General features: G+C 45.6%; 2 protein-coding genes across 2 annotated transcripts; both read left to right on the top strand.

The window, feature by feature from the left end:
• The first annotated feature begins 884 nt into the window (after positions 1 to 884).
• Positions 885 to 25,558, top strand: LOC120024453 (PR domain zinc finger protein 1-like). Its single transcript, XM_038968702.1, has 7 exons — positions 885 to 1,022; positions 3,151 to 3,429; positions 12,566 to 12,685; positions 18,664 to 18,916; positions 20,976 to 22,021; positions 23,928 to 24,056; positions 24,468 to 25,558. The coding sequence occupies exons 1-7, from the start codon at positions 996 to 998 to the stop codon at positions 24,780 to 24,782; spliced, it is 2,169 nt and encodes a 722-aa protein (XP_038824630.1). The 5' UTR covers positions 885 to 995; the 3' UTR covers positions 24,783 to 25,558.
• A 1,898-nt stretch (positions 25,559 to 27,456) lies between these two features.
• xkr5a (XK related 5a) lies at positions 27,457 to 45,046 on the top strand. Its single transcript, XM_038968844.1, has 7 exons — positions 27,457 to 27,653; positions 32,611 to 32,794; positions 33,347 to 33,531; positions 38,919 to 39,131; positions 40,007 to 40,176; positions 40,554 to 40,665; positions 43,493 to 45,046. The coding sequence occupies exons 1-7, from the start codon at positions 27,527 to 27,529 to the stop codon at positions 44,548 to 44,550; spliced, it is 2,049 nt and encodes a 682-aa protein (XP_038824772.1). The 5' UTR covers positions 27,457 to 27,526; the 3' UTR covers positions 44,551 to 45,046.
• Positions 45,047 to 58,367: the final 13,321 nt, after the last annotated feature.

The following is a 58,367-nucleotide window of genomic DNA, read 5'->3' as shown; positions in this document are numbered from 1 at the left end:
AGGCAATATATTGCCAAGAACCTGAAGATCTCGTACAACGCTGTGTACCACTCCCTTCACAGAACAGCGCAAACTGGCTCTAACCAGACTAGAAAGAAAAGTGGGAGGCCCCGGTGCACAACTGAGCACGAGGACAAGTACGTTAGAGTGTCTAGTTTGAGAAACAGACGCCTCACAAGTCCTCAACTGGCAGCTTCATTAAATAGTACCCACAAAACACCAGTCTCAACGTCAACAGTGAAGAGGCGACTCCGGGATGCTGGCCTTCTAGGGTTATAAGAGTTATAGGGTTATGAGAGTTATAAACCTAGCCTATATAATTGTCTCTAGGCAGAACTTGTAGCAAACATTTACATTTAACCTCGAAATCACGGTTATGGTCGTCGTTTGGAAACGAACCAAAGTCTCGGTTTCAATTTGAATTCAACTCTCTGTTTCAAAGAACTGACAAGAAAATGTGGATTTCTTAGAATCCTTTCAAACAAACACTCTCGTAGCTCCACTGTTTCCTTGAACCTTGACTTAGGCCTACAAAGACAACGTAGCACAGTATCCTTGGGGGGTGGGTCAGAATCCCAGTAGAATATAATGGAGATAGATGTGTCTGAACCGGAACATGTCTGTGTGACAGGAGACGCACCTCCTGGAGAGAAAGCGCTTGTTGTTTTATCTCAGCCCTGATACCCCGGGGCAGAGAGTGAGTGAATAAGCGATAGATGAACAGATCACTGCCCCCAAGGAGGAGTCATACACAGAGGAGAGAGGGCGGGAGGAAGAGAGGGGGCAGACCCACACACGCACCAGAGAGAGAGAGAGACACCACTGTCACTCAGTCTCAACAGGTACACGCATGATACAGACCTCACCAGACAGAGAGAGAAAGAGAAAAGGAAAGAGAGAGAGAGCAAGAGAGAGACAAGGAGATAGGGTGAGAGAGAGAGAGAAGTAGAGGGAGCACACTCAGACACTGGAGGAGGACACAGATAACCTGTCCTATGTGTGGGTCCTCTCAAGGCTTCACAGTAAGTATTCATTCACCATCACCACCCTCTTCTTTGTTACCAGGTCTGTGTGTGTGTGTGTATGTGTGTGTGTGTATAAATTAGGGTTTCAGTCACAAAGTTGTTTTCACACACAGCACAGATTTCACTTTGCTCGTCTCATTCAAAGGTCTTATTTTGATTAATTTGGTGCGACAGTCTTACAAGGATACAGATATTGTGATATTGGAGTTGTAGGCTTTCATGAAGTATCTGAAAGCCTGTGTTTTTAGTCACTCACGACACAGATTTCACATTATTCCTTTAAAGTTCATGTGTCGATGTTTTCTCATGAGGCCACAGCTGTGTGGCTTTGAATCATCATGCATCGATTTCAGAGTTTATTTTCTGCTATGTCAGTTTCATAGTTTCATAGTGTATTTTCTGCTTTGTCAGTTTCATAGTTTCATGGTTTCAGAGTGAGCTGTCACTGTCCGTTGTGACAGTCATTCCACTCGGCGGTGGTGCGTACGATACACACATTGTGAAATGTCATCCATCAATGTTGGCCGATCAGTGTACAGTTCTAGAGAAGATGTAATTATTTGTGTTCTAATTCATTATTGCTTATTGCTATTATAAACTGGTTACCAACATATTTAGAGCAGTAAAAATAAATGTTTTGATATACCACGGCTGTCAGCCAATCATCCTTCAGGGCTTGAACACCCCAATTTATAATATGATATCACTGGTGATTTAAAGTGAAGATAAGAAACGTTGGGAAACTTCAACTTTATCTTCCCTCAACTGGGATAAAAAGACAAACTGGTACTCTGTAGCTCAGTTCGTATAGCATGGCGTTTACAACGTCAGGGTAGTGGGTTTGGTTCCCAGGACAACCCATATGGAAAATGTATGCACAAATGATTGTAAGTCCCTTTGGATAAAAGCGTCTGATAAATGACACATAAAACCACCAGCTATCTTCTGATTGTATTCCACCCAAACTTCTGCGTTTACCTGCAAAGGCACTATATGGATCTAGGATTAGGATTTTAACTCTGCAAAGGCACTATATGGATCTATGATTAGGATTTTAACTCATTTTTCAGACTAACTCCATCCAGTCTTTCTGTGTTCATGGCTTTGTCCAGTCTTAATTAAAACCTTTTCACACTACTGAGTGGAGTCGGGCCAAGCTGTACTCCACTGGCTTGGTCCTGCATCCATCATAGGTGCCGGAACCGGCCTAGAAAGGACAATCTGAAAAGAAAATGTCCAGGTCAGAACACCACAGGCAGACACAGGCACACCGAGAGACAGACAGACATACATACAAGTAACTGGGACAAGAGCCAGGTCCCAGTCAGTATAGAGAGGAAGTTTGAGCTGATTCACTGGTAATACTGGTTTCCTCCTTGTGAAAGTGGTGGCTGACGCTCCTTATTTGACGTGCACAGGAACCTCTTCCTGAAACCTGGGGTCCTGTTTTGGACGCTTACAGGATGTTTGGAACAGGGGGCAGCGATGGTGGGGTGGATGCATGGTGGAGTGGTGGAGGGATGGACGCTACCCTTTGAAGTTTGTTTGTCCGTTAGTGTTCGGTGGGACACTTAGTTAGGGTCGACAGCCCTCGTATCCCGCTGTTATCTCCTTCCTCTCTGTCTCACACCTCGGCCTCCTAACTTCCACATTTAGCTCTATTCAAGACAGAGGAGAGCTTCCTCCTTCAGCACACTTTATCCGCTGTTTGTTTTCCACAATGGTTTTCCACTGCTTAGGACAGCAGGAGAGAGAGAGAGAGAGAGAGAGAGAGAGAGAGAGAGAGAGAGAGAGAGAGAGAGAGAGAGAGAGAGAGAGAGAGAGATATAGAGAGATATAGAGAGATATAGAGAGATATATAGGAAAGAGAGAAAAAAACAAGGAGAAGATAGAGGAACAGAAGAACAGAGGAACAGAAGAACAGAGGAACAGAAGAACAGAGGAACAGGATAACAGAGGAACAGGAGAACAGAAGAACAAAAATAAATAAGGCAGAACTTGGAGAGATAAAAGAAAGTGAAAACAGGAAGTCCATGACTTCCCTGATTACTTGGGCTATTGCACATTAGAATGATCTTATGTTGTCATTATCCCATTCTTATCCTTCTTTTTCTATCTCTTCTAGGCCTCCTCCCAGCACAGCACAGTTATGTTACCCTCAGATAGCTCCCCTTCACCTCACACCACAGTGGTCACCACCCCGACCATGTCGGACTCAGACCCTCAGGACCCAGACATGACCCACTGGAGTGAAGCTGAGTTTCAGGAGAGGTGCACCTACATTGTGAAGGACCACACGTTGGATGAGGAAACGGAGAACCACCCAGAGAACCGGGACAAGACCACGGCTGAGAGGTCTCTACCCCGAAACCTGGTCCTGAAACGCTGCTTTGACTCTGCAGAGGTATTCTGAACACCACACTTTCCTGTATATGGGGGATGTATTTTACAAGTGAGAGTTGAGAGTGAGAGAGTGTTGGCATTTGCATGCAGGTGTGTGAGTGTTTGTGTTTTCGTGTGTGTGTGTCATCGAGTGAGTGGCCATGCATGATGTTTCTTTGTGGGGGCCTTCTAGTGTTTGTGTGTGCATATACAACTGTGTACTATATGTTCTGTGAAAACTCCACTTCCATCACTCCGACATCCTCCCATCCCCTCCATCCTTCCTCGGGGGAGGAAATGCTTGACACACCGTTTTCTAATGCCAGTTTTTCCCTCTGTGTCTCTTCCTCGCTGTGTACATCTTAAGGAACATACAAAGACAATAGACAATGAGCGCATCCCAATTGGCACCAAATTCCCTATGGGTCCTGTTCAAAAGTAGTGCACTATAAAGGGAATAGGGTGCCACTTGGGACGCATATTCTGTCTTCACAGCCTTAGGTCACTATGATTAGTTGTTACTTTACATTCCCGGTTCCCATTGTCCCCTACCTTACCATTAAACCGTAAAGCGGAGACACTGAGACCCACCTCCTGTATCTATGCCCCACGGATCGGTCCGAGGAGAAGTGGATCTGCTAGCTTGATCAACATGAAAGAAAGAACGTGGTTGTGCGGTTTGATGTTTAAGGGGCGAATCCTTAACTTGTACTTTAGTAGAATTTTCACACAGTCATGCAATGATGTCAATGGGAGACAAAGTAAATTGTTTTACTTTAAGCAGAAGTTAGGATTCCCCACTTTACTGAACAGGAGACTGAATGAGGCCATTATTTAAATTCTTTCCAAATGGATCTTTTCTAACACCCTTCCTTGAAGTGATCCCAGATCTAAGGTGATTGGATAGGTGAAAGTGAGGGGTTCCACTGAATCGATGTCATCTGTCCAAATCAGTGATAGCATCAAGGGAGGTAGTATGCATTTTCAGAGTATTCGAACATGACCCGAATCAAATGGCATGGGCAGAGTTTGTCAATGTGAATATACGATCACTTTTTGCAACACTTTGACTTGGTTCAAGTCAGGGTCTTTTCCCTGTTTGTGAGGTGTGTGCTCGTTCAGTCAGTCAGTGCATTGGCGTCAGTATGGGGATTACTCCATGCTCGGTGATGCTGCCTGCTGCTTTGAGAGGATAAGTTTCACAAACAGACAGTTTAATCCACAGGAGGCTGGTGAGGGGAGGATGGCTCATAATAATAGTTGGAATAAAGTGAATAGAGTGGTATGGTTTCCATGGGTTTGAACTTGTTGGATTCCATTCACTTCATTCCAGCCATTACTATGACCCCTTCCTCCCCAATGAAGGTGCCACCAGCCACCTGTGGTGTAATCCCTAGAATGAGCGAAAAGTGGTGACTCTCTGTAAAATCAGAGGAATGTGAGTCCAGGTGTGTTCAGGTACATACCAGCATCCCCATCACCCTCTAATGATGTCTGTCTGGAGTCTGGACTATGCTAAAGACTAGGGGGAATTACAGGTGTAGTCTGGGGTGGTATGGGACTAGGAGAGTCCCTCCACCATTCAGACAGCAAGGAAAGTAATAGACTGACATTTAACTGAAAAATAGTATATAGACAATATAACTCTTATCTTGTGTGTGTGTGTGTGTGTGTGTTTGGTTTTACTATCCTTGTGGGGACCAGAAGTCCTCTCAAGGATAGTAAAACAAGGAAAATTCTGACAAGTGGGGACATTTTGCCGGTCCCCACAAGGAAAAGCCTATTTTAGGCTTTGGGGTTAGGTTTATGGTTACAATTAGGGTTAGGTTTAGGTTTAGGGGTTTGGGGTTAAGATTAGGGTTATGGCTAAGGTTAGATTAAGGGTTAGATTAAGGGTTTAGGTGTTAGAAGAATAAAAATCGATACTGTATCGATACTTGACTTATTCCACATTGTTTGTGTGTTACAGCCCTAATCAATCTACACACAATATCCCATAATGACAAAGTGAAAACATGTTTTTAGAAATTTTTGCAAATGTGTTGATAATGAAATAGATAAATGTCGAATTTACATTTGTAATTTTTATTAGGATCCCCATTAGCTAACGCCGTAACGCTAGCTAATCTTCCTGGGGTCCAAAACCAATTAACAAGACATTACAAACAACCACAAATCAAGACTTCACAAACGTTCAACAAGTAGACAATACAGATAATTAAAAAATCTGACAGGAAACACATTTACACTCAGTTGATGCTTTCTATTTCCTGTTCAGTCATATGGTCTATCGCATTAAATGTTCTTTTATTTTTTTCTTGAAGGTGGATTGACTTTTTGCCTGAGAAATATGGGTTGGTAAAGAGTTCCATTCCGCTCCAGTATGGCTCTATATAAAACTGTAGATTAAGGCGATTTGTTCTTGGCTTGGGTTGTCTTAGCTGCCCTGAATTTGCCTGTCTGGTTTGGTGGTTATGTGTGTTGCTAGTATGTACTAACTGGCCTGAAAAATACTGTGTTTAATAAACAAAAGCCAACATTCAGAAGACTGCATAGTAATATGTTTTTAAAGTAAAGCCATGAGAGATTCTGATGCATTTGGATAATATTCATACGGATAGAGCTAATCTGGCAGCCCTGTTTTGAGCCATTTGAAACTTTTTTATATATCTTTCTTTGCTGCAGATGACCATATAACTGGACAGTACTCTAAGTGTGAAAGGACCAGGGATTAAAAATCACCTGATTCAGGTGCCACATGTTAGTAACCCCTTTGGCAGTGATTACAGCTGTGAGTCTTTCTGTGTACATCTCTAAGAGCGTTCAACACCTGGATTGTGCAACATTTTCCCATCATTATTTTCTAAAATCTTCAAGCTCTGTCAAATTGGTTGTTGATCGTTGCTAGACAACCATTTTCAGGTCTTGCCATAGATTTTCAGGTAGATTTAAGTCAAAACTGTAGCTCAGAAACATTCACTGTCTTCTTGGTAAGCAACTCTAGTGTAGATTTGGCCTTGTGTTTTAGGTTATTGCCCTGCTGAAAGGTGAATTAATCTTCCAGTGTCTAGTGGAAAGCAGACTGAACCAGGTTTTCTTATAGGATTTTGCCTGTGCTTAGCTTCATTCCGCTTCTTTTTTATCCTGAAAAACTTCCCAGTCTTAACGATTACAAGCATACTCATAACATTATGCAGCCACCACTATGCTTGAAAATATGGAGAGTGGTACGGTATGCAGTAATGTGTTGTATTGGATTTGCCTCAAACACAACACTTTGTATTCAGGACAAAAGTGAATTGCTTTGCCACATTTTTTGCAGTATTACTTTAGTGCCTTGTTGCAAACAGGATGCATGTTTTTGAATACTTCTATTCATGTACAGGCTTCCTTCTTTTCACTCTGTCAATTAGGTTAGTATTGTGGAGTAACTACAATGTTGTTGATCCATTATCAGTTTTCTCCTATCACAGCCATTAAACTCTGTAACTGTTTTAAAGTCACCATTGGCCTCTTGGTGAAATCCCTGAGGACGCCTGTATCGTTGTAGTGACTGGGTGTATTGATACACCATCCTAAGTTTAATTAATAACTTCACCATGCTCAAAGGGATATTCAGTGTGAAGGTTTGCCCAATTCTGAGGTCCTAAGTGCTCTGGAGCAAGTTTCATAAAAGATCTCTCTGTACTTTGCTTCGTTCATCTTTCCTTCAATCCTGACTAGTCTCCCAGTCCCTGCCGCTGAAAAACATCCCCACAGGATGATGCTGCCACCACCATGCATCACTGTAGAGATGGTGCCAGGTTTCCTCCAGACGTGACACTTGGCATTCAGGTCAAAAAGTTGAATCTTGTTTTCATCAGACTGGAGAATCTTGTTTCTTATGGTCTGAGAAACCTTTAGGTGCCTTTTGACAAACTCCAAGCAGACTGTCAATGTGCCTTTTACTGAGGAGTGGCTTCCGTCTGGCCACTCCACCATGAAGGCCTGATTGGTGGAGTGCCGCAGAGATGGTTGTGTTTCTAGAAGGTTCTCCCATCTCCACAGAGGAACTCTGGAGCTCTGTCAGAGTGACCATCAGGTTCTTGGTCACCTCCCTGACCAAGGCCCTTCTCCCCCGATGGTTCAGTTTGGCCGGGAGGCCAACTCTAGGAAGAGTGTTTGTTGTTCCAAACTTCTTCCATTTAAGAATTATGGAGGCCACTGTGTTCTTGGGGACCTTGAATGCTGCAGAACATTTTTGGTACCCTTCCCCAGGCCTGTGCCTCGACACAATCCTTTCTTGGAGCTCTACGGACAATTCCTTCGACCTCATGGCTTAGTGTTTGCTCTGACATGCACTGTCAACTGTGGAACTTTATATAGACAGAAGTGTGCCTTTCCAAATCATGTCCACTCAGTCGGATTTACCACAGGTGAACTCTAATCAAGTTGTAGAAACATCTCAAGGATGATCACCTGAGCTCAATTTTGAGTCTAAATACTAATGTAAATAAGATACATTTGCAAACATTTATAAAAACCTGTTTTCACTTCATCATTATGGGGTATTGTGTGTTGATTGAGTGGGAAAAACAATATTTCATCCATTTTAGAATAAAGCTGTAACGTAACAAAATGTGGAAAAAGTGAACACTTTCCGAATGGACTGTATTATACAGCATACATACAGCCCTGTATCTATCTTCAAAGGTGACAGTATGAGTCAGCTATTACCATGACTATAGGTCCTCTAGGGTTTAGTGCCGTTGGTTTCCCGATATGATAGGGGTGTGTCCAACAACACCCTATCCCTTCATCTCTGCCCAGGAGGCTAGAGACAGAGGGGGTAAGTTTCACAATTAACACCTTCAGGAGCGAGAACAAGAGTTGTGTTCTGATTAACTCATGAAATATTTACGGTGTGAGAGGACAGCTCTCCGTTTCACACTCTCAAAGTGAATGCCAGTTGTCATTGAGAGACTCTTTTCATAAAAGCTTCCTCTAACCTGTCTTTTTCTATTGGCTTGGTTTACTTTATGTGTGCTGAAATGGTGGGAAAGTCTTCACACTTCACAGAGTTTGGATGAGATGATTGAATTACGTGTACAGTGCATATGGAAAGTATTCAGATCCGTTCCCTTTGTACATTTTGTTACGTTACAGACTTATTCTAAAATGGATTAAATTACTTGTTCCCCCCATCAATCTATACACAATACCCCATAATGACAAAGCAAAAATATTCTTTGGTTAAAAAAAAAATCACATTTAATTTTTAAAAACGGAAATGCCTTATTTACATAAGTATTAAAACCCTTTGCTATGAGACTCAGGTGTATCCTGTTTCCATTGATCATCCATGAGACGTTTCTACAACTTGATTGGAGTCCACCTGTGGTAAATCCGATTGAGTGGACATGATTTGAAAGGCACACACCAAGAGCCTGATGGTTACTCTGACAGAGCTCCAGAGTTCCTCTGAGGAGATGGGAGAACCTTTCAGAAGGACAACCATCTCTGCAGCACACCACCAATCAGGCCTTTATGGTGGCCTGACGGAAGCCACTTCTCATTAAAAGGCACATGACAACCCGCTTGTAGTTTGCCAAAATGCACCTAAAGGACTTTCAGACCATGAGAAACAAGATTCTCTAGTCTGATGAAACCAAAATTGAACTCTTTGGCCTGAATGCCAAGTGTCACGTCTGGAAAAATCATTGCACCTTCCCTACAGTGAAGCTTGGTGGTCGCAGCATCATCCTGTGGGGATGTTTTTCAGCTGCAGGGACTGGGAGACTAGTCAGGATTGAAGGAAAGATGAACGGAGCAAAGTACAGAGAGATCCTTGATGAAAACCTGGTCCAGAGCACTCATGACCTCAGACTGGGGTAAAGGTTCACCTTCCAACAGGACAACGACCCTAAGCACACAGCCAACACAATGCAGGAGTGGCTTCGGGACAAATCTCTGAATGTCCTTGAGTGGCCCAGCCAGAGCACGGACTTGAACCCGAACGAACATCTCTGGAGAGACCTGAAAATAGCTGTGCAGCGACGCTCCCCATCCAACCTGACAGAGCTTGAGAGGATCTGCAGACAAGAATGAGAGAAACTCCGCAAAAACCGGTGTGCCAAGCTTATAGCGTCATACCCAAGAAGACTCAAGGCTGTAATCGCTGCCAAAGGTGCTTCAACAAAGTACTGAGTAAAGGGTCTGAATACTTATGTAAATGTGATATTTCAGTTTTTTATTTTTAATAAATTTGCAAATTTTTCTAAAAACCTGTTTTTGCTTTGTCATTATGGGGTATCGTGTGTAGATTGATTAAGCAACATTATTTCATCCATTGTAGAACAAGGCTGTCTGTAACGTAGTAAATGTCTTATAGTAATGATGGACTGTCCTTTCTCTTTGCTTATTTGAGCTGTTCTTGCCATAATATGGACTTGTTCTTTTACCAAATAGGGCTATCTTCTGTATACCCCCCCTACCTTGTCACAGCACAACTGATTGGCACAAACGCATTAAGAAGGAAAGAAATTCCACAAATTAACATTTAACAAGGCACACCTGTTAATTGAAATGCATTCCAGATGACTACCTCATGAAGCTGGTTGAGAGAATGCCAAGAGTGTGCAAAGCTGTCATCAAGGCAAAGGGTGGCTACTTTGAAGAATCTCAAATATGAAATATATTTTGATTTGTTTAACACCTTTTAGGTTACTACATGATTCCATATGTGTTATTTCATAGTTGTGATGTCTTCACTATTATTCTACAATGTAGAAACTAGTAAACATAAAGAAAAAACCTTGAATGAGTAGGTGTGTCCAAAATTTTAACTGGTTCTGTATGTGTATGTATATACAGTTGAAGTCGGAAGTTTACATACACTTAGGTTGGAGTTATTAAAACTCGTTTTTCAACCACTCCACAAATTTCTTGTTAACAAACTACAGTTTTGGCAAGTCGGTTAGGACATCTACTTTGTGCATGACACAAGTCATTTTTCCTACAATTGTTTACAGACATATTATTTCACTTATAATTCACTGTATCATAATTCCAGTGGGTCAGAAGTTTACATACACTAAGTTGACTGTGCCTTTAAACAGCTTGGAAAATTCCAGAAAATTATGTCATAGCTTTAGAAGCTTCTGATAGGCTAATTGACATCATTTGAGTCAATTGGAGGTGTACCTGTGGATGTATTTCAAGGCCTAACTTCAAACTCAGTGCCTCTTTGCTTGACATCATGGGTAAATCAAAAGAAATCAGCAAAGACCTCAGCAAAATATTTGTCGATCTCCACAAGTCTGGTTCATCCTTAGGAGCAATTTCCAAACGTCTGACGGTACCACGCTCATCTGTACAAACAATACTACAAAAGTATGAACACCATGGGACCACGCAGCCGTCATACCGCTCAGGAAGGAGAGGCGTTCTGTCTCCTAGAGATGAACGTACTTTGTTGCGAAAAGTGCAAATTAATCCCAGAACAACAGCAAAGGACCTTGTGAAGATGCTGGAGGAAACAGGTACAAAAGTATCTATATCCACAGTAAAACTAGTCCTATATCGACATAACCTGAAAGGCCACTCAGCAAGGAAGAAGCCACTGCTCCAAAACCACCATAAAAAAGCCAGACTACGGTTTGCCTTTAAACAGCTTGGAAAATTTCTGTGACAAAACACTGTGACAGCTGTTCTAGTAACCAGCTCAGCTAAAAACCCATTCAAATACGGTGGAAAAAGTGAGAAAAGAGTAACTATACAAACAATTTAAAATAAATATCAGCAACAATGACCATGACAAACACACATCTCTACAGCACAAATCTTTTCATATCTCCCATGTTCACCCATTCAAATCTATCCTGACCTTTGACCTCTTGGAGGCTTAACTCCTTACCCCTGACTGTGCGTGGATCACATTACATACCCTCAAAACACCAAATGGATAGAAACCATAAATGCCAGCATGAATTTAGAAATGTGTCACAAATAACATTATATAGGCTACAATGACAATATCTACCCCTTAATTAGTACTTTGGTCTTCCCTGAAAAACATTTGCGGCACAGCATTAACAGAGAGAGCAGGGGAGTTAGTCGTTTGGGGACAAAGATCTTACTTTTTGGAGAAATGTCCTCTGGTCTGATGAAACAAAAATAGAACTGTTTGGCCATAATGACCATCATTATGTTTGGAGGAAAAATGGGGAGGCTTGCAAGCCGAAGAACACCATCCCAACCGTGAAGCACGGGGGTGGCAGCATCATGTTGTGTGGGTGCTTTGCAGCAGGAGGGACTGGTGCACTTCACAAAATAGATGGCATCATGAGAAAGAAAATGATTTGGATATATTGAAGCAACATCTCAATACATCAGTCAGGAAGTTTAAGCTTGGTCGCAAATGGGTCTTCCAAATGGACAATGACCCCAAGCATACTTCCAAAGTTGTGGGAAAATGGCTTAAGGACAACAAAGTCAAGGTATGGGAGTGGCCATTACAAAGCCCTGACCTCAATCCTATAGAAAATGTGTGGGCTGAACTGAAAAAGTGTGTGTGAGCAAGGAGGCCTACAAACCTGACTCAGTTACACCAGCTTTGTCAGGAGGAATGGTCTAAAATTCACCCAACTTATTGTGCGAAGCTTGTGGAAGGCTATCCGAAACATTTGCCCAAGTTAAACAATTTAAAGGAAATGCTACCAAGTACTAATTGGGAACCCACTGGGAATGTGATGAAAGAAATAAAAGCTGAAATAAATTATTCTCTACTATTATTCGGACATTTCACATTCTTAAAATAAAGTGGTGATCCTAACTGACCTAAGACAGGGAATTTTTACTAGGATTAAATGTCAGGAATTGTGAAACTGAGTTTAAATGTATTTGGCTGAGGTGTATGTAAACTTCCGACTTCAACTGTATATACATTTGTGTGTTATTGTTGGTTTAGTCTGTATGAAACATTTACTATAACATGTTTGAAAGAAAGGAAGAAGTTTCCTGGTGTGTGGCTAGTTAGCTGGAACTACCATAGATCTGACATGACAGTCAGAGGTTGTATTCTAGAGAATCTTACTCTGTTTTCTCAATGGGCATTCGCTTTTTCATCTTATCTTCTGAATGGTCCATTGTTTGATGATGTAATTTCCTGTGTGGTACAGGTGCTTGGGGTGACCAGTCGAGAGCTCATTCCGAAGGGGACGCGGTTCGGCCCTCTGGTTGGCCAGAGCTACACCAATGACACGGTGCCCAAAGATGCCAACAGGAATTACTTCTGGAGGGTAAATGAGGGGCATTGTGGGAACTCATTTTGGTCATATCCTGTTAAATTCTAAAAAGGGGGAGGGGTGGCAACAATTGGCACTTGTGGTCTCACATCCTGTGTAATATCTGTTTGTATGTGTGTGTGTGTTTTTATGCCAGCCGTGTGTCATTTTTTAAATTTCCTGTAAAGACTATGATAATGTGTGTTTGCTCATTGGTGAGAAGGCAGCATGAGGTCACACACACAGCTGTTTAGTTTCACTGACACCGTGGTTCTCCTCTCTCCGCTACTTTCGGCAGTGCCATGGTCTCACTGCCGGGAAACACATACTGTAGAAAACACACAAACACACACACACAAACACACTGACTAGTGGTCAGTGGCTCAGGGTCTACGAGCCACGACTTCCACATTCAAATAACACAGCTAACGGGCGTAGGCCTGCAAACAGCATAGTCCTGATGACACAGACCTACAGATACAGTCCCGACACACCATCTAAACAACGGGGCCACAACACAGACATGAGGTCAACATAGATGACCTGGACACTAAAGTCATGAGTCAATCTGCAAATAACACGGCTTCCAGACAAAGACCAGCAAACAAAGTGATGTAAAGAGCATAGCAGAGTAAGAGGGAAAGGGTGATAGAGCAGAAAACCAGAGAGAAAGATCCAACTGAATGTAGTCAGAGGGACTTTTGTAAGAAAACACTGTAATTGGTCGTTGTGTAAATTCGACCGACTTTTTTGCTCTCCAGGAATGTGTAGTCATTTAGGTGCGCTGTATGGGAACATAGGTCTGATTGAAGTTAGAGTGGTATAACTTTGCACAGTCAGTTGTGAGCGGACTCGAGTAGAGTCATCATACTGTCATTCCAGTCGGTGATCAATGTCAAAAACAAAACCCACAGATTAAGCCCACCCCACCACCACCCACAACCCACAGATTAAGTCCACCCCACCCCACCACCACCCAAAACCCACAGATTAAGCCCACCCCACCACCCAAAACCCACAGATTAAGCCCACCCCACCACCCAAAACCCACAGATTAAGCCCACCCCACCACCACCAAAACCCCACAGATTAAGCCCACCCCACCACCCAAAACCCCACAGATTAAGCCCACCCCACCACCCAAAACCCACAGATTAAGCCCACCCCACCACCCAAAACCCACAGATTAAGCCCACCCCACCACCACTGTAACGGTGGTTCTCCTCCTCTTCAACCGAAGAGGAGGAGTAGTGATTGAACCAAGGCGCAGCGGGTTGTGAATACATAATTTAATAAAGACACGACAAAACAATGAAGACAGAAAACGACCTAGACTTGAATAAACTACAAAATAACAAAACCGAAATGTATAGACAGACCTGAACAATACGAACTTACAAATAACGCGAAGAACGCACGAACAGGGAAAAATAGACTACACAAAATGACGATGAACAAACATACCGAACAGTCCCGTATGGTGCGACAAACACTGACACAGGAGACAACCACCCACAACGAACACTGTGAAACAACCTACCTAAATATGACTCAATTAGAGGAAACGCCAAACACCTGCCTCTAATTGAGAGCCATACCAGGCAACCCTTAAACCAACATAGAAACAGAAAACATAGAATGCCCACCCAAACTCACGTCCTGACCAACTAACACATACAACAAACTAACAGAAATAGGTCAGGAACGTGACATAACCCCCCCCCCCAAGGTGCGAACTCCGGGCGCACCAGCACAAAGTTTAGGGGAGGGTCTGGGTGGGCATCTGACCACGGTGGTGGCTCAGGCTCAGGACGAGGTCCCCACCCCACCATAGTCAATCCCAGCTTGCTAATCCCCCTCAGAATGACCACCCCTCTCTTCCACCCACCTAATATAGGCAACACAAAATAAAGGTACAGCTCCGGGACAAGGTAGCTCAGGACATAGAGGTAGGTGAGAATAGAGAGGTAGATAGAGGTAGCTCAGGATAGAGGGGCAACTCCGGACTGAAAGGCAGCTCCGGACAGAGAGACAGCTCTGGACTGAGGGGCAGTTCTGGATTAATGGCCGCTCTGGGCTGAGGGGCAGCTCATGACTGGCTGACGGCTCTGGACGCTCATGGCTCGCTGACAGCTCTGGACGCTCATGGCTGGCTGACGGCTCTGGACGCTCATGGCTGGCTGACGGCTCTGGACGCTCATGGCTGGCTGACGGCTCTGGACGCTCATGGCTGGCTGACGGCTCTGGACGCTCATGGCTGGCTGACGGCTCTGGACGCTCATGGCTGGCTGACGGCTCTGGACGCTCATGGCTGGCTGACGGCTCTGGACGCTCATGGCTGGCTGACGGCTCTGGACGCTCATGGCTAGCTGACGGCTCTGGACGCTCATGGCTAGCTGACGGCTCTGGACGCTCATGGCTCGCTGGCGGCTCTGGCAGATCCTGTCTGGTTGGCGGCTCTGGCAGATCCTGTCTGGTTGGCGGCTCTGGCAGATCCTGTCTGGTTGGCGGCTCTGGCAGATCCTGTCTGGTTGGCGGCTCTGGCAGATCCTGTCTGGTTGGCGGCTCTGGCAGATCCTGTCTGGTTGGCGGCTCTGGCAGATCCTGTCTGGTTGGCGGCTCTGGCAGATCCTGTCTGGTTGGCGGCTCTGGCAGATCCTGTCTGGTTGGCGGCTCTGGCAGATCCTGTCTGGCGAATGGCTCTAGCGGCTCCTGACTGACTAACGGCTCTGACGGCTCGGGACAGACGGGCGGCTCTAATGGCTCGGGACAGACGGATGGCTCAGACGGCGCTGGGGAGACGGATGGCTCAGATGGCGCTGAGGAGACGGATGGCTCAGATGGCGCTGAGGAGACGGATGGCTCAGACGGCGCTGGGGAGACGGATGGCTCAGACGGCGCTGGGGAGACGGATGGCTCAGACGGCGCTGGGGAGACGGATGGCTCAGACGGCGCTGCGGAGACGGATGGCTCAGACTGATCCTGTCTAGCGGAAGGCTTTGGCTGCTCCTGTCTGGCGGAAGGCTCTAGCGGCTCCAGTCTGGCGGAAGGCTCTGTAGGCTCATGGCAGACGAGCGGCTTTGCAGGCTCATGGCAGACGGGCAGTTCATGCGGCGCTTGGCAGACGGACAGTTCAGGCGCCGTTGGGCAGACGGCAGACTCTGGCCGGCTGAGACGCACTGAAGGCCTGGTGCGTGGTGCCGGAACTGGAGGCACCGGACTGGAGACACGCACTTCAAGCCTAGTGCGGGGAGCAGGGACAGGGCACACTGGACTCTCAAAACGTACTATTTGCCTGGTGCGTGGTACCGGCACTGGTGGCACCGGGCTGAGGGCACGCACATCAGGACGAGTACGGGGAGAAGGAACAGTGTGTACAGGGCTCTGGAGACGCACAGGTGGCTTAGTGCGTGGTGCCCGAACTGGAGGCACTGGGCTGGAGACACGCACCATAGGGAGAGTGCGTGGAGGAGGAACAGGGCTCTGGAGACGCACTGGAAGCCTGGTGCGTAGTGTAGGCACTGGTGGTACTGGGCTGGGGCGGGGAGGTAGCGCCGGAAATACCGGACCGTGCAGGCGTATTGGCTCCCTTGAACACTGAGCCTGCCCAACCTTACCTGGCTGAATGCTCCCCGTCGCCCGACCAGTGCGGGGAGGTGGAATAACCCGCACCGGGCTATGTAGGCGAACCGGGGACACCATGCGTAAGGCTGGTGCCATGTAAGCCGGCCCAAGGAGACGTACTGGTGGCCAGATATGTAGAGCCGGCTTCATGGCACTTGGCTCAATGCTCAATCTAGCCCTACCAGTGCGGGGAGGTGGAATAACCCGCACTGGGCTATGCACACGTACAGGAGACACCGTGCGCTCTACTGCGTAACACGGTGTCTGCCCGTACTCCCGCTCTCCACGGTTAGCCTGGGAAGTGGGCGCAGGTCTCCTACCTGCCCTAGGCCCACTACCTCTTAGCCCCCCCCCCCCCCCAAGAAATTTTTGGGTAGTACTCACGGGCTTTTCGGGCTTCCGTGCTAGACGCGTCCCCTCATAACGCCGGTTCCCTTCTCCGGTTGACTCTGCTCTCCTCAGTGCCTCCAGCTGTTCCCATGGGAGGCGATCCCTTCCAGCCAGGATCTCCTCCCATGTGTAGCAACCTTTACCGTCCAAAACATCCTCCCATGTCCATTCCTCCTTCTTCTTGCGCTGTCCGTTCCTCCCGTTACACCGCTGCTTGGTTCTGGTTATTTGGTGGGTGGTTCTGTAACGGTGGTTCTCCTCCTCTTCAACCGAAGAGGAGGAGTAGTGATTGAACCAAGGCGCAGCGGGTTGTGAATACATAATTTAATAAAGACACGACAAAACAATGAAGACAGAAAACGACCTAGACTTGAATAAACTACAAAATAACAAAACCGAAATGTATAGACAGACCTGAACAATACGAACTTACAAATAACGCGAAGAACGCACGAACAGGGAAAAATAGACTACACAAAATGACGATGAACAAACATACCGAACAGTCCCGTATGGTGCGACAAACACTGACACAGGAGACAACCACCCACAACGAACACTGTGAAACAACCTACCTAAATATGACTCTCAATTAGAGGAAACGCCAAACACCTGCCTCTAATTGAGAGCCATACCAGGCAACCCTTAAACCAACATAGAAACAGAAAACATAGAATGCCCACCCAAACTCACGTCCTGACCAACTAACACATACAACAAACTAACAGAAATAGGTCAGGAACGTGACAACCACCCAAAACACACACACTTTATATGACAGGTAGGACACACTGTTAGATGTTTTTGTAATTTTTCAACAGTAGGATACCGTATACAGTAATCCCTCGTTTATCGCGGGGGTTACGTTCCGAAAATGACCCGCGATAAGTGAAATCCGCGAAATAGAAAACTTTTTTTTTTTTTTTACAATTAGCAACTATTACATGTATACAAATACAGTGACTCACGTGTAGGCCGTTTCACTGCTCTTCAGACTGGGCCGCTGCATCCTGACTGCGCTCTGCAGTGTTCTCTTCTTCTGAAGCCCGCGGTGCAGGTGTGTTTGTTCGGGAGAAGAACATAGTGATAGGCAGCTGTTGTCGCTCTTTTTTCTTCTTTGCAAAAAGATCCTTGTACACCGACATGCCACCATCGATTACGTTGGAGAACTGTAATGAACGGCTCATCAAAGGGTCCCATTCCTCAGCTACTCGCTTAAGTTCAGGCCGTTTCGTCGACATTATGGGTTTAGGAGATGTTCGAAATTACAAGATAATTTGGCCAACTTAATGTAAATTTGCCAAGCTGTTTTATGTACGTACACATAACTGCACGAGACGACAAAATGATAGCACAATTCGTAGCATGTTTTGATACAAGAAGCGGGAGTGAGTTTTTAGCGAATCAGAATGCAGAGCACAATGCACCAAAAAAAAAAAAAAAATGCATTATGAAAATCCGCGAAATAGCGAATCCGCGATAAGTGAACCGCGAAGTGGCGAGGGATCACTGTAAACTGAATACAGTAGATTACCGTAGAATCCACAGTAAAATACTGTACATTTGTTTTACAGCACACTGTAAGACATTTCTGTCATTTCAACAGTGAAACACTGTAGAATGCACAATAAAATACTGTAAATGTGTTTTGCAGTATTAATTACGGTGCATTGTGGGAAAATGTTGTGGGCTGGGACAGAGTCTCTGGCTCATTAACATATTTTAAGGAGTGTCTTGTAATAGGCAATATTGGTTGCACCCGTTAGTGAGAGTGCTGTACCAATTTAAGTGATATGTAGTGGTAGTGGTTCTCTAACATTATAATTGATATTGGGTACAGATCAGAGTGGCAGCCATGTCTTTTTATTGTTTTTGTAATGGATGATTGATATCTTCGATTTCAGCGCCGGGGGAGAAGGTTGTGTAAATGTCATCTCTCTCTCTCTATATATATATATCCTCTCTTTCTCTCTGTCCAGGTGTTTTCAGAGGGTCGGTTACATCACATCCTGGACGGCTTGGACGAGGAGAAGAGTAACTGGATGCGCTACGTCAACCCAGCCCGTTGTCACGGGGACCAGAATCTGGCGGCGTGCCAGACTGGCATGGCCATCTACTTCTACACGGTGAGAGCCGTGCCACCGGGCCAGGAGCTGCTTGTGTGGTACTGCCTGGAGTTAGCCAACCGACTCAACTACACACCCCCTGGAGAGCTCGCCACAGAAAGAATTGGTACGTTTTGTAATGCAGAGGTCTGAAACTTGTGGCCCAGGAGCTATCTCCAGCACGCAAACTGCTGTTTTGTGGCCCCCTCGACTAACATCAGATTCATATTAGAATCAAGCCTGCTACTAATGTACTTAATACATTTTACTGCTAGGCCAGGCTAACAGATCCAATCCCATGTCATCCAATCTAATAAGGAATGGGACAATGTGGAGTCTCTGATACTTGTATTCACTGTGGTGAGTGGAGGAGAGAGAAAATCAATATGATCAATGAGTGTTCGGCACAACGGAGCAATTCCTAGAGTTTCCTAGAGCTTTGGGTGGAAGTGGGTGGTTATTCAAAGCCGAAAGCGCTCAGTCAAAGGTCCAGCCGCCTGACACAATCTTTGTGTGGGTGTTTAAGCAGTAATAAAAGTCACACCCACAGGCCTTTGTGAAGGAGGGAGACAAAGAAAGGAGAGAAGATCTCGCTCCATGTGTCACCAAGAGAGGTTTTGTCTCGACGTAAGGCGAGACCAATTTCAGGTCTCAAAGCAAGGTTTCAGTTTCCTTTTTTCCAATGCACACATACACATACATACTCTCTCTTTCTCTCTCACACACACACACACACACACACACACACACACACACACACACACACACACACACACACACACACACACACACACACACACACACACACACACACACACACACACACACACGGCTTTTGAGTGAGTGAGTGAGTGAGTGAGTGAGAGAGAGAGAGAGAGAGAGAGAGAGTCTGTATTGGGTGGATGTGTGTGTGTGTGTGAGAGAGAGAGAGTGTGTGTCTGTGTGTGTGTTGGGTGGGTGTGTGTGTGTGTTGGGTGGGGGTGTGTGTGTGTGTTGTGATGTCTGTCTGTCTTGGACAGAGTGTATGGGGCCTTTTTAAAGAAGTAGCTCTGAATTCAACTAAGAGTTACTGTATATAACACTCTGATTTAACTAAGAGTTACTGTATATAACACTCTGATTTAACTAAGAGTTACTGTATATAATGCTCTGAATTCAACTAAGAGTTACTGTATATAACACAACTGACAACAAAAAGAATCCAGAATCAAGACTCCATTTGACTAGGTCAGGATGTGACTGTGTAAAGTTCCTTCATCAGCCGACACACACAGCTCTGCTAGCTGAAACTTGTCTCCTATAACCACTCTCTCCCTCCCTCAGCCTAATCTGGGTCCTGATCAGCCAACTATTGTTTCACCTTCAGTATCAGCTTCCATAGAGCGCACGGACAGGTCTGTTCGTGAGAAGCAGACGATCTTAACAGCTGACTGACAGGTCTGAGATCTGAGACTAGTTCATAAAAAGTAGAAAACAACTGGTTGAACTGGAGCCATTTCCTCTTTTCGAGGCTGAGAACTAGAGAAGTGATGTCATGATGTCATAGATAGGAGCACAGTGGAGAAGGACATGATCTCACACTGAAGGTATGCGTGTCAGGTGGTGTATCTGTGGCGATGGGTTCTACTGTAAAAAGATAGTGACACCGACTCATAAACAATGGGTTCTACTGTAAAAAAGGGAGTGACACCGACTCATAAACAATGGGTTCTACTGTAAAAAAGATAGTGACACCGACTCATAAACAATGGGTTCTACTGTAAAAAAGGGAGTGACACCGACTCATAAACAATGGGTTCTACTGTAAAAAAGGGAGTGACACCGACTCATAAACAATGGGTTCTACTGTAAAAAAGGGAGTGACACCGACTCATAAACAATGGGTTCTACTGTAAAAAAGATAGTGACACCGACTCATAAACAATGGGTTCTACTGTAAAAAAGGGAGTGACACCGACTCATAAACAATGGGTTCTACTGTAAAAAAGATAGTGACACCGACTCATAAACAATGGGTTCTACTGTAAAAAGAGAGTGACAGACTGCAACTCGCGATTGTGTCATGTGCATCCCATGCGTAGTACAGTTGACTAAACTCATCAAGCTGCAAATTATAGTTTCATGGTACTTTCGTGCAACAACATTTTACCCTAAGTATGTGTGTCTGTGTCTTTTTTGTCCCACAGAGCAAAACCAGGTTTGCGGGATGAGTTCAGGGACGAGGGGGTACAGCATGTCCGAAATCCTGAGGAAGGAGCCCACCAAGCCCCATTCCACTGCCCCCCTACTCCCCGAATCCACACTGTCCCCAACCTGCAGCCCTGTCCTGCCCCTCAGCCCCCGTGTAGTCTACCCCAGCTACCCACCTATCCTATACTGTGGCCCCCCCATCCCCAAAAGAACCCTGGACAGCAGCCCTGTCACCCCCCACATGCACTTTCCTGTCAATCCTCCCCCGGGCGTCTCCATCACACCCAAACATTACCCAGAGTCCTCAGTGCCAGGCCATATGTACCCCAGTCAACGGTGCAGTCCCTACCTCATACCTCACTATCCACTTGGCCTTACCAGCCTACGACCTCACACATACCCCCTGTGCAGTGACAGACTAGCTCCACATTTACCACTTCCACCTCACATGCTGCCCTTTGAGGGGTACCCGCACTTCCTGCACCCATCAGCCAATGGACACAAAGAGCTCCCGGTTTCACTGACCACTACACACAAAGACCTCTCACTTACCAATGGCAGCAGAGATCTGCCCTTTGCACTGACAAAAAAATACGTAATTTGTTTGACGACCAGTGGGCGCAAACATCTTGGTGACCTTATGCCCTCACCAAAAAAATACCTCAAAAACCTCACTGTGACACCAACAGACAACTTCAGGGACTCTAAGCATGCCCCTGCCAGCAGCACCTTCGATGACCAGCCTCTACCAGCCACCTCCAGGGCCTCATCCATGGCCTCATCCCCTCGCACACCCAGGGGAGGCTCACCGCCGGCAGGCCTGGCTGCCTCCTCTGACTACCTCCCCTCCAAGCCCACATCCGCCCTGCTGAGTTCCAGCCACAGTGCAGAGGAAGGGGCAGTAGACCTGCGGAAGGCCAGACGTGGTGGACGGGTCATCGGGTACAAGACCCTGTCCTACCCGCTCACCCGGAAGAACGGGAAGATCCGGTACGAGTGCAACGTCTGCAGCAAGATCTTCGGGCAGCTGTCCAACCTCAAGGTCAGTCAGTCCCCCGTTAAAAAACTGGTCTAACCTCAAGGTCAGTCAGTCCCCCGTTAAATAACTGTCCAACCTCAAGGTCAGTCAGTCCCCCGTTAAAAAACTGTCCAACCTCAAGTTCAGTCAGTCCCCCGTTAAATAACGGTCCAACCTTAAGGTCAGTCAGTCCCCTATTAAATAGCCAATATCGGAGATCGCAAGTACATTATGTCTAGATGATAGTTTATGTTGATAGGACATCATCATTTAAATAGATTTGTTTATAGAATAGTTTGTGGGCATACGCACATGCTTAAAAAGCTAAGGTGCTGGGGTAATTAACCTGTTTGGCGTGCAAGCCCGACGTCGGTACATTTATGACAACAGCCACTTCAAGTGCAGGGCGCGAAATTCAAAATATATATTTTTTAAATATTTAACTTTCACACATTAACAAGTCCAATACAGCATATGAAAGGTACACATCTCGTGAATCCAGCCAACATGTCCGATTTTTAAAATGTTTTACAGGGAAGATAAAATATGTAAATCTATTAGCTAACCACGTTAGCAAAAGACTCCACTTTTATTACTCCATCAGTTTTTGACTCCATCAGTAGCTATCACAAATTCGGCCAAATAAAGATATAAATAGCCACTAACCAAGAAACAACCTCATCAGATGACAGTCTGATAACATATTTATTGTATAGCATATGTTTTTTTTTCGAAAAATGTGCATATTTCAGGTATAAATCATAGTTTACATTGCAGCTACAGTCAGAAATTGCACCGAAAGCAGACAGAAAAATTACAGACACCAACGCCAAATAACTAAATACTCATCATAAAACATTTCTGAAAAATACATAGTGTACAGCAATTGAAAGACAGGCATCTTGTGATTCCAGACAATATTTCCGATTTATCAAGTGTTTTACAGCGAAAACACAATATAGCGTTATATTAGCGTAGCCACAATAGCCAGAAACACTTGGGCGCCAACGACCAGTTCACATGCACGACAGATATTAGAAATATCATCATAAAATGTTTCTTACTTTTGGTGATCTTCCGTCAGAATGTTGGACAAGGTGTCCTTTGTCCAGAACAGTCGTTGTTTGGATCTGGAACGGCAAATTTCCCTCTTGATTTAGCATGGGCACTTGCCAAGTGGCACGGATCTCTCCAACGTCAACAAAGTCAGAGAACGGAACACGGCAAAACTCCCGAAAAAATTTCAATAATCTGATTAAACTATATTGAAAAAACATACTTTACGATGATATGGTCACATGTATCAAATAAATTCTAAACCGGAGATGTTAGTCGTCCATAACGACAGCTAAACAGAAGGCAAATCCATGTCCTCTTTCGCGCGCTCCAGAAACAGGAAATGGACGGTCACGTCATACAAAGAGCTTTAATTCCACCTCAGACCAAGATAGACACGAAATTTCTTCTCTCACCGCCTCTTGACAACCAGGGGATGGTGTATGAAGTGTACGTAGACTCTTACGTTCATTGCCCATGTATAGGCATGAAGTTGAACAGAGCATCGATTTCTGACATTCCACTTCCTGGTCAGGAAATGTGCTGCAGAAGGAGTTATGTTTCACTCAGAGAAATAATTCAAACGGTTTTAGAAACTAGAGAGTGTTTTCTATCCAATAGTAATAATAATATGCATATTGTACGAGCAAGAATTGAGTACGAGGCCGTTTGAAATTGGCACGATTTAACTGGCTACTCAATACTGCCCCTTGCAGCCATAAGAAGTTTTAAGTATGCATGAAAATAACAGAAAGGCCCGCACACTTTTCATGAAATAGATTTGTCTCATCCTGTTTTTTGTCTTTACACTTCTTATATGTTATTTTTAATGCTATGTTTCCTTCCTCCTTGCTATTCTGTTGCCTGTCTCCAGGTTCACCTGCGTGTCCACAGTGGAGAGCGGCCCTTTAGGTGTCAGACCTGCACTAAGGACTTCACCCAGCTGGCCCACCTCCAGAAACACTTCCTGGTTCACACTGGAGAGAAGCCACATGAGTGCCAGGTACAGAAGGCTGAGATCTGATTATCTGCTTATCTAGAATATCTCTGTGGCTGTCTATCTGTTTATCTAGAATATCTATCTATCTATCTATCTATCTAGAATATCTGTCTGTCTGTTTCTGTCTGTCTGTCCCACAGTGTCACTATGCCATACCCCCCCAAAAGCCCATGAGACTACAAATCTGTCTGTCTGTGTATGTCTGTCTCTACAGTATCTGTCTTTCTGCCTGTCTGTCTGTTTCTGTCTATCCGTCTGTCTGTCCCACATTGTCACTATGCCATACCCCCCAAAAAGCCCATGAGACTACAAATCATTGCTTAATCAAGCTTCTTTTCCAACATTAGCAAGCATGAAATCTAACATTTTAACCTCTCTCATTGCTTTGTGCTCCATCTTTTTCCCTCACTCCAGGTGTGCCGCAAGCGCTTCAGTAGCACCAGCAACCTGAAGACCCACCTGCGTCTCCACTCAGGCGAGAGGCCCTACCAGTGCAAGCTGTGCAGCGGCCCGATTCACCCCAACATGTTCACCTTAAGCTCCACAGGCGCCTGCACACTGTCGAGCGCCCACACCGGTGCCCGCTCTGTCCACGCTCCTAACTCCACCACTGCCTCCTCCAGGTGCACCTCCAGGGCTTCTGCCCCGCTGGCCCCACCCCCTCAGGCTCCGCCCCCTCAGCTGAAGAACTTCACTGCATCAACACCGAGATGGAACAGTTCGACCTGAGAAAGGCGGCAGAACGCTGAAAGAAGATGGTGATGGAGGCAGAGAAGTGGAACACCTACATCAGCGTCCTACTGCAAGAGATGAGAACCTCCAGCCACCAAGCGAGCGCTGATAAGAATGTGTTGTTCCTGGAGCTTGGTTTCTACGAAGCAGCAGCAGCATGGTAGTCCTCGGTCCTTAGAGGTTGCAGCATCGCAGCCTCCCTCTGCATGCTGGCCATATCAAACCAGAGTCGGCCATATGATATAACAAACCACTAATACCCTTTCACACTACTGAGCCTAGACATCCCAAGCCAAGCTGTACTTCACTGGCCTGATTGATTATTCATCCACATTATTTCCTGGAAACGTATACTGGAAAGGACAATGTGAAAAAGAAATAGCCGGCAAAGTACAGCTTGGTCGAAAATTATAGTGTGGAAAGGGTACAAGAGACAGCGTACCTATAATCCATCATGCTGACAGTGGCTGATAGTGACCTTGACTGTTTGAAGCAAGGCTTTGTCTCCATTACAGGGGTCTTTCCTCTCAAGGCTATGGGAAGAAGTGGGACAACCATGAGAACCTTATTGTGAGAGCATATAATGAGACTTGTATTGTACCTATTAAATCCTCAGCCTTATTATTAATTTATTAAGCAGCTTATTGTAACCTGAGGAAGCCAGAAAGACAGGGAGATTTGTGATCAAATGTTTATAACAGGGTTCTATTTACTACCATCTGGTTTTGTGATTTTGTACTACTTGACGATGTGGAGTAATAACAGAAAAGAGACAATTCATGTCTTACTTTAAATTTGTATGTGTTTATTCACTTTTCTGTGTGTGAGTTGATTTAATGAATTGATGTGTGCCACATGTCAAAGGAAGTTGTTATCTTGATGAACTCTCCTTCCTACTGCAGTCGCCCACATTGTGTTTCAGAGCTCTGGTAATGAATGACAAGTCGCTGATACATACTCACATGTACGGTTGCTCTCTCTCACTCTCTCTCTCACACACACACTTCCGAAAATCAGCTTTTCAAATCAAAACTAACTATTACCGATGTGTGATCAGAATCAGATGTTGATCAGGATTCAGAGTTTGAAATGGGATAAGCGTGTGTGTGTGTGTGTGTGCATTGGGCGTGTGTGTGTGTGTGTGTTGGGTGCATCCGTATATGTATTCTCTCTCAAATGTATCACTTCCAGTTGCCAGCAGCAGTTGAACTCATATACGGGAAACTGTTCACACATGAGATGTTCCTCACTTTCGATCACATACACAACCACCCACAACCACCCACTCTCTATGTCCCACACACTACTATTGAGACCAATGTGCTGACTCCCCAGAGCTGTGAATGATGAAACTGAAACACATGAGTAAATGATTCATTTAGTTTCCTGCAACAATCCAGTAAATTGTTATACAGGGTATCGATTTAGACCACAACATTCAAAGTTCTGTCCCCACCATTTCCCCTTTCACTCAAGGATACATTATTACACACACACACACACACACACACACACACACACACAACTAAACACAGAGGGACCAGAAGTCCCCAACTGGCAGCTTCATTAAATAGGACCCACAAAACACCAGTCTCAACGTCAACAGTGAAGAGGCGACTCCGGGATGCTGGCCTTCTAGGCAGAGTTGCAAAGAAAAAAGCCGTATCTCACATTGGCCAATAAAAAGAAAAGACTAAGATGGTCAAAAGAACACAGACACTGTCGCCTCTTCACTGTTGACGTTGAGACTGGTGTTTTGTTGGTCCTATTTAATGAAGCTGCCAGTTGGGGACTTGTGAGGCATCTGTTTCTCAAACTAGGCACTAATGTACTTGTCCTCAGGCTCAGTTGTGCACAGGGGCCTTCCACCCCTCTTTCTATTCTGGTTGGAGCCAGTTTGCACTGTTCTGTGAAGGGAGTAGTACACAGCATTGTACGAGATCTTCAGTTTCTTGGCAATTTCTCGCATGGAATAGCCTTAATTTCTCAGAACAAGAATAGACCGACGAGTTTCAGAAGAACGTTCTTTGTTTCTGGCCATTTGAGCCTGTAATCGAACCCACAAATGCTGATGCTCCAGATACTCTGCTAGTCTAAAGAAGGCCAGTTTTATTGCTTCTTTAATCAGAACAACAGTTTTCAGCTGTGCTAACATAATTGCAAAAGGGTTTTCTAATAATCAATTATTCTTTTAAAATGATCAACTTGGATTAGCTAACATAACATGCCACTGGAACACAGGAGTGATGGTTGCTGATAATGGGCCTCTGTACGCCTATGTAGATATTCCATAAAAAAAATCTGCTGTTTCCAGCTACAATAGTCATTTACAACATTAACAATGTCTACACTGTATTTCTGATCAATTTGATGTTATTTTAATGGACAATTTTTTTAGCTTTTTATTTCAAAAACAAGGACATTAATAAGTGACCCCAAACTTTTGAATGGTAGTGTACATTTTTGTGATACTGAGGATTATAAACCAGGATAGCCGCTTTATGATCGAAGAAGATGTGGCGAAAAAGTGTCAGGTGATGTGTCACGGTCAATGTGACCATCGGGAGTTTGTACAGTACTTACTGTACTTTGTACTATCTCTTTAAAAACCGCACGGTGACGTCAGATATTTTTTGACAGGAGCCAGCCAGCAAAACGAGGATGTAACGGATCCACGGAGGGAGAAGGATGACAATAATAATGTCCCCGGTTGGTTCTCGCGGCGCCCACTTCTCCGTATCATGATAAACGCTGGGCCCGTTGACCGTGTGATGCCCTCCGCGGCTCGGAGCGGGTGTTGGATAGCATGGTGCCAAGCTATCCTTTTCGGTGTGTCGGGGCTGGTGATACTGGCCGAAAGAACCTCGCGTAAGTGGACACCTAATACTAGCCACTTTAACTTTTGTTCTATTCTGCAAATGAACATTCACAGCACGTTCAAACAAACCTTGGACCGCTTTAGTGACCTTCACTGAGTTATATGCATTGGTAGAGCTCTTGGTTTGTCGACAAAATGTACCATTATGGGCTTCACGGAATGCGTATTTAGCTACAGTCTATCGTGCGCTTATTCCAGTACAGTTCAGCATCACTAGTTAGCCAAGCAGCCACACTAGCTAGTTAAGTAGAAGTACATAATGTGAATGTGGCGTGACCCGGTAACCTTGCTTTGCGTTGTTTCATTGTGGTCTTTAAACCCTTAGATACCGGGACCCAGTTCCTTGCATGAAAATTAAGCAGTGATTAGGACAGCCTCAGGAGACCTTCAAATAACATATTTCTGGAGAAGAGAAAATTATATAAACATATAATAAAATGTGTGGTTTGCGTCACTTAATGCCCTATGTCGCATACGTGGCAAGTGAATATACTTTGAAAATGTACTCAGGTGTCTCTGGACATCTTATGAGTATTTTGCATGCACTGAATTTCAGAAACTCACCTCTGGCAATGTACGAGATTAGTTTGGAGGAGCAGAACTTCCGTTTTTACAGGTTGGTGATGTTCACCATTTTCAGCGCCAATGTCCGGTAGTGTAGACCATACTAATTACCAAGAGTTTTAATTTCTAATTTTCGTAGCTGTATATTTACCACCACAAACCAATGCTGGCACTAAGACCGTACTCAACGAGCCGTATAAGGCCGTAAGCAAAAAAAAAAGAAGCACATCCAGAGGCGACATTCCTAGTGGCCGGTGATTTTAATGCAGGGAAACTGTGCAACTAGATGCAAAACAACTCTAGATCACCTTTACTCCACACACACAGAAACGCGTTCAAAGCTCTCGCCTTCCATTTGATAAATCGGACCATAACTCTATCCTCCTGATTCCTGCTTACAAGCAAAACTCAAACAAAAGTACCAGTGATGCGCTCAATACGGAAGTGGTCCGATGATGCTAAGCTACAGGACTGTTTCGCTAGCACAGACTGGAATATGTTCTGGGAATCGTCCTATAACATTGAGGAGTTTACCACATCAGTCACCGACCTCATTACTAAGTGCATCGACAACGTTTTCCCCACAGTAACCGTATATACATATCCCAACCAGAAGCCGTGGATTACAAGTAACATCCACACTGAGCTAAAGGATAGAATTGCCACTTGCAAGGAGTGGGACACTAAACCGGATGCTTACAAGAAATCCCGCTATGACTTCCGAGCCACCAAACAGTCAACTTCAATGCAGGACTAAGATCGAATCCTACTACGCCACACTGCCCTTTCCCACCTAAACAACACCTATGTGAGAATGCTGTTAGTTGACTACAGCTCATCATTCAACACCATAGTTCCCTCTAAGCTCGGCACTAAGCTCAGGACCCTGAGACTGAACACCTCCCTCTACAAATGGATCCTGGACTTCCTGAAAGGCCGCCCCCAGGTGGTGAGGGTAGGCAACAACACATCTGCCATGCTGACACTCAACACGGGGGCCCCTCAGGGGTGCGTGCTTAGTCCCCTCCTGTACTCCTTGTTCACCTACGACTGCATGGCCGTGCATGACTCCAACACCATCATTAAGTTTGCTGGCGACATAACGGTGGTTGGCCTGATCACCGATGACAATGAGACAGCCTATAGGGAGGAGATCAGTGTCATGGCATTGTGGTGTCGTGGACTACAGGAAACAGAGGGCCGAGCACGCCCCCGTCCACATCGACGGATCTGTAGTGGAGCGGGCCTAGAGCTTCAAGGAAGCTAAGGAATACTCATGGTCCACACACGCCGACACAGTCAGAGGATGAAAACATTTGGCATGGGTCTTCAAATCCTCAAAAAGTTATACAGCTGCACCATTGAGAGCATCTTGACTGGCTGCATCACCACTTAGTATGGCAACTGCTTGGTATCCAATCGCAAGGCGCTAGAGACGGTAGTGCGCACGGCCCAGTACATCACTGGGGCCAAGTTCCCTGCCATCCAGGACCTCTATACCAGGCGGAGTCAAAGGACTATTTAACTACAGTGTCTGTATTGACCCTTTTTGTACTAATTATTTTGACTTATCATATAGGCTGCTGCTACTGTTTATTATTTATCCTGTTGCATAGTCACTTTATCCTTACCTGTACGTACAGTACCAGTCGAAAGTTTGGACACACCTACTCATTCCAGGGATTTTCTTTATTTTTACTATTTTCTACGTTGTAGAATAATAGTGAAGACTTCAAAGCTATGAAATAACACATATGGAATCATGTGGTAGTCAAAAAAGTGATAAACAAATAAAATATATTTTATATTTGAGATTCTTCAAAGTAGCCACCCTTTGCCTTGATGACAGCTTTGCACAATTGGCATTCTCTCAACCAGCTTCACGAGGTAGTCACCTGGAATGCATTTCAATTAACAGGTGTGCCATGTTAAAAGTTAATTTGTGGAATTTCTTTCCTTCTTAATGCATTTGAGCCAATCAGTTGTGTTATGACAAAGTAGGGTTGGTATACAGAAGATGGCCCTATTTGGTGAAATACCAAGTCCATATTATGGCAAGAACAGCTCAAATTATCAAAGAGAAACGACAGTGCATCATTACTTTAAGACATGAAGGTCACTCAATGCGGAAAAAGTGCAGTCACAAAACCCATCAAGTGCTAAGATGAAACTGGCTCTCAAGAGGACTGCCACAGGAAAGAAAGACCCAGAGTTACCTATGCTGCATTGCTGCATCATTAGTTGCACCTCAGATCGCAGCCCAAATAAATGCTTCACAGAGTTCAAGTAACAGACACATGTCAACATCAACTGTTCAGAGGAGACTGCGTGAATCAGGCCTTCATGGTAAAATTTCTGCAAAGAAACCACTACTAAAGGACACCAATAATAAGAAGAGACATGCTTGGGCCAAGAAACACGAGCAATGGACATTAGACCGGTGGAAATCTGTCCTTTGGTCTGATGAGTCCAAATTTTAGATTTTTCGTTCCAACCGCCGTGTCTTTGTGAAACAGGTGAACGGATGATCTCTGCATGTGTGGTTCCCACAGCGAAGCATGGAGGAGGTGTGATGTTGTGGGGGTACTTTGCTGCTGACACTGTCAGGGATTTAGAATTCAAGGCACACTTAACCAGCATGGCTATCACAGCATTCTGCAGCGACACGCCATCCCATCTGGTTTGCGCGGGACTATCATTTTCTTTCAACCGGACAATGACCCAACACACCTCCAGGCTGTGTAAGGGCTATTTGACCAAGAAGGAGAGTGATGGAGTGCTGCATCAGATGACCTGGCCTCCACAATCACCCGACCTCAACCCAATTGAGATGGTTTGGGATGAGTTGGACCGCAGAGTGAAGGAAAAGCAGCCAACAAGTACAAGCATATGTGGGAACTCCTTCAAGAGTGTTTGAAAAGCATTCCTGGTGAAGATGGTTGAGAGAATGCCAAGAGTGTGCAAAGCTGTCATCAAGGCAAAGGGTGGCTACTTTGAAGAATCTTTGAAGAACCAACTTTTTTGGTTACTATATGATTCCATATGTGTTATTTCATAGTTTTGATGCAATGTAGAAAATAGTAAAAATAAAGAAAAAAACCTTGACTGGACTGTACATAACTACCTCAATTACCTCATAACCCTGCACATCGACTCTGTACTGGTACCCCTTGTGTATAGCCAAGTTATCGTTACTCGTGTATTTATTTGTTGTTTTATTATTATTTATTGTTTATTTTCTTTAAAAAAAAATCTGTCTGCATTGTTGGGAAGGGCCCATAAGTTAGCAACTACACTTGTTGTTTACGAAGCATGTGAGAAATATAAATTGATTTGTAATTACAAAGATCGCTAAAAGTGTTTAAGGATCTCTTCATGAAGACTGGTTTCCTTTTATGTATTGATGGTGACATGTAGGGTTGTAGGTTGGGCCTTTTTACAGAGTGCCTTCTCAAAATGTACGATATCTACATGCACTGAATTGGGATGATGCCAAATTATGGTCATCCGTGACAGCGTTTGACTGAGGTTTCTAAACCCAATTTAGCTACTATCACTCACAGTTCTATCTTGTTTCTATTGCTGGCTACATCTACTCAACTTGCATGCTGCAAATCATGCCGATAATAAGATAAATGCTTTTGGTGATGTTTGATTTTGTATGTCGGTCGAAGGGCACGCGAGCAGGTGAGGTCCCCTCCGGGCCGTTCTTCTGGAAACAGGTGCTGTGCATCCTTGTTTGCGTGTGTGAGAAGCCCTGAGTAAGCAGATCAATGACAAGAGCTTCGGCAAAGGTGACTGACTGCGCGCGAAGCGACTTTGGCCTTGGCACGGATGCCTTTCAACCGGATAAAAATACTGCTGTGCCTGAGGCGCTCTCTAGGGCACCACCAACGGAGACAGCCAGTCCGGAGGGATGTGACAGAAATAATCAATATCTAGCCAACGAGCACTTCTCTCTCCCCCAGCCAAATTTGTGGTTAAGAGGCATACACTTTAAATGGCAATTCATTCATTAATGAGTATCAATGAATTTGATATGGGTTTTACATGTAAGTTTTTGTGAAACCAGGAGTCAGGGCAAGGGGATTGTTTCCCAATATACCATTAATCCACCCATCCACTCTCTCACTCACTCACTGATTCATGTAGATTACTTTGTGTGCAATGGAATGTGTCACCATTCACTCCCACCATAGACTGTCCAGAATGTAACCAAAAGAAAACATTGTTGTGATCAGAATGTCATCTAAAATATTTTGTATGTAGGGAGGTAAATAGACCTTAGTACTTCAATGCAACGATACACTATTATACTGTTACAAATGTATTATAATGTATCTATTTCCTCCCTGTGTGTGTGTGTGTATGTGTTCTATACAGTGATCTACTGCATAGGATTCTACCTATGGAATGAGGAAACACAGTGGGCGGGGTTGACCCTCGCCCTCCTGTTGCCAGGGATACTGGTTCAGGTGTTGAGTCTCAGGTGGTACCATGACGATGGGGAAGACAACTATTGGTTCCTGACCCTCACACACGTGTTGCAACTGGGCATCTTCCAAAGGTAAGCCCACCTGAACAATGGCCTCACCTGGGTGTGTTCAATAGGCACAAAAACAGAAATGTGGAGGTACTATCTGAACTTGTCCAATTAGAAATGCTTGCTTTTGTTTTTTGTGACAAAATATTTTAGAATGTTTTATTTCCACTGTGCCTTAATGAACACCACCCTGACTCAGACAACAAGGCAATGGGGCTCAGAATTAGAATTTGACGGAGAAGTTGCTTTCAGCTCAGAGTAATTCAGAGTAAACATAATTTAGAAACCTGCCATTGATTTTCTTAGTTGGATGAATAAGATCTCTTATCCTATTTTTCCTCTAGTACTATACCGGAAGTGATGCGCATTAGAGGTTACCTTGAGAGGTTTCTATCATTAAACCTAGAATCTTAAAATCTACATTATATCCAAATTGCAGAATTTCTTACATAATCCCACCAACACACAGTACATCGCATCATCCACCGCCATGCATAACCCACTGCTCTCTAGCGCTGACCCTATCTCACCAGCTCTGTCTCACAGCTGTTAGTCTTTGTCTCCACCTTCTGGCAGGTTGTGGGACTGCATGGTGTCTGTATGGGACATGCAGGGCACTGCGGGGGAGCTGGGGGCGGCTGTGATGCAGCAGGCTGATGTGTCCGCCCTCCGCCTGTTAGAGGCCCTGGTCCTCACCCTACCGCAGACCCTGCTGCAGACCTACGTCCTGGCCGTCACTGACGTGGAACTCGACTCCCCGGGTAAGACACCACTGTACCCAATTAATTACAAAGAAACAAACATATAACATAAATCATATGTTATTAATTACTACACTGAACACAAATATAAAAGCAACATGCAACAATTTAAACGATTTTACTGATTTACAGTTCATATAAGGAAATCAGTCAATTGAAATACATTCATTAGGCCCTAATCTATGGATTTCACATGACTGGGAATACAGATATGTATCTGTTGGTCACAGACACCTTAAAAAAAAGGTAGGGGCGTGGATCAGAAAACCAGTCAGTATCTGGTGTGACCACCATTTGCATCATGCAGCGCGACACATCCCCTTCGCATAGAGTTGATCAGGCTGTTGATTGTGGCCTGTGGAATGTTGTCCCAATGGCTCTACGAAGTTGCTGGATATTGTCGGGAATTGGAACACTCTGTCGATCCAGAGCATCCCAAACATGCTCAATGGGTGACATATCTGGTGAGTATGCAGGCCACTGGGACTGGGACATTTTCAGCTTCCAGGAATTGTGTTCAGATCCTTGCGACATGGGGCCGTGCATTGTCATGCTGAAACATGAGGTGATGGCGGCGGATGAATGGCACGACAATGGGCCTCAGGATCTCGTCTATCTCTGTGCATTCAAATTGCCATCAATAAAATACAATTGTGTTTGTTATCCGTAGTTTATGCGTGCCCATAACATAACTCCACCATGGGCCACTCTGTTCACAACTTTAACATCAGCAAACCGCTCGCCCACACGACGCCATACACGCTGTCTGCCATCTGCCCGGTACAGTTGAAACCGGGATTCATCCGTGAAGAACTTCTCCAGTGGCCATTCAAGGTGACCATTTGCACACTGAAGTCAGTTACGACGCCAAACTTGCAGTCAGGTCAAGACCCTTGTGAGGACAACGAGCATGCAGATGAGCTTCCCTGAGACGGTTTCTGACAGTTTGTGCAGAAATTCTTCTGTTGTGCAAACCCACAGTTTCATCAGCTGTCCGGGTGGCTGGTCAGATAATCCAGCAGGTGAAGAAGCCGGATGTGGAAGTCCTGGGCTGGCGTGGCTACACGTGGTCTCTCAAACGACATTGGAGGTGGCTTATGGTAGAGAAATTAACATTAACTTCTCTGGCAACAGCTCTGTTGGACATTCATTCCCTCAACTTAAGATATCTGTGGCATTGTTGTGTGACACAACTAAACATTTTAGAGTGGCCTTTTCTTGATTGTCCCCAGCACAAGGTGCACCTGTGTAATGACCATGCTGGTTTTTAATCAGCTTCTTGATATGCCACACCTTCATCAGGTGTATGGATTATCTTGTCAAAAAAGAAATGCTCACTAACAGGGATGTAACAAACATATATTTTTAAATACGATTTTTGTGTGTATGGAAAGTTTCTGGGATCTTTTATTTCAGCTCATAAAACATGGGACCAACACTTTACATGTTGTGTTTTTATATGTTTGTTCAATATATGTAATAATACCATTTTTACCATCTCTTAGTGGGCCCGAATTCATGAAGTGTACTGATCTAGGACCAAGTTTAAACTGACCCTAGATCACCACTCCTGCACTGAGATGCTTAATGCATAAGGCTCCTGGCCTCCCATCTGGTGTGTTTTAAGCATCTCAAAATAGAGGTTCTGATTAGGATCAGTTTAGTCTTTTAGATCACATTAGTTAGGTTTCCATCCAATTGACAGATTTTCATGTGAATATCTACATAAAAACAAGATGCTTATTTCCCCCACTAGATATGTGTTTTCATAAAGTTGACTTGTTGCATATAAAAGGCTGTGTGTGATGACGTAGTGCACATACAAGTACCTTTTGCGGTTACATTTTCATGTACAGAAAAAAAACAAGTTAAATGGGTTTTCATCGCATTTTCAACACTACTGATGGTTTTGTCACAAAAATATGTTATGTACCGAGTGTGTCCACTCTGGTTATGGCACATGTGCTCTAGCACCTGCACTCTGTTGGCTAGAGCACATGTATTCCCTACATGATGAGATTATTATGGACTAAAATAATACTTTTTATTTGTCAAACAGCAGCCAAGCATCGATCATCATGTCACCAGAATAAGACCCTGGATATTTATTGGAAAGGAGCATCAAGCTCATCACCGTGCACTTTCACCACCCTGTGAAGTTCATCACTGTGCACTTTCACCACCCTGTGAAATTCATCATAACTTATTTAATCTCTAGCCTAATCAATCAATAAAATGTATTTATTGAGCCCTTTTTACAACAGCAGTTGTCAGAAAGTGCTTATACAGAAACCGAACCTAGAAACCCCAGAGAGCAAGTAATACAGATGTAGAAGCACGGTGGCTAGGAAAAACTCTAGAAAGGCAGGAACCTATGAAGAAATCTAGAGGAACCAGACTCTGAGGGGTGGCCAGTCCTCTTCTGGCTGTGCCGGGTGGAGATTATAAGAGTACATGGCCGTTAAGGCCAGATTGTTCTTCAGACGTTAATAGAAGACCAGCAGGGTCAAATAATAATCACAGTGTTTGTAGAGGGTGCAAGAGGTCAGCACCTCGGGACTTAATGTCAGTTGGCTTTTCATAGCCGAGCCATTCGAGGTTGAGACAGCATGTGGGGGTCCAGTGAACAGGTCAGTGTTCCATAGCCGCAGGCAGAACAGCAGAAACTGGGTATCCAGCACAACCAGGTGGACTAGGGACGGGGACAGCCAGGAGTCGTCAGGCCAGGTAGTCCTGAGGCATGGTCCTTGAGCTCAGGTCCTCCGGGAGGGGGAGAGAGATGGGATAATTAGAGGGAGCATATCTAAGATCACACAGGACACCAGATAAGACAGGAGAATTACACCAGATATAGCAGACTGGCCCTAGCCCCCCGGCACATGGAATATTGCAGCATAGATACAGGAGACTGAGTCGCAGTGGGAGTGCCACACATGTCATCGCGTGACTCCTAAGTTTACTTCAATATGATGGTTATATCAATATTTGCGCATAAAAGCCTTTCTGCAGATATTTCTCTCATAATTCATTTTACAGACACAAAGATCCCACCATGTCTAGCGTATTTTGTTTTGTCGACATTTTTAAAGTTTACTCTCAGGCCTGTAATGAAATTCTTTTTTTCGACATGTACTTTACTCGCATAAAAAGGTTGGATGGAAACCTGGCTACAGAATAAGATTGCACGGACAGTGGGAAAGATGATCCTAGGGTTGGATTGGGAATAATAATAAAAAAGCTGTCTAACACCCAATGAATTGTGAAGATGTACAATTGTATCTTATACTGCCCTATTCTGAATTCATGACACTTCCCTGTAACATTTTCCCTGCATATGTATGAAATAGGGCGGTCCAACGATAACAACATTTAATCGAGGTAATCGCAGGATTTGCTGTGATTAATTACGATTAATGGAAAATTCAGAATTTTTCTAAAATAATATTTGTTATACAAAAAGCATGACAACAATATTGAAGTCTTGATTTTTGTCCAAAGTAACAATTAGGTAAATTGATATGGCACACTTTCTTTAGCCTCACTAGCTAGGTTTCGATCCAATTGGCGACAGATTTTCATGTGAATATTCTAGAACCTGCATTAAGAAAATATGCACATTTTCCCACCAGTGGTATGTTTTCACCAAACAGACTTATTGCAGATAAGTCAGTGTGTGATGACGTAGAGCACACAAAATGTACTTTTTCGTTAAAATGTTCATGTACCGAAAACATCAGAATAAGACCTTCAATATTTATTGGAAAGGACCATCAAGCTCATCACTGTGCGCTTTCACCACCCTCATCATAAATTATTTCATCTTTAGCCCGTAGCCTAATAAACTTCATGGTTTCCTGTGTAGTAAGTTCTATGGATGGTCTTAAACTGCAGTAATTGATGTCTGAGATGATATGAACATGACTGGGCATTCAAACATATCTGTATCCATTCATCATGCCCAATAGCTTCTACCAGGTCTTCCTCCCATTTGTTTTACAAAAATAATTACCTTGATGTACATATTATACATGATATTATCCAAGAATAGAATCAATGGTTCACCCGGTATACCCTGATGAAGACATCTTGTCTGAGCTCCTAGAGTGTGCGGCTCTCCTTTATTTTTTTAAGTGTTCCACTCCGCTAACCAGCACCTCGCCTAAATAGGTGTGCGTTTCTTTCGCCTCTAATTGAAATAACCATTATTCCAGACTATAGCTTTAAGGACCAACTTTGGAAAACTCGGAGTTACGCTGCTAGCTCAGCACAGTGAATAAACACTAGTTAGATATTTTTCTGATAAGTTAAGCAGCCGTTACCTTGCCAGCTACATCAGCCAACTAAAGAGTAGCCAGTTTCTGCTCTGCTTGCTGTTACAACTCGGAGAAAGAACGGTGACAGGTTCCCTCCAGATGTGACGCTTGGCATTCAGGCCAAAGTTTCATCAAACCAGAGAATCTTGTTTTTCATGGTCCAAGCAGGCTGTCATGTGCCTTTTACTAAACAGGTTTGTGCCTTTCCAAATCATGTCCAATCAATTGAATTTACAACAGGTGGACTCCAATCAAGTTGTAGAAACATCTCAAGGTCGATCAATGGAAACAGGATGCACCTGAGCTCAATTTTGAGTCTCATAGCAAAGGGGCTGAAAACCTATGTAAATAAGGTATTTTTATTTTTAATAAATGTGCAAATATTTCTAAAGACCTGTATTCACTTCGTTATTATGGGATATTGTGTGTAGATTGCTGAGGAGGAATTACTTTTATTTAATACATTTTTGAATAAGGCTTTAACGTTACAAAATGTGGAAAAGGTCAAGGGGTATGAATACTTTCCGAAGGCACTGTATGTAATTTTGTTACTGAAATATACAGTCATATCCTAAAGAACTGAGGATTCCCTAACATTCTGGAATTTTCATTGAAATCAGATCAAACTGTGTTATCCATCAGATCAAACGGTGCTATCCATCAGATCAAACGGTGTTATCCATCAGATCAAACTGTGTTATCCATCAGATCAAACGATGTTATCCATCAGATCAAACGGTGTTATCCATCAGATCAAACGGTGTTATCCATCAGATCAAACGGTGCTATCCATCAGATCAAACTGTGTTATCCATCAGATCATGCCAGCTCATCTGGGACTATAGAGGTCTATAATCAGGATGGGAACCTTGTTGAGAAGTGAAATGGTAGCCGGTTATAGTCAGCCACTTAAAATAGGAAGGAAAGAAAATCCCTAAGAAACTAACTTGTAATTGGTCATTTTTGTAATGGAAAAACCTGGTCTGTAAAAAAGATCTGATCATTTCTCACTCCCCCCGCCTCCCCATACTTCCCTCTCATTCTCACCCTCTCCCCATTAATCTGCCTCCACAGTGGCGGCATGCGCCGGCCTGTGCCTGCTGTCGCTGTCCTGGGCGCTGGTGCTGTTCAGCCGGGCGTGCTGCCTTATACGCCCGGGGCACCTGGCCATGCCCCCGGCCGCCCTGCTGTGCCAGCTGCTGTGGAGGGCGGGCATGCTGGGTGCCCGGGTGGCAAGCCTCATGTCTTTCGCCCGCTACTTCCACTGGTGGACCTGCGGAGTGGCAGGTGAGAGAGGGAGGGAGGGAGGGAGGGAGGGAGGGAGGGAGGGAGCAGTGCAACAACTGGAGAAACTAGAGGGCTTTTCACACGACTGAGCAAAATCAAGCCAAGCCAAACCAAGCTGTACTGAGCAGGCCTGGTTAAGCATCCACATAGTTGCTGGAAACCCTGCTGAAAAGGACAATGTGAACAGAGAAAATCTGAGCCAGGCCAGCACAGTTTGGTTCTGGTCGGCATGATCGTATAAAGGTAGAGAGAGAGAGAGAGAGAGTTACTGTTAACTCCTTGAGCATCAGTATTTACTCAGAGAACTCGATTGTCGTCAATAATGCATCAATGCAGATTTGAGATGCTTCACAATCATCTGACAGCAGAACCAATCAAAATGGTCATTTAGAATAAACTGATTTGACCTACAATTAACCTCTGTGCATTATACCAAATGCTCAAAGCCTCAGGTTTGATTATAAATAAACAAATCAACAAAAGGCATCTTCACAACACATATCGCCCTTCAAAGCTAGTTTCTTGGCAACCAGTGTCCCCCTGCATGACGATGCACATTACCTCTTACCTCTCTGTCTCTGTTCCTTCTGGTCCTGCTGAGCACACGTGCATACACACACACACACAACCCTGTCTCTCTTGCCGTCACACATGCACACACACATGCACACGCACATACACACACACACACACACACACACACACACACACACACACACACACACACACACACACACACACACACACACACACACACACACACACACACACTCTCTGTCTCACAGACACACACACACACACTCTGTATTCCCACCACAGTAGTGCTCCACTGTCTAATTCACTCTGGAATAATGTATTTTTACATTGACCTCCAGGCTTCCACTGGCTCACAGCGTCTTTCTGGCTGGTCGCCCAGCAACCCGATATCTGCACTGGCCCGTGGCGCTGGCGGCTGTTCAACGCCGTGCTGGGATTAGTCCACATCTTCCTCTTCCTCAATGTCAAAGAAGGCCCCTCGCGCTTCCGCATGGCCGGCTTCTACCTGGTACGTACGAGAGAGAGAGAAGAAACTCGATAGAGGGTAAATTCGTACGCAGCAACTGAATTACCCTTTGGGGAGAATAAAAATATTAGTTAGTTCAGATTTAGTTCAGTTTCAATTTCCTGCTTCTACGTGGCACGTATGATGACAAGGAGGATGAGGATTGCCCTTCAGGGACAATAAAGATTGGTTTAATTTGAATTGAATGTGCAGCTTAGGAGTGTTCTGATTGACTTCTGTTTGAATCTCCTGGTGCTCGTTGTCATTCCTTGTCTTATGCCTTCACCCCTGTGTCTTTGAGATGAGTTGTATATTTTTTTGGGGGGGGGCTGGCTATTTGTTCACTCTCCTGACCTCTCGTTTGACCTCTTCTCCTATAGGCCATGCTACTGGAGAATGCCACACTACTAGTGGCAGCGTCAGACTTCCTCAGTGAGAAATCATGGGATAGCATAACCCTCCCTACCGTCGTGCTGTGCAGCTTCCTGCTTGGTGAGTCAATCTTTGGAGTCTCCTTATTCTAATGTAGAATTTAGTTTTAACCCCCAGGTTATGCCTGAGGTGTGTGCACTTAACAGAGGATGTTAAAAAGAGCTATTACAAAGCTAAAGTTAAACCTATTACGTGTTAAAAAAGGAAACTTCTTCTATTCAAATGTAGATTTCATTTAGGGAAAATTTCTACTACCAGAGAAACCTCAAATATCACAGATTTAGTAATGTTCATGGTTGTAAGAGATATATTGTCTATCTAAAGGCTGGTTTGCAGTTGTTATATTGACATGCTGTAGACAGCTGTCGCAGTGACATCATAAACGTTCTATTGTTGTCCGACACCAACATGTCGTTGTCGTTATGAAAAGTATAAACACAGAAATGACAGCCTCTACATGACATCAGCAGCTTGGTGATCCAAATATCATAACTACCTGATTTTAACACTATAAACCCATTAGTTTCAAAATAATTGTTTGTATATGTCATGCCAGGCAGCTAAAAGAAACTATCTAGCAACTAAAAGAAACTTCCTAAAGGATGTTTTGGTATATTTTTAGCTTGTTAGCTAGCTAGCCAGTTCAAATAGAGCATAGCTGAAAATGTCTTAACTTTAGCACAAAAAAGGTCATTATTGGAAGAAAATAAACTCACAATAAGATAATTATTTACAAGGTAATGGTGAGCTTTCTAGTAGAGTCTTGTTACTGTCACAAACCAGGTTTCCATCCAACCTTTTTATGCAAGTTTATTTTATTAGGATCCTCATTATCTACTGCACATGCAGCAGCTACTCCTCATGGGGTCCACATAATACATGACAAAGTACAGAACAGTAAGACAAGAACAACATGAAATAAAATAGTTGTATATAGGAAAGACACCAAGAGACAACAAAAATACTATTTACACACTATTCATATATTCATATTCTTATATACACTACAGTTAAATGTGATTATTTATAAAGAGAAGAGGTGCTGTGATACAATATGTTTTTTTTTTTTTAGCTAAACTTGCTTTTTGCCTAAAACCTCTGGTGGCAGAGCATTCCACGATGACATGGCTCTATACAAAGCTGAGCGACGCATTACAGTACATCTGTTTTCAGTTTAGGTACTGTGAAGAAACCCATAGTGGCGTGTCTGGTTGGGTATGCATGTCTGTTTGAAGTGTATCTATGACTATCATGCATGTTGTTGATGTTAGTTCTATGTTTGCAGTTAAAGGCAAGGTGTGCTGCTTTGTTTTGAGCCAGCTGCAGCTTTGCTTTTCTCTGCTGCACCTGCCCATGTTGCCGGACAGTAATCAAGATGGGACAATATCAGAGCCTAAACAACTAGTACAGTTGATCTTTGTGTCAAACACGCAGAATACATTTTTATAACAGACATACCTCTCCCCATCTTCACAACAACTTTGTCAATATGACAAGACCATAATAACTGACTATCCAATGTTACTCCTAAGAGTTCAGCTTTTTCACCTTGTTCAATGTTCATACCCTTTATGCATAACTCCAGTTGAGGTTTAGGTCTAAGATAATGCTTTAAACCAAATACAATTATTTTTCAGACCAGTTTATTATTAATGACCCATTCTGACACTGACTGTAACTCCATTCTAAGAGTCTCAGTGAGCTCACTGGCTGTAGGTGCTGATGTGTACATTGTGCAGTCATCAGCATACATAGTCATTTTAGGTTCTTGTAAAACAAGTGGCAAATAATTTCTAACAGCCCAATGCAACTGCCCTGAGGGATACCACACTGTACACATCTGATGTTAGAGATACATGTTGGATAAAACATGGCATAACAGGCCTTATGGAAAGAGCTAATTTGTCTGTAAACTTTCTAAATGTTGACAAAACAAAATATGATATGTACCCATTGTTCCTCCTTTAGTGCATTGGTAGCGAGTTGATACAATTCCAAGTCTGGAAGGTTAAAACCTCCCTGAGATTTAGGAAGTGGTTTATTCTATACATTTTATTTGCCCATATAAAGTATGTTATGACCGAGTATACTTTTTTAAAGAATGTCTTTGGTGGGGTAATTGGTATTACCGAAAATAAATACTAAATCTTTGGCAGGCATGCCATTCTAAAGAGGTTTATTCTGCCTGTAAGATTTATGGGAAGATTTATTCCATTTAATTAGATCTGCTTTCATACTGTTGAGTAATGGAATAAAGTTCAATTTCTCAAGCTCATGCTCATCCCCAGAATCTTTGTATGTGTCTTATTTTCAAATGGATAAAGCTAAGAACATTAACAACTTCATAATTAAGAACACTATAACTATATGGAACACTATAACAATATGGAACACTATAACAATATGGAACACTATAACTATATGTAACACTATAACAATATGGAACACTATAACTATATGGAACACTATAACTATATGGAACACTATAACAATGAGATATTAGCTGATGTACGAAGGGCTAAATAAAATAAACTTGATTTGATTTGATAAGAAAGAGTTCCAAACCTCTCTGCCAATAACGGGCTAGTTTTCAGTTTTCCCCTCCCAACTCAGACCACTACCAGACAGTCCTAGCAAAAATCTTTCTTGTTGAGCATTTTAATTGAAAACAATCACATTAAGGTACTTATTTGTTACCAAGAAATGATTTGATATTGAGATAAAAATGGCTGCATCGGATCTTTTTAAAGCACCATGTCAAGCTTCAGACACAACCAACTTTTACTGTTTCCCATAGGGAACTTTCAATCCCATCACTTAATTTAAACACCCTGTACTACACTGTGTGTTTCTAAGTCTCCCCCTCTCTTTTCTCTCCCTACTCCAGGCACCACCTCTCTGGTCCTGTACTACCGCTTCCTCCACCCCAAGTCCACCGAGATCGCCCAGGGCAAGGGCCAGCGCCTGGGCCACCACAACCACCATATGGGCTCCACCTGTCTAGAGGGCCTGGAGCGGGGCGAGTCTTCCTACTCCCTGGGGGGTGGGGGTGGTGTCAAGAGCCTCCCCCAGGCTGCCCCCTCCTCCCTGCATAATCACGGCAGCTTCTCCCTCTCAGGCGTGGCTGGCTCCCTCCTGGAGCATCCTGGGAGTTGCGGTCCCAGGCTGGGTAACTCGTGCCCCTGCCGCCATCACCACTGGCTCCTGATTCGCTTGGCACTAAAAACCGGTGACTTGGGGAAGATTAACTGCGCCTATGGTTCCGGCGGTGTGGCGGCCATCTTGGAAGTGGACGAGTCCTATTGTAACTCTGAGGCCAAGAGTACGGGCGGCGGCGGGACGACCACGGCAGGCGGCGGCAGCTGCGACGGGGTCTCCGGGGTTTCCGGGGCCTCAGTGTCTGAATCGCAGGGAATGAAGGGGGGCTTGGCGCCCCTCTCGGACTGCAAGGAGGAGTTCCAGAGCGCTAGTGACGAGCCCACGTCAGCCGAGACGCCCGGCGAGGGCGAGGAGGAGAGTAAGGACAGCCTGGAGGACATGGAGAGCCCGCTGGAGTCACCGGTTTCTGACTCCTACAAGCGTAGCTCGCCTGAGGGCAAATCGTTGTTTGGGAAAAGCCCCGAGCCCTACTTCTGCCCTAACACCACCCTGTCCAGCACCACACTGTACTTCAGCGCCGACCCCCAGTCCCCCAGCATCACCAGCAACCCCCACCTGGACCGGGTCAGCCCCCCCATGGGCATGGCAGGCCTTAGCTTCATCCCCAGCAACCCCGCCCATAGGGACATGACGGGCCTGCAGATGGGTCGGATGGGTCCGTGCTACACCTCAACACCCAAACTGGACTCTGGGGCGCAGGGGGACTCACCGCCCAGCATCCCCCATCTGAGTGGTCCCAGGAGGCAGCTGATACTGTCACGCCGAGACCAGGATGATGGATTTTAGTAACAAGGGAGAGATAAAAAGACAGATGGGAGAGAGAGACTGATTATGCTTCCTCTCTATTGACTTTCCAATCTCAACGCCAGCTCAAAACCAGCTCAATTAGAAGCACACATATCTTATGTAATATACATTTCCTATAGATGTGCACCGTTACCAACTCTTGCTGATCATTCCAAGTACCAAGTACTTTCTCTTGAGGATCAGCCGATACCGGCGAGTACCGATTCAAGTATTTATTTTTCATAACATGAACTTTAACCCAGTTCAATCAATGCTACCTCCTAATCAACCAAACATAATGCAGTAAACAAATAATGACATATAAAAATGCTTTTAAAAATAATAATTTCAATACAGTAACAAATATAGAAAAGTTATTCAATGAAAACTAGTAGGGCTGAGAATTGCCAGGGACCTCACGATACGATATTATCACCATACTTGGGTGCCGATACGATATGTATTGTGATTTTTACGCTTCTATATGTATTGCGATTCGATGTTCCAAACATATTGCTCACTATATGTCTGCTGCAGAGGGACAAGAGACAGCCATGAGAAAACGAGTTTTAATCAGTCATGGAAATAAAAGTGCTATAAAGAAATTGGCTCACCATTTATAAAGGAGAACACACTATAGAAGCAAAAATACTGGAGTATTGGCACAGGTACAGTTGACTAGCGCAAAATGTATATCGCAATATCGTAAAAACGAATATCCCGATGTGTAACCGTATCAAAAAATAATAATTCTCCCAACACTACTAGGCAGGAGACATGACCTCGGCTAAAGTGAAGATACAACAACAATGTCAGCAACATATCTGAACTTTGTATCTGCTAGCATTTACAGATACCCTGTTCAAGTAGTAGCATATCGGCCCGATACCAAGTACCATTGATAGTATCCGTGCACTTCTAATTTCCTTGTGTGTTTTTGTTATTCTTTTGAAAAGATGCTCGTTCCCCCCTGCCCCCCAAAATGAACATATGATCAGGGGGGTATTTACTAGGAACCAAACAAAATCGACTGGAAGCAAATGGTCTTAACAGGGAGTGACTAACCTGACCTTGTCCAATAACAAACAGTTGTTTTCAGTGCAAAAACGTTTTACTACCGTTTGCTATGGTGTGGAGTAAACCACAGGTGAACATATACATTCATTTGCTGACACTGCTTAGGACAGACGGAGCTCCAATGTCTACTCGACAAAACTGTTTGATGGTGAAATTTGACAGGTGTCTCGCTTTTATAGGACACCATTTGCCTTTTGTGAAGTTGTTCATATTAACAAACATATTTATTGCTAAGAGCTAATTAATATTTTTAAGGTACATTATGTTGTCAAAAATATAGATGTTTTTTATTCTTTGTCCCAAAGACATGTTGAACATGTTAACTTGCTAAATGCAGTTTTTCGGTTGAGATGCTATATAATATGTTTTTGTACTGTCTCAGGCCCATGGTTAAGTTTCCACACCTCAATTGTGATGAAGGGATATCCAAGACATGTTTTGCTGTGCTAAATTTTCCATCTCTCTTATAAGGGATCATTGTATTGTTGACTAAATGTTCTATAAAGGACCCAGGATGAGATCCATAGACAGCGCATACAGAGCACTAAAATGATGCTGGTTTTCATAGTTTTCTCCCTCTCAGGTGTTTGCCTATTCAACATTTTGTTCCATAGGTCAAGGCCACTGGTGGCTTGATAACAAAGAAGCAATAAAGGTTATATTGGGTGGACATAATGCAAAAAGTAGTTTTAATTATTTGGTCTTTCATTGAATTCTGTATATACAAATTAATGTAAGCATTATATTATTTTATATCTACATTAAAAGCAAATAAGTTATGTTATGCTTGTAGGTATTACATGGTAATGCATAGGTAATATGGGGTAATTTATGTCTTTATTTGTCCTTTGAAAAGAGGGTGATTTGAAAACAAGCTCGCTCATTTATTAATGCTAACTAGTTTTACATACAAATCATTTCAAACATTGTTGTTGTAAATAAGAAAATGCTTTGAAAGTTCTATAAACGTTGTGTACCATTCTGGAATTCTGAAGGAATTTCACTTCGCCTTGCCTTTAATGAGGATTTTTTTTTAAACTCCCCTTTTAAGAATGTGCACATGCGCAGAGCGGGGAGACAGTTAACTTCTGAACTTCGCAGTCAGAACATTTTGGGGGAAAAAGTAGGAAAAAGTAATTCTGCTGAAATGGCATTCCGGAGGAGAAACAAGAGTTATCCCTTCTTCAGCCAGGAATTCTTAATACAAAATCATGCCGATATCGTCTTTAGTTTGGTCATTTTTATTCTCATTGGATTGATGTTTGAGGTGAGATGAATTCTGATTTAAATTGTTTCCCCTCGTCTCACTCAGCTGTAATTTTGTTTTGTGGGCAGGTCCACTATAAAATCAAACTATGAGATATTCCAATTGCATGTGGCCTAGTTGAATTACATGTGAAATCGGTTGTAACAATGTGACTTTGTTGCTACCACTGTTGGCGACATCATTTAAATGTGTTGTGCAGGATATGGTGGTGGTTGGCGAATACATTGTTGCAGTTTTTGTTACAATGCAACAGTGTTGTCTACCTAGGGTTACAAAGTAACAGTTTACCAGAATTTGTTTATCGTTTGTGTTCAAGTTGACAGCGATAAAGTTGAAGCGAAAGACACGACAACCTCTTTACAGCATCATTTCCTTAATCTCAACATCAGTCTGTAGGCTAGTTCACCTACGTTTTTGTCAGCTAAACCGGGACAAATTCCGTTTGAAATGTAAACGTTTTTGCATATGATTAACCCATTTAAAGTGTGTTGTCACTTTGTAAAATCAATTCAAAATTTACAATGTGGTACTTATTCATTTTGCATTGATGTTCAACTAATGAACTCGTTCGGTGTGTTTGACATCATCGAAAAGCTAATTTAAGGCACATCTAATTACCATACACGAATACATGTTTTATGCCATCCGGTTGCCAAAGCCTTTTCGACTCAGGTAACGTTAGTCCGCTGTTAACTGCCACGTCTCAATCTTTGAGCGATGCTATTTTGCACTGAAAGAGTAGACTGGCTCGCTTTTCTATGCTCTTGACACCAATTGTGTTCCATTATCTATTTGCGCCCTAGCTGTCATTTTAATTAAAGGACAAACGTAGGCCTAAAATTGTACCCCTTTGACTTCGTGGTTAGATACTTGAATGGTTCGACCAGAAATGGTCGTCATAGGATGATGAATTGGCACAGAAACACTTGCCGTAGTGTAATCCGTCAAAATAACAGTTATTGGTTCGTTTTGCAAAGTAATTTTCATTGCTGGGATTTATTATTTTTTAGCCTAGGCTCTTTAGGAGTCAATCCGGAATTGAATTTCCCTTCAGCGAGCTATTTTCTCCATGTGTTCCTATAGACTATGGAGGGGTTTTCCCTGAGTTAAACCAACACGTTTCAGAAAAAGAGTGAAACCCAATGTGTGAACATTTCATTCTCCATAGCCACGTAAACGAGATCCTCTCTCATGAACTCGGTGGGCATTTTGACAATGCACCAGTGGCCCCCGCGCACATGGAATGTTGGCAACTTGTTAGTGCACTCCCCTCTGGAGTTTAGTCTACTGTAAAGTAGCGTCATCCCTTCTTCGTCAATGCAAGCCTTGTCATGCCGAGCCTACATGTTGTTTTTTTTCTCTTCCTAAAGCACAGTCATACCTCGGCATTCCAATAGTGTGTGATTTCAGCCCTAAATTCAGGGTATTCCTGCATCTGCAGTAACCCCCCCAATTATCCCATTGGTTCTTGCATGAACGCCATCTTGTGAGATTTTTGATATTCAGGATTTCCCCTGATTTGTGTACTGGAGTCCTAGCTAGCACACAGTGTCCTTCACTCCAGCCTGCCGAACACCTGCCCTCGCAGTCCTTGACAGAACTGTGGGAAAGCAGTGTCTGACAGGTGGGGGCAAACGACACTGTCTACTGTTGTTGTCCTAGCTAGCCACTGGTGTCGCCCCCCACCTTCTTCTGTGTGCATCCAACGCCACCTACTGTACTGGACACCCCCCCCCCCCCCAACCCTCCTGTGTACCGGATTCCAAGTTTATAAAGAGGGGTTCCTCCAGATGCAGGAACACCCAGAATTGCAGGCCACATTTACACCCTTCTCCGGATTCATTTTCAAAGCACAACGTCAAATTATGGCCAAAAGTGGGAGGTGTTTGAGAAAGTAGCCATTTTTTGAAGCAGTTTGAGGGCAGAGAGAGACACACACACGTCCATTACCAGACTGTCTATATTTGGCAGTCTGTACTTGATTGCAATATAGAGGAGGTCATGCATAGACAAGTCACTTGGCAGTGTCAAGAAGTTAGTCAGACAGGATAGATTTAACCTAAATGTGATTATGGTTCTCTTTTCTAGGCAACAGCAAAGACTGCCATATTGTTTATTCAACCTCAGTACAACATCAGCACACTGTCACCAGGTTTGTGCCACAACCCCCATGCTACACTACCACAACCCCCATGCTACACCATACCACAACCCCCATGCTACACCATACCACAACCCCCATGCTACACCATACCACAACCCCCATGCTACACCATACCACAACCCCCATGTTACACCATACCACAACCCCCATGCTACACCATACCACAACCCCCATGTTACACCATACCACAACCTCCATGCTACACTAAACCACAACCCCATGATACACTATACCACAACCCCCATGCTGCACCATACCACAACCCCCATGTTACACCATACCACAACCCCCATGTTACACCATACCACAACCCCCATGCTGCACCATACCACAACCCCCATGCTGCACCATACCACAACCCCCATGCTGCACCATACCACAACCCCCATGTTACACCATACCACAACCCCCAAGCTGCACCATACCACAACCCCCATGATGCACCATACCACAACCCCCATGTTACATCATACCACAACCCCCATGCTGCACCATACCACATCCCCCATGATGCACCATACCACAACCCCCATGATGCACCATACCACAACCCCCATGCTGCACCATACCACAACCCCCATGCTGCACCATACCACAACCCCCATGATACACTATACCACAACCCCCATGATACACTATACCACAACCCCCATGCTACACTACCACAACCTCCATGCTACACTACCACAACCTCCATGCTACACCATACCACAACCCCCATGATACACTATACCACAACCCCCATGCTGCACTACCACAACCCCCATGCTGCACCATACCACAACCCCCATGCTACACCATACCACATCCCCCATGCTGCACCATACCACAACCCCCAAGCTGCACCATACCACAACCCCCATGATGCACCATACCACAACCCCCATGATACACTATACCACAACCCACATGCTGCACCATACCACAACCCCCATGCTGCACCATACCACAACCCCCATGCTGCACCATACCACAACCCCCATGCTGCACCATACCACAACCCCCATGCTGCACCATACCACAACCCCCATGCTGCACCATACCACAACCCCCATGATGCACCATACCACAACCCCCATGCTGCACTATACCACAACCCCCATGCTACACTACCACAACCTCTATGCTACACCATACCACAACCCCCATGCTATACCATACCACAACCCCCATGCTATACCATACCACAACCCCCATGTTACACCATACCACAACCCCCATGTTACACCATACCACAACCCCCATGATGCACCATACCACAACCCCCATGATGCACCATACCACAACCCCCATGATGCACCATACCATAACCCCCATGATGCACCATACCACAACCCCCATGATGCACCATACCACAACCCCCATGATGCACCATACCACAACCCCCATGATGCACCATACCACAACCCCCATGCTGCACTACCACAACCCCCATGCTGCACCATACCACAACCCCCATGATACACTATACCACAACCCCCATGCTACACTACCACAACCTCCATGCTACACTACCACAACCTCCATGCTACACCATACCACAACCTCCATGCTACACCATACCACAACCCCCATGATACACTATACCACAACCCCCATGCTGGACTACCACAACCCCCATGCTGGACTACCACAACCCCCATGCTGCACCATACCACAACCCCCATGCTGCACAATACCACAACCCCCATGCTGCACCATACCACAACCCCCATGCTGCACTACCACAACCCCCATGCTATACCATACCACAACCCCCATGCTACACTACCACAACCCCCATGCTGCACCATACCACAACCCCCATGCTGCACCATACCACAACCCCCATGATGCACCATACCACAACCCCCATGATGCACCATACCACAACCCCCATGCTGCACTATACCACAACCCCCATGCTACACTACCACAACCTCCATGCTACACCATACCACAACCCCCATGCTATACCATACCACAACCCCCATGTTACACCATACCACAACCCCCATGTTACACCATACCACAACCCCCATGATGCACCATACCACAACCCCCATGATGCACCATACCACAACCCCCATGATGCACCATACCACAACCCCCATGCTGCACTACCACAACCCCCATGCTGCACCATACCACAACCCCCATGATACACTATACCACAACCCCCATGCTACACTACCACAACCTCCATGCTACACTACCACAACCTCCATGCTACACCATACCACAACCTCCATGCTACACTATACCACAACCCCCATGATACACTATACCACAACCCCCATGCTGGACTACCACAACCCCCATGCTGCACCATACCACAACCCCCATGCTGCACAATACCACAACCCCCATGCTGCACCATACCACAACCCCCATGCTGCACTACCACAACCCCCATGCTGCACCATACCACAACCCCCATGATACACTATACCACAACCCCCATGCTACACTAACACAACCTCCATGCTACACTACCACAACCTCCATGCTACACCATACCACAACCTCCATGCTACACCATACCACAACCCCCATGATACACTATACCACAACCCCCATGATACACCATACCACAACCCCCATGATACACTATACCACAACCCCCATGCTGCACTACCCCAACCCCCATGCTGCACCATACCACAACCCCCATGCTGCACCATACCACAACCCCCATGCTGCACCATACCACAACCCCCATGCTGCACCATACCACAACCCCCATGCTGCACCATACCACAACCCCCATGCTGCACCATACCACAACCCCCATGCTGCACCATACCACAACCCCCATGCTGCACCATACCACAACCCCCATGCTGCACCATACCACAACCCCCATGCTGCACCATACCACAACCCCCATGCTGCACCATACCACAACCCCCATGCTGCACCATACCACAACCCCCATGCTGCACCATACCACAACCCCCATGCTGCACCATACCACAACCCCCATGATACACTATACCACAACCTCCATGCTACACCATACCACAACCCCCATGCTGCACTACCACAACCCCCATGCTGCACTACCACAACCTCCATGCTACACCATACCACAACCCCCATGATACACCATACCACAACCCCGATGCTGCACTACCACAACCCCCATGCTGCACCATACCACAACCCCCATGCTACACCATACCACAACCCCCATGATGCACCATACCACAACCCCCATGCTGCACTACCACAACCCCCATGCTGCACCATACCACAACCCCCATGATACACTACCACAACCTCCATGCTACACTACCACAACCTCCATGCTACACCATACCACAACCTCCATGCTACACCATACCACAACCCCCATGATACACCATACCACAACCCCCATGATACACCATACCACAACCCCCATGATACACTATACCACAACCCCCATGCTGCACTACCACAACCCCCATGCTGCACCATACCACAACCCCCATGCTGCACCATACCACAACCCCCATGCTGCACCATACCACAACCCCCATGATGCACCATACCACAACCCCCATGCTGCACCATACCACAACCCCCATGCTGCACCATACCACAACCCCCATGCTGCACCATACCACAACCCCCATGCTGCACAATACCACAACCCCCATGATGCACCATACCACAACCCCCATGATGCACCATACCACAACCCCCATGCTGCACTACCACATCCCCCATGCTGCACCATACCACATCCCCCATGCTGCACCATACCACAACCCCCATGCTGCACCATACCACAACCCCCATGCTGCACCATACCACAACCCCCATGCTGCACCATACCACAACCCCCATGATACACTATACCACAACCTCCATGCTACACTACCACAACCTCCATGCTACACCATACCACAACCCCCATGATACACCATACCACAATCCCCATGCTACACCATACCACAACCCCCATGCTACACCATACCACAACCCCCATGCTGCACCATACCACAACCCCCATGCTGCACCATACCACAACCCCCATGCTGCACCATACCACAACCCCCATGATACACTATACCACAACCCCCATGATACACTATACCACAACCCCCATGCTGCACCATACCACAACCCCCATGCTGCACCATACCACAACCCCCATGCTGCACCATACCACAACCCCCATGCTGCACCATACCACGACCCCCATGCTGCACCATACCACAACCCCCATGATGCACCATACCACAACCCCCATGCTGCACCATACCACAACCCCCATGATACACTACCACAACCTCCATGCTACACCATACCACAACCCCCATGATACACTATACCACAACCCCCATGCTGCACCATACCACAACCTCCATGCTACACTACCACAACCCCCATGCTGCACTACCACAACCCCCATGATACACTATACCACAAACCCCATGCTGCACCATACCACAACCCCCATGCTGCACTACCACAACCCCCATGCTGCACTACCACAACCCCCATGCTGCACCATACCACAACCCCCATGCTGCACCATACCACAACCCCCATGCTGCACTATACCACAAACCCCATGCTGCACCATACCACAACCCCCATGCTGCACCATACCACAACCCCCATGCTGCACTACCACAACCCCCATGCTGCACCATACCACAACCCCCATGCTGCACCATACCACAACCCCCATGCTGCACCATACCACAACCCCCATGCTGCACCATACCACAACCCCCATGCTACACCATACCACAACCCCCATGCTACACTAAACCACAACCCCCATGCTGCACCATACCACAACCTCCATGCTACACTAAACCACAACCCCCATGCTGCACCATACCACAACCCCCATGCTGCACCATACCACAAACCCCATGCTGCACTACCACAACCCCCATGCTGCACTACCACAACCCCCATGCTGCACTACCACAACCCCCATGCTGCACTACCACAACCCCCATGCTGCACCATACCACAACCCCCATGCTGCACCATACCACAACCCCCATGCTACACCATACCACAACCCCCATGCTACACCATACCACAAGCCCCATGTTACACCATACCACAACCCCCATGCTACACCATACCACAACCCCCATGCTATACCATACCACAACCCCCATGCTGCACCATACCACAACCCCCATGCTGCACCATACCACAACCCCCATGCTGCACCATACCACAACCCCCATGCTGCACCATACCACAACCCCCATGATGCACCATACCACAACCCCCATGCTGCACCATACCACAACCCCCATGATACACTATACCACAACCCCCATGCTACACTATACCACAAACCCCATGCTGCACCATACCACAACCCCCATGCTGCACTACCACAACCCCCATGCTGCACCATACCACAACCTCCATGCTACACTAAACCACAACCCCCATGCTGCACCATACCACAAACCCCATGCTGCACCATACCACAACCCCCATGCTGCACCATACTACAACCCCCATGCTGCACTACCACAACCCCCATGCTGCACTACCACAACCCCCATGCTGCACTACCACAACCCCCATGCTGCACTATACACAACCCCCATGCTGCACCATACCACAACCCCCATGCTGCACCATACCACAACCCCCATGCTACACCATACCACAACCCCATGCTACACCATACCACAACCCCCATGCTACACCATACCACAACCATGTTACACCATACCACAACCCCCATACACCATACCACAACCCCCATGCTATACCATACCACAACCCCCATGCTGCACCATACCACAACCCCATGCTGCACCATACACAACCCCCATGCTGCACCATACCACAACCCCCATGCTGCACCATACCACAACCCCATGCTGCACCATACCACAACCCCCATGATACACTATACCACAACCCCCATGCACTACCACAACCCCCATGCTGCACAATACCACAACCCCATGATGCACAATACCACAACCCCCATGATGCACAATACCACAACCCCCATGATGCACATACCACAACCCCCATGATGCACATACCACAACCCCATGCTGCACTACCACAACCCCCATGCTGCACCATACCACAACCCATGCTGCACCATACACAACCCATGCTACCATCCACAACCCATGATACACTATACAAACTCCATCTACACCATACACAACCCCATGCTCACACCACAACCCCATGCTGCACTACCACAACCTCCATGCTACACCATACCACAACCCCCATGGATACACCATGACCACAACCCCATGCTGCACTACCACAACCCCCATGCTGCACCATACCACACCCCCATGCCTACACCATACCACAACCCCATGGGGGGGGAAAAATGGGCCACAAAACCCCATATAAACCACAACCCCATGCTGCACTACCACAACCCCATGCTGCACCATACCCAACCCCCATATACACTACCACAACCTCCATGCTACACTATCACACCTCCATGCTAACACATACACAACTCCCTGTAACATACCACAACCCCCATGATACACCATAGGGGAACCACAACCCCATGATACCCATAACCACAACCCCCATGTTCACTATAGCCACACCCAAGAAAAAAAAAAGCCCAGGCTGCACCATACCACAACCCCCTGCTGCACCATACCACAACCCCCCTTCTGCACCATACCACAACCCTCTGCACCATACCACAACCCCCATGATGCACCATACCACAACCCCCATCTGCACCATACCACAACCCCCATGCTGCACCATACCACAGACCCCCATGCTGCACCATACCACAACCCCCATGCTGCACCATACCACAACCCCCATGATGCACCATACCACACCCCCAGATGCACATACACACCCCCCATGCTGCCTACCACAACCCCCCATGCTCAACCATACCACTCCCCCATGCTGCACCATCCACAACCCCCATTCTGCACCATACCACAACCCCCATGCTGCACCATACACAACCCCCATGCTGCACCTACCACACCCCCATGCTGCACCATACGCACAACCCCCATGCTGCCCATACCACAACCCCCATGCTGCACCATACCACAACCCGCACATGATACAACTATACCACAACCTCCATGCTACACTAATACCACACCTCCCATGCTACACCATACCACAACCCCCATGAACACCATACCACAATCCCCATGCTACAACCATACCACAACCCCCATGCTACACACATACCATCCCCCATGTGCACCTACCACAACCCCATGCTGCACCATACCACAACCCCCATGCTGCACCATACCACCACCCCCATGCTGCACCATAACCCACAACCCCCATGCTGCATCCATACCCACAACCCCAGCTACACGATACCACAACCCCCATGATCACTATACCACAACCCCATGCTGGACCATACCCACAACCCCATGCTGCACCATACCACACCCCCCATCTGGCACCATATCCACAACCCCCCATGCTGCACATACCACAACCCACCATGCTGCACCATACCCGACCCCCATGATGCACCATACACAACGCCCCATGCTTGCACATACCAACAACCCCCATGATACACTACACAACCTCCATCCTACACCATACAGACAACCCCATGATACTCTATAAACCGCAACCCCCATGCTGCACCATACCACAACCTCCATGCTACACTACCACAACCCCCTGCTGCACTACCAAACAACCCCCATGATACACTAATAACACAACCCTCATGCTGCACCATACCACAACCCCCATGCTGCACTACCACAACTCCCCATCTGCACTACCACAACCCCCATTGCTGCACCATACCACAACCCCCATGGCTGCACTACACAACCACCCCCATGCTACACTATCCCACAACCCCCATGCTGCACCATACCACAACCCCCAGCTGCACCTACAAAAAAAAAAAAAAAACCCCATGCTGCACCATCCACAACCCCCGTATGCTGCCCATACCTGAAAACAACCCCCATGCTGCAACCAATACCCAACCCCCATGCTACAGCCATACAACAACCCCCATGCTAACACTAAACCACAACCCACCATGCTGCCCCATACCACACCTCCATGCTACACAAACCACAACCCCCATGCTGCAACCTACCACAAACCCCATGCTGCACTACACAACCCCCCTAGCTGCACCATACCACACCCCCATGCTGCACCATACCACAACCCCATGCTGCACTACCACAACCCCCATGCTGCACTACCACAACCCCATGCTGCACTACCACAACCCATGCTGCACCACCAAACCCCCATGCTGCACCATACCACAACCCCCATGCTACAACATACACACCCCATGCTACACCATACCACAACCCCATGTTACACCATAACCACAACCCCCATGCTACACCATCCCAACAACCCCCATGCTATACCATACCACAACCCCCTGCTGCACCATACCATCAACCCTGCTGCACATACCACAACCCCATGCTGCACCATACCACAAACAACCCCCATGCTGCACCTACCACAACCCCATGCTGCCCATCACCACAAAACCCCCCCATGATGCACCATACCACAACCCCAGATGCTGCAACCATACACAACCCCCATGCTACACTACCACAACCACCCATGCTGCACTATCCACCCCCCCATGTGCTGGACCATAACCACAACCCCCATCTGCACCATACCACAACCCCATGCTACCCCCATACCACAACCCCCATGGCTACACCATACCACTAACCCCCAATGCTACACCATACACAACCCCCTGTTCACCATACACACCCCCATGCTACCCATAACCACAACCCCCATCTATACCATACGCTACAAACCCAATTTATGCTGCACCATACCACAACCCCCATGCTGGCACCATACCACAACCCCCATGCCTGCAACATACCACAACCCCACATGCTGCACCATATACCACAACCCCCATGCTGGCACCATACCACAACCCCCCATGATGCCCAAAAAAATACCCACCAACCCCCATGCTGCACCACTACCACAACCCCCATGTAACTATACTACAACCCCCATCTACACTACCACAACCTCCATGCTACCTACCACAACCTCCATGCTACCATCCATAACCACTAACCCTCCATGCTACACACATACCACAACCCCCATGATACACTATCCACTACCCCCATGCTGCGCCATACCACAACCCCCATGCTGCCCATACCAGCACCACGCCCCAATGCTGCCCCTACCACAACCCCCATTGCTGCACCAATACCACAACCCCAATGATGTACACCATCCACAACCCACCATGCTGCACCAAAACGCTGTGGGGGGGGAAGCAGGGGGTGAGGAGTCGGGATTGCAGTTGGTCCTCGGAGTGGG

This window comes from Salvelinus namaycush, chromosome 29 (genome assembly GCF_016432855.1).
Source record: "Salvelinus namaycush isolate Seneca chromosome 29, SaNama_1.0, whole genome shotgun sequence".
Taxonomy (NCBI): domain Eukaryota; kingdom Metazoa; phylum Chordata; class Actinopteri; order Salmoniformes; family Salmonidae; genus Salvelinus; species Salvelinus namaycush.
Note: the sequence above shows the minus strand (reverse complement) of the source record. Positions and strands in the feature narration are given on the sequence as shown.

Coding starts and splice junctions, on each gene's coding strand:
- LOC120024453 (XM_038968702.1), top strand. CDS start 996: ATGTGTGGGTCCTCTCAAGGCTTCACA. Junction 1,023..3,150: donor GGTCCTCTCAAGGCTTCACA/GTAAGTATTCAT, acceptor TATCTCTTCTAG/GCCTCCTCCCAGCACAGCAC. Junction 12,686..18,663: donor ACAGGAATTACTTCTGGAGG/GTAAATGAGGGG, acceptor CTCTCTGTCCAG/GTGTTTTCAGAGGGTCGGTT.
- xkr5a (XM_038968844.1), top strand. CDS start 27,527: ATGATAAACGCTGGGCCCGTTGACCGTGTGATGCCCTCCGCGGCTCGG. Junction 39,132..40,006: donor GTGGACCTGCGGAGTGGCAG/GTGAGAGAGGGA, acceptor ATTGACCTCCAG/GCTTCCACTGGCTCACAGCG. Junction 40,177..40,553: donor GCATGGCCGGCTTCTACCTG/GTACGTACGAGA, acceptor CTTCTCCTATAG/GCCATGCTACTGGAGAATGC.